General features: G+C 34.4%; 5 protein-coding genes and 1 non-coding gene across 12 annotated transcripts; 3 read left to right on the top strand and 3 right to left on the bottom strand.

Moving 5' to 3' along the window:
• Positions 1-4,818: 4,818 nt before the first annotated feature.
• On the bottom strand, positions 4,819-8,555 carry LOC112705598 (uncharacterized). Its single transcript, XM_025756469.3, has 7 exons — positions 7,352-8,555; positions 6,646-6,787; positions 6,184-6,331; positions 6,028-6,103; positions 5,836-5,947; positions 5,597-5,688; positions 4,819-5,416 (listed from the first exon to the last, which is right to left on the bottom strand). The coding sequence occupies exons 1-7, from the start codon at positions 7,382-7,384 to the stop codon at positions 5,372-5,374; spliced, it is 648 nt and encodes a 215-aa protein (XP_025612254.1). The 5' UTR covers positions 7,385-8,555; the 3' UTR covers positions 4,819-5,371.
• Positions 8,556-33,704: 25,149 nt separating this feature from the next.
• LOC112705594 (cysteine proteinase COT44) lies at positions 33,705-39,259 on the top strand. 5 transcript variants are annotated; one of them, XR_003155516.3, is made up of 7 exons: positions 33,705-34,465; positions 34,707-34,942; positions 35,056-35,196; positions 35,285-35,713; positions 35,896-35,959; positions 36,074-36,170; positions 36,709-39,259. XR_003155516.3 is itself a non-coding variant. In XM_025756463.2 (6 exons), exons 1-6 carry the CDS (start codon positions 33,994-33,996, stop codon positions 36,864-36,866), a joined length of 1,485 nt encoding a protein of 494 aa, XP_025612248.1. In that variant the 5' UTR covers positions 33,705-33,993; the 3' UTR covers positions 36,867-37,014. The 5 variants fall into 5 exon arrangements, 3 of the variants coding, with proteins under 3 accessions (XP_025612248.1, XP_025612250.1, XP_025612249.1); XR_003155515.3 differs by having other exon boundaries at positions 36,724-37,014; XM_025756463.2 differs by lacking the exon at positions 36,074-36,170 and having other exon boundaries at positions 36,724-37,014.
• Positions 38,140-39,236, bottom strand: LOC112705596 (uncharacterized). The gene has a single exon (XM_025756466.3). The coding sequence runs from the start codon at positions 39,234-39,236 to the stop codon at positions 38,358-38,360; it is 879 nt and encodes a 292-aa protein (XP_025612251.1). The 3' UTR covers positions 38,140-38,357.
• Positions 39,260-40,160: 901 nt separating the features above from the next.
• On the top strand, positions 40,161-40,925 carry LOC112705597 (thioredoxin H-type). The gene is made up of 2 exons (XM_025756467.2): positions 40,161-40,337; positions 40,422-40,925. Exons 1-2 carry the CDS (start codon positions 40,251-40,253, stop codon positions 40,683-40,685), a joined length of 351 nt encoding a protein of 116 aa, XP_025612252.1. The 5' UTR covers positions 40,161-40,250; the 3' UTR covers positions 40,686-40,925.
• A 2,972-nt stretch (positions 40,926-43,897) lies between these two features.
• On the bottom strand, positions 43,898-48,651 carry LOC112705593 (beta-galactosidase 5). Of its 3 annotated transcripts, none has more exons than XR_011864427.1 (19): positions 48,306-48,648; positions 48,133-48,228; positions 47,941-48,053; positions 47,780-47,846; positions 47,601-47,693; positions 47,327-47,470; positions 47,168-47,256; positions 46,966-47,071; positions 46,793-46,880; positions 46,483-46,601; positions 46,214-46,378; positions 45,943-46,121; positions 45,740-45,849; positions 45,541-45,650; positions 45,339-45,449; positions 45,137-45,250; positions 44,866-45,071; positions 44,457-44,669; positions 43,898-44,313 (listed from the first exon to the last, which is right to left on the bottom strand). XR_011864427.1 is itself a non-coding variant. In XM_025756462.3 (18 exons), exons 1-18 carry the CDS (start codon positions 48,477-48,479, stop codon positions 44,516-44,518), a joined length of 2,238 nt encoding a protein of 745 aa, XP_025612247.1. In that variant the 5' UTR covers positions 48,480-48,648; the 3' UTR covers positions 43,898-44,515. The 3 variants fall into 3 exon arrangements, 1 of the variants encoding a protein (XP_025612247.1); XR_011864428.1 differs by having other exon boundaries at positions 44,083-44,310; positions 48,306-48,651; XM_025756462.3 differs by having other exon boundaries at positions 43,898-44,669.
• Positions 48,652-50,211: 1,560 nt separating this feature from the next.
• TRNAA-AGC (transfer RNA alanine (anticodon AGC)) lies at positions 50,212-50,284 on the top strand. Its single transcript has one exon. It is a non-coding gene; the product is annotated as a tRNA-Ala (tRNA).
• Positions 50,285-58,619: the final 8,335 nt, after the last annotated feature.

Raw genomic sequence — 58,619 nt, 5'->3', positions numbered from 1 at the left:
ACTTTTATTAAAAAAATTAGTAATACTTTTTTAAAAAATAAAAAATAGTTCAGTTGGCTCAAATATTTTATTATGACTTAAAATACCAAAGTTTAATCTTCATCACTTGCTTGTATTGCACAATAATTTTTAGTTTTAAACATTCAAAATATATTGGATTTGGAATGAATTGAGTGTATTCGCATTTCGCAACTCTCTATTCAATAAGCAACACTCCCTTTACCTTTGAGTTCAAATATAAAAAATTAGGTATTTTTTATTTATGTAATTTAATATTATTTTATATTTTACCGTTTATTTAATTTAATTTTTTATATGATAAAAAATATTAGAATATTCAATAAGTATCGATATTATTGTATGCGTATAAATTGATAAAAAAAATTCAATAAATATTATAAATTTTAATATTTGTTCTTCTAATTTCTTTTTTACATATTTTACTGGATATATATTCAAATTTTTATATAAAATAGTCATAAAAAATCAAAGAGTTGATGATGCATTTTTTCAGAGGAAGGCTAATATTCAAAAAGGAAAACATATAACTTTTATAATATCTAACATTTGTAGATAATTCTTCTACCTTAATGAATCACGAAGAAAGTAAGATACAACCTTCAAAAGTTTAAAGAGTTACGTCTGATGAGTTTGACCTTAATTCTTTAGAACGATACCCTGAATTTGGCAATATTACCCAAATCAGAAAGATGATGTTAGACGAGCTTATCTTAAATGAGATTCATATAAAAAGCATCTTGACAATTATCTTCTATCGCCCCCCCCCCCCCCAAAATTTCGTTTCAAGCTCCGCCACTGGCTACTGCATCAACAAACGTGGCTAATTGGAAGTTTATCATTTTTCAATTTTTCAATTTCATTTTATATCTTATAACCATTAAATTTTTTTTCATAAATTATATAGGCTTTTTAGCTAATAGATTCCTGAAAAATCGATTTAATAAAATGAGTCTAAACCTAAAACGAGTTAAGTCATGAGTCTCGTCTAAATAGTCTAATTCACTTTTATTTTTAATATATATATTTTTTTAGATGATTATTTATGTAATTAATAAAAAAATAATTATTTTTTATTGTGATTTTAGTTAATTAGATGAATGTATAAATTTATTTTTTATTAATGGTATATCAAAAATTCTTTTTTTTGATGAACATGATATATTAAAATTAAATTCTTATATATGATGAAAAATATTTTAGAAAAAAAAATGTGTACGCTAATCTTTTTTATATCCCATTATATATTATTAGTGTATAAAAAGACACTAATGTATTTACCTATTGATTTATTTTATTTTTTAAATGTATTTTTAAGTATTAAAAATAAAATTAGTTAGGAATATATTTGTCTTTTATCAAAAAGTTTAAAAGTATTCGGTTTAGATCGTGTAATTTGATCGGATCAAACCGGGGTTAATAATTATAATACAAACAATTGGGTTTATTATTATTGTTAAAATAAATCGATTTTGTTTTGATTTATTAAAAAATAAATTATTAACCAATTTAATAAAAATATCCAATAATAACATGACACATATAAACGTCTTTAAGAAAAGACATTTTTCGTACCTTTATTAAAGTGACCTCCACCAACGATACATGTACTTATTACTTAAATTATGAGATATAGAATATTTAAGTTAGAATGAATAATTTCTAAAAGAACACCCTAACTCTAAGACTGACAACGAATATCTTGAATTTAAATAAGATGAACTGGAAATTAAAACTCAAAGTTATCATAGACATTCATGAAGGATTTTGAAAAAGAAGTTCAACCACAACTACAACTTCTTAAAATCAAGAAATCGTTGACTTTTTTTAGTAACTTCATTGTTACTACTTCTAATACCACAAAAAAATTAAAAAATTTATAGAGCGTGTGTGAAGAATATTTAAATAGTTTTAAACTAAAAATAAAGTTTACTCAAAATATTATAATTTTAAATTAATTTAAAAATGTACTCAATCGTACTAAATAGATTCTTTAGACATAATAAACAACAAAAATTAAATTTTATACGAAACAATACATACTTAATATGAGTGTATTGCTAAAAAGTATCTATTTTTAGTGTTTTACTCAACTTGCAACTTGCAAGTAATTAATTTATTTGTATGAATTAGATATAAAATTTAATTTCAATGCATATAAAATTTTATATAATGATCCAATTATATGTAAGGATGAATTGAGTAAAGTTTTGGTTTAGATAAATTTGACTAATGTTACAACATTACAATAAAGGCGAAAAATAGCAGTCGGTGGACTTGGATACCGGCTGAACAGTGAAAATCTCTGTCAAATTAGACATATATATCTTTAAGATTCAATAGATTATCCTATCGTCTTGGCGCCAATAAAAGCAGGAGTAGAGGCGCGAAACACACATGCTGAAGAACCCGCCCTCCGTGTGTTGCAATATTAGCGGCTACTGTATCAACAAACGTGGCTAATTGGAAGTTTATCATTTTTCAATTTTTCAATTTCATTTTATATCTTATAACCATTAAATTTTTTTCATAAATTATATAGGCTTTTTAGCTAATAGACTCCTGAAAAATCGATTTAATAAAATGAGTCTAAACCTAAAACGAGCGAAGTCATGAGTCCCGTCTAAATAGTCTAATTCACTTTTATTTTTAATATATATATTTTTTTAGATGATTATTTATGTAATTAATAAAAAAATAATTATTTTTTATTGTGACTTTAGTTAATTAGATGAATGTATAAATTTATTTTTTATTAATGGTATATCAAAAATTCTTTTTTTCGATGAACATGATATATTAAAATTAAATTCTTATATATGATGAAAAATATTTTAGAAAAAAAAATGTGTACGCTAATCTTTTTTATATCCCATTATATATTATTAGTGTATAAAAAGGCACTAATGTATTTACCTATTGATTTGCTTTATTTTTTAATGTGTTTTTAAGTATTAAAAATAAAATTAGTTATATGATAAGTTATATAATTTAGCTGAATTCCTGAGTTTAAGTTTTAGAAATAGAAAAAAATATTTTTTTTATAAATTATATATAAAAAATGATATTTTAAAAAAATTGTATATAACTTTTTTCGATTATTTAATTATAGTGTATGAAAATATAAATATAAATATAAATATATTTATTTTTGTTTGAATACTTCAATGTTCTAGTAAGAGAGTACAATACTTAAATTCTTATGCATTTTCATTATTATTACATTTTACATCTAATTTAATGATAGTGTAAGGGAAAAAAATGTAAAAGTATCATTTCTTTATAGATATATTCAACAAGATCTTATCATCATCATTTATTAGTAGTAGTGTGTACATGTTCATTGCATTCATACTAGAGCAGTAGTCTAGTCTCTTTTAATTTGTCATGTAGCTGTGATTAAACAAAGCAAAGATGTTGAGGTTGTCTAAGGCGCAGTTAGAATATACACCATTAGAATATACACCAATTCATGCCAGACATACAGAGAACCGTGCAGGATATACATGATCATCATCTTAATTAAAAACGAACAGGTGCCTGTTCTATCACAAGAGAAATGCAAATATAGAAATGCAAATATTATGGTAAAACTTAGCCCCTTAGTATATTTATTTATCTAAACAAAACTAGCGGTGGATGGAGAGAGAAGCAGATAACCAGACTTTCTTATATAACAATTTTACATACTTTTTTTAAAATATCTTACACTTTAGAATTTTATATTTTAAAAAATATTAAAAATTTAATTTTGATGCAAAATCAGTATAAAATTATTTTATATGTGATTTTATAAAATATTTTACATTGTCATTGCATTAAAATTAAACTCAAATATTAATACATTATTACATTTAAACACATACAATTTTTTTTAAGTATATTAAATTGTAAATGTAACAAATTTTTAAAATTTGAAAGTCTTAAATAACAGGAGTACTATGAATGGATGGATAATGTTTTGAATTTCGGTAGAGGCAGAGTGGAAGCAATTATTAATAATAAATAACAAGAGAAGTGAATATCTACAATAGAAGGATAGAATAGAATCAAGAAAAAAAGGGAGAAAGGACGGGTGGGGGGATAGTGTGTCAGCAAGATAATAAGGGTGCAGTTCCAACAAACTCCATAACCTCTTTGGAGTTATGTTCATCACCTAATTTAATTATTTGTATAAGCGCGCGCCATATTCAATTCCCCAACTTCCCAATGCATGCAAGCAGGAACCATGCATGGTAAAGGTTCATGTTATGTTATGTATTCACATGAAACACAACGCATACGCATACGTATGGAAGTCCCAAGTCTATAATCTATGTATGGCGTTAACAAACATATCATATTTATATTCAACTTGTAAAAGTTAAATATGGCTGGTATTCTGGCCCAACGTCACCAAGCTACAGCTCACACATAAAATTGACCACATGAAGACATAATCACATATGGATTATTGGATTATGGGACTATTAACTTGGCTTTAATTGCATGCAAGTCCCAACACTGAACAAATTACGTATATATAATATTTAACAGAAGATATATATACTATATTGCATATTGCAGGTATGGACCAAAGTCAGCAGAAACTTATAGGCTAATCCAAAACTATGTTCCAACCGACCCTGGGTTGGTGAAGAACTAGGAGCCTGTAACAACTATAAAAAGGGCAATGCTTTATCTCATAAGACATAGCATCATAACATAAAATGCTTCAAACCCTCAATTCAATTCGTTTAATTATCATGTGGTAAAAAGAATGTTATTTTCAAATTTCACCTATAGTAAAGATAAAGCAAATTTATATCCAAATAAAGAAATTCATTGTATATATTTAACTAATATGAAAAATTAACAAATGAGAAAGTCATATGAAACTTTCACATGATAGCATCCATTCCCTCCATGCACATATATAAGAAACATTCCACAACACTGATACTTCTAAGTTCTAACACACAGGCATTGAAGGCAAGCACTAACATTGTCTTAAATCTACCTTTCCTATCCTGTCGCAAACTCAGAAAAATGCAGATGCATTTTACATCAAATATCAGAGCATGCATTGAAAATAATCTAAATTAAGGAAAATTATGACAGGTGATATTGGGCCACATATTAGATCAATTGCTCCAAACAAGAATTTCCTCAATTTGATACCAACCCAAATGCAATTTTAGCTATGGTCACTCATGTATCATTCGTCCACGACAAAAGTGTGGGCCCATCACAAAGATCAAGATAGCCTAAACCCTATGATCAAACCATACACCAATCCAATAATGTGGCAAGAAATGCTTAGGGTAAAGGTGCTTCATCTCTCATTTGCCTTTAGATATTTGACTATTTTCCATCAACTTTTGAGGAAATCCTTCAAAGAAAATGGCGTGGGGCCATCCTGCAAAGAGTAATTGAAAGAATATCATTGATTACTAGTAAATTTGCACGAGTAAGTGGTTACATCTTTTAACTTGTTCAAAATGTTCAATGTTCTCAGCCAAAAAGAGGTGAGCAATCGAATGGTTTCTTAGAAGTAAATTCATGTCAAATCTTATAGTAAACAAGCTATGCCCAATACCTTGCCAGCCTCTTGATTTAAGCATTGCCTGACCACCGTAGTTTGTTGTATTAGCCTTTCCATTGCTGTGTAGCTGGGAAGGTTCAAGTGTTCTGACAATCACCACCATACACCCGCAAAAGTCATATATATTAACATGGGTAGAAAGAAAGAAGCATAACTTACATAAAATAGAATAAGAAAAAAAAGAAACGGAGAAAGGGAAAAAAAGGGGGGGGGGGGGGGTCAAGTGAACCAACCAAGAATAGCACGATTCAAATTATCTGCAACCTGCTGTCGATACTCTAAGCTAAGAAGATGAAACATTGGGGACTTCTCTGGGTCCTTGTAAGCAAGAAGAGCCATGAGGTCCTACGACATCAGGTGGTTAATGTTCATTCAATGTTAACCATGCACAAATACATCAAAAGAAATTTATACAAAACACATACTTCAAGCTTTTCCATATATTTTTTCTCCTTTCCGAAAGGGCTCAACTTGGTCTGTGCAAACTCCAAGGCTTCTGAGCTGTCAATGAAAAGAGGATTCTATGAGAAGAGGAAGTTTATAAAAACGTTGTCTTGGAGTCAAAATTAACCTTTGCTCACCATTTTCTAGAGCATATGAGCTCCACAAAATGAAGGCTTAGAAGATCAAAGTGTAAATCCTTATTATTTTGTAAAATTTCCTGTGCCATCTGGTCAGTAAGCTCAATAGCCTTAAGTGCATTTCCTTCTAGTGCAAAGTGAAAGATTCCTGAAATCAAGGAACAGTAACCATCAAGGATGAGTCATCATCTACTGACTATAACAGGCTCCAATAACATGGAATTAACTTCATACATGTTATGAACATTACTTAGCACCCTCTAACTCCAGACGGGGCTTGAGAGGAGGATTAAAAATATCAAGAAAAGCCTATCTATCTTATCATACAGGGTCACAGTCCAAATGTGTTTAAGGTAAATGACGGCTGCCATTTTAAAGAACAGTAGCTGTGTCAAGAACTTCTGGATAATTCAATATCCTTTCAGTAGGGTAATACAATTGCAAATAATCCGAGAAACCTACTTTTTCTTTTCTCCATGTTTTCCATATAATTTGCTGGCTGCTTCATCCCAGTGCAAGCAATGAATGACTCCACTGATTCTTTGTAGCAATTGTGTATAAGATATGACAGAATAATACTATGGATGTCATCATCATTTATAGCCTGTAAAATAATGTAACAAGAGGGTAAAAAAAGTGTACAAAACTTATACACATAAGTTTAGAGAAGAGAATTCATGTAATAAGATATCATAATTGTTGATCCATCCCAGTATCTTATAAAGTATATGCCATCATTAGAATAACATACTCATCCTTATATTTTAAATTTTTCAATCCCCAAATTAAATATTGGGAAACACAAGGACTTAAGGGTATGCACTGTGCAGGGATTCGAATAATAGCCCTGAGAATCCTTTAAACCAGAATGCAATTATCTAAGTGGAACAAAGAACTTTCTTTAGGTAACATGTGTGTGATTTTTACCATGAAAAAATCAATTGAATCCAGAGAGTAATGTAGAGTCCACTCCAGACGAGTCCAGAAGCAATAATTAAAACCAAAAGAAAGTAAAATGAGGATAGATTAATGGTTGGTTTAAAGAGTGACCTAGGGTGGTTTTAGGTTACGAAATAGCAATACTTAAGAAACCAAAAATTAACGATAATAAATAACAAGAGAAGATAATTTAAAAATAAAATTGTGGTTGAAAGAAGTGGAAACGTACAATGTTTTCGTATTGACGAGGATCGAGGTCCATGGGGCCGCGGGTTAGGAAGCAGCAGGCAGAAGAAAGGGGGTAGAGAGCGGCGCCGCCAGTTACGAGTGAAGAAGAAAAGGTGGGGGGAGTGGCCACGGAAGTGAGTACAGACCGGATCCGTCGAGTGGGAAACGCCACCCGATTTCAATTCCAACCGCCACGCAAGACGCAACCGCCCGGGGGCTTCTTTCTCTGTTTCTCAGTTCTCAACCATGTGCACGTGCGTCTCCTCTCTTCGCTCTTCCCTCTTCCCCTGCTCCTCCTCCACGTGACCCCGCCTCTAGAATACCCCCTCCTGCGCGACTCTCTTACGCACCAGTCGCCAAACAAAATCAGTCACTATTCAAACAAGCAAAAGCAAGAACAAAAAGGGTTTTGTTAATTTGAAATCAACCATCAAGAGAGTTGATTAAACTTTTATATGATGTTTTCAACATGTGACGATAAAAGATTTTGTATTTATATAATATATACTATACTATATACATCCTTTTCAATTCTCCTAAATGGAACCCGACCAAGCATTTTCAACCAACAAGAGGTTCAAGGCAAAGAGATCCACTATCTCTGTAACTCTATTTTTTGTGTTGAGGTCTTATTGGGTATTCTTATAAAAATACATCATAGTTAGATAATTCTAAGAATCAAGATTGCAAAGAATTGTCCTCAGACAATTTTTTTTTTTTTTTTTTTTTGCGCAGATGATAGCATCTTATTTATAAAAATGTCAGATCAAGCTATTCAAGTAATGGAGGACATTTTTATTTCCTACTAAAAGGTCTTAAAACAATGCACAAACCTAGAGAAATTTGAATTGTTTTTTAGTCGAAATGTACACACTAACAGATAGATGATCATTTAAAATAAACTAAAAATTAAGATTTTAGAGAGACATTCGATATACCTTAAAATTTCTATTTTTGTAGGAAGGTATAAGAAATAAATTTTTTACTATATCCAGTCGTATAAGAGAGAATTTGAAAAAAGCTCAAAGAGTAGAAGGAGAAGTTATTATCTAGAGTTAAAAAAGAGGTTTTGATAAAGTCAGTAGCACAAGCAATTTCAACTTATATAATGGGATGTTTTCAGCTACCTACTAGCCTATGTCAGCACGTTAGAGCAATGATAAGCAAATTCTATTGGGAGACAAAGAATGGAAAAAGAAAAACACATTAGGTTAAATGGGATAAGATGTGTATGTCAAAGTAAGAAGAGGGACTGGAGTTCAAAGACATTGAAATGTTTAATTTGGCCCTTCTAGCAAAACAATGTTGGAGGCTTATAAAGAACACAAAATCACTAACATCAAGAACGATTAGGAGTAAATATTATAATAGAAAGAGTTACCTAAACTCTGGGTTTCACTCCAAGTTACACGTGAAGGAGCATTTGGCAAGCGAAACTTATTTTAGAAAGAGGAGGCTACTAGAGGATCAGAGATGGAAGGAGAGATAAAATTTGGGGTGATCCTTGGTTACTAAAACAGAATGATTTCAAAACATGGAACTCCCCAAAGGTTTTGGAACCTCACTCAACAGTTTCAGAGCTCATGCAGGCAGGGGTTAAGGAATTGAACAAAGAATTAATTCAATAGATATTCCTATCTTTTGAGGCACAACAAATACTGAAGATCCCAATTCCTAAAAGAGAGCAAACAGATAAATACATTTGGAAAAAAGTAAGAGATGGCACATCTAGAGTTAAATTAGCTTATCATGGAATTAGAAGCCAACACCAGAATTAATCTAACAATCTAGTAACAAACAGTGGGAAAAGAGATGCTTGGAAGAAATTGTGAAAAATCACCCAGAGTAGCAAACCTCATTTGGAGGCTCATGCACAAATCGCTATCAACGAAATAGAATTTATGTCATACAGAAATCAAAGACACCCCAATTTGTACAAGGTGTTGGACAGAGAAAGGGACTGAAAGCCACATCGTTAAGGACTGTCAATTCGTTAGAATGTTCTGGTTTGCCTTGCCTTTTTCTCTGAGAACAGAAATAATAAAAGAGCAAAATCTAAAAGGAGTGGATCGTTTCTTATTTTCGTAGACAACCTTCTGAAAGATATTTCTAAGAGAGAATTATTCAACTTGTTCAATAGGACAGAACGGATACATGAGATGTATTCGTCACGAAAGTAGAGAAATGGTCAAATCTACTTGTTTGCTTTCATACGAATGGAGGGACTTTGAAGGCTATTGAAGAGATAAATTATTCGCATTTGAGAGAAAAATAAGTGTTTGTAAGGGAGGCTAAATACAATAGGAATTCTGATATGCAGCGTAGAGAAGCGAAAGGTGAGGCCATGAACAAAAGAAATTATAATACTATGGATCCCCATCGAAAGATCAGCTCAAAATCGGAGATAAAATCGAAAGACAATTTTTAGAAAAATAGAAAAGTTGAGGACCAGCATGGAAATGAACTGATAAAAAAGGTATAAGTCGCAGTAGCAAAGAAGAATATGAATTGGATAAAGAGGAGTCTAGTTAGAGGTACGACAATGACGATTGACTTTGGCTTACTAAAGCTAAAGTTTAGAGGGATTGGCTTCAAGTTAAACAAGTCTGATAACTAAGAGCATACTAGGTTATGTTGACCTTTGATAGTGTTAGAAGTGCAAAGGATGCATACACATTTAAAATGAATAATTTGTTGAAAATATTTCACAATATATAAACATAAGAAGAATAGGAAATGAGTGAAACTAGAAGAATGTAGCTGAAGTGATTTGGCATCCCTTTGCACGTATGATCCATGGAGACTTTCAAAAATATTGGGAGCAACGAGGGGAGGTGTTTAAATGTGATAATGTGAAAGAATCATGCAAAGTTTTTAGTGTTGGTTGTGTTTTAATTAACACATGCATATAAACTTCATCAATGAATAGATTCACATAACAATATAAACCAATTATTTCGATGTCTTTGTTAAAGAAATTAGTAGTGTGAGGTATGGAAATGAGTGTTTCTCGAAGATGACACTTGAAGAAGGATGCAGTCGAGTATCAGAGAGAGGAAAAAAATATCTAGAGATCAAGGATGGAAAGAATGATAATATTTGCTAGGAACCACTATTGAAGGGTTGTAATGCAATGACAGAGTTGATGGTGGAGGTGCAAAGTTTAGATGGACTCGAGAGGGTAGAGTGGTAATTTTAGGTCAAGATTTGAATGAATGAAATAAATATCAGTCAAAATAGGGATCTGATCATAATGCAATTAAAGTAATTATGAGAGATGCCGATTGTGTGGGATCTTCTGGGCAATGTGAGGATGTTATATCTAGTTGTACATTCTCGTGGAATTATGCTAATAATGAAAGGAGATCAAACTGCATACCATGATAATGATTGTAGGATTTAAAATCGAGAAGAATATCAATTATTAGAGAGTGAGTCGTTTCTCATTTTCGTAGACAACCTTCAGAAAGATATTTTTAACAGAGAATTATTCAACTTGTTCAATTAGACAGAACGGACAAATGAGATGTATCCGTCGTGCAAGTAAAAAATAGCCAGATCTACTTGTTTGCTTTCATATGAATGGAGGGACTTTGAAGGCAATCGAAGAGATAAACCATTTGTATTTGAGAGAAAAAAAAGTATTTGCAAGAAAGGCTAAATACAAAAAGAATTCTAATGTGCAGCGTAGAAAAGCGAAAGGTGAGGCCATGAACAAAAGAAATTGTAATGCTGTTGATCCTCATCGAATGATCAGCTTAAAATCGAAGATAAAATCAAAGGACAATTTTTAGAAGAATAAAAAAGTTGAGGACCTGTATTGGAATGGATTGACAAAGAAGGTAGAAGTCACAATAGCAAAGGAGAATACGAATTGGTTATAGAGGAGTCTAGTTGGAGGTACGATAATGACGATTAGCTTTGGCTTATTGAAGCCAAAATTTAGAGGGATTAGCTTCAATTTGAACAAGTCTGAGAATTGAGAGCATACAAGGTTATGATGACCTTTGATAGTGTTAGAAGTGCAAAGAATGCATACATATTTAAAATGAATAATCTATTAAAAATATTTCACAATGTATAAAGATGAAAAGAATGGGAGAGGAGTGAAACTAGAAGAATGTGGCTGGAGTGCTTCGCATGTATGGTCGGGGGAGACTTTCAAAAATATTGGGAGCCAATGAGAAGAGGTGTCTAAATGTGATAATGTGACAAAATCATGTAAGTCTTCTAGTGTTGGTCATGTTTAAATTGACACAAACATAATGGACTTGACAAAAGCTATGTTTTGCAATCGGAAACGGTATAATTTTGAAGTAACTTGACACATCTTGCCAAACCAATTTGAAAAGTAGTCACGAGCGACAAGCATCTACAAGGTAACACACCTAAGAACTAGAAGATAAAATAAGGACCGATTAGCCATACCTGTTTACAGGTAAAGAAAAATTGGAAGGTAAAATTTTCTTTTAGGAGGGTAGGATATAACAACCCGAATTTTTATGCCAACATGATGTTTTTCAAAAAAATGTTATTCTCAGCAATTAGTTTTATTTCGATGAGTCAATTCCAAATTTCAAAGTAAAATAAATGATAATATAATTTTATTATTATGTTATTAATTTATTTTACATGCTATAATTATAATAGAGCCTAGATAATGATATTATTATTATCAAGTCTGATATTTGCCAATATAAGTAATTATCGATATTTTTTTATGAGTTTAGAGTTGCTAATATTTCATCAAATATCCTTTATTCTTAAGTTACTAATGTTATTTATATTAGTAACTCATATATATTTAACCCTATATATATATATATATATATATATATATATATATATATATATTATTACTTGTATTTTAATATATTCAGCTTTTATAATTATTCGTTTAAAATATTTATAACTTGAACTATTGACTCAGCAGCTCCAGAACTTGACACTTAGCAATAATCATCCTTAATTATCATCTAATGTTATCATCTTTTGAATTGTTCCATTCATTTGGCCGAGACTAAAAGGAACAAAAGAAAGAAATAAACATGGCTTATGTGCACATATATATAACTTGACACCTAATGATGTCTTAACCACCACAAATCTATCACCATCAGCCCTTAATTATCTTCTTTTTCTCTTCATTCATCACCGAATGAACTTGAAAAAAAATAGAGAAAGACCAAGAGTGTTCTTGAGAGAACCGTGACCTTCCATCAAATTCCGGCTTCGATTTCTTGTGATCTGTAACTCCAATAAAAAATTTAGTCTGATTAAAGTATTCGTAACTCCCTCTTCTACATGTTGGCATCACTTTTTTCGGTAGAAGTTGATGGTGATGTTTCTCTCCTTCCTCTTGAGTTCGGCCAATTGGAGTTTTAGGAGGCTCAGACGATTTCTGACGTTTTCTTCTTCAGCAGCTCAGTCAAAAAGCTTCTCCAGAGTTTTCGTCGTTTTGATTTCATACGAAAGTAGAATTTTGGTAATTTCTCACCAGTTATATTTGTATTGGATAAGTGAATTAATGTTGCGATTGATTTTTGATTGGATTTGATTGAATTTATGTTGAATTCTTGTGATATATTGATATTTGTGATAAAAAAGAATACCCTTTTTAAAAGATTTAGAGTCACAGATTTAACTTAAGAATCTTATGATTCTCTTTCCATAAAATACTTAGTGGATGGTGAGAGAACAGTGTGAAGATAGTTTGAACTATTAAGAATGAATATGTAAAAGACTGAAGAAAGAGAGAAGATGAATCAGCACGTGTGATTATGGGAAGCTCATGAGAGGGTGACGATAATATGGTTATGTGCTGAAGGATAAATGTTAACAAGATGTAGATTTTGTATGTGAATGATTGTGTGGGGAAGCCCATAAATATGGAATGGCTTCCAAAAGAACAGGTCACATGCTTCAGTTGGAGAATCAACGCCTGCAAGAAGTAGAAACTTGCCGAGGTTATGTCGGTGGAATGCCTTATCCGACTTGCGAGTTGGATTGCGTCGAGTGCGGATCAAAATCGACGAATGAGCTCATTACCTGCGATAGGACTAGACATGTATCATCCTTACTGCGCAATTGCATTTTACTTGATAATGTGAAATTATTTGTGATTGTCTTCTTGTGTTTGTGCATTCCTTAATGGTATTCTGAATTGTTGTGACTGGCTATTTCTCTGTGATTCTTGTATATTTGGCTATGAATTATTGAACTGTGACAGTCCTAACTTAACTGATTACCCCCGACCCTACAAAGAACCCCCCCCCCCAATTTTTACCTCGTCCTTACTTCCCCATCAGATGGAGACGAGCGTCCTATTCTATGAGATGGACCCTCCTTACATATATGAGGATCTTGTACAACATAGGTTGTACGTAGTAGCTGCAAAGATTAGGACCCGTATGTACATTCTGCGTGACCACCCTTTCCATCATCCGATTAACACTCCCCTCTTTAACTCTGATATGCCTTATGAGTTTCCGTTGCATTGGCTTCATCCTGATGCTTTGTTTCACCCATTTCATGACGAACCTATACCTTATTGGCACCCTGATCAGCTTGAGAATCAGGTGGTCCTTGAGCTTGAGCCTATGAAAAAGCATGTAACTGGGTTTATACCTGAGTGGGATATTTTTGTAGAGCAGATCTCAATATCTTTGTCTGAGCCTTCATCTGAGGAGCTGCACACCACTTCCATTAGTGGACCAACGAGTGTGGGCTAGAGCAATAGTACGAGTGCCAGGACCCCTCCTGAGATTATTGAGATTTCTAATGATGAGGATAAGGATCCTGAAGAGTGTTCAGATGTGATTGAGATTTCCTCTGACGACGATAGTTGATGCTTGGAAGCTGAGGATGTGGCTTTTGGGAGTTTTTATGTTAACCTAGCTTTTGGTATTTAGTCTCTCACTTTTGATTAGACTCACTAAGAGAGTAGGATGCATATAGTTGACTAGGCTAGTTTTCGAGCACTAGCTTAGGAGATTCCTGTATGGACCAGGTCTCGGAGTGTTGGTTATGTATATAGTAACAGAATGTGATAGGTTGTATGCTAAGTTATGACATGTATGGCAGTGTATATATATATATATATGATGTATATTATTTCCATCTCTGATATTTGTGTTATTTTATCGCACTTATTTAATTATTAGTTTTTTCAAAAAAATCGATCTCGCACTAATACAATTATAGGCTTAATAATAAATACTTAGTTAATTTTTAGGAAAGCAAGTTAGTGACGCTTGATTTTCAATATGATCACGATGTACTAAAAATTGGGTCGTTACACTTAAAGGTTTAGCAAATTTTAAAAAATCCTTTATAAACCTTCTGTAAAAACCAGCATGGCTTAGAAAAGTCCTAATTGGCTTCACATTGGCACGTGGCATTAATTTCTCAATTACCTCCACCTTGACTTTATCAACCTCTATTCCTTTGCTTGAAATACGGTGCCCAAGAACAATACCTTCAATCACCATGAAATGACATTTTTCCCAGTTTAAAACAAGGTTTGTCTCTTGGCACTGTTTCAAGACTAGGATAGATGTCGCAGGCAAGTATCAAAAGAATTACCAAATACAGAAAAATTATCCATAAATATCTCAATAAATATTTCAACTATGTTAGAAAATATAGAAAGCATACACCTTTGAAAAGTTGTTGGGATATTGCATAATCTAAACGACATCCAGCGGTAAGCAAACACACCAAAAGGACAAGTAAAAGCCGTTTTCTCCTGATCTTAAAGGTCCACTACAATTTGATTATATCTTGAATATCCATCCAGAAAATAATAAAATACATATCCAGGTAACCTCTTAAGCATCTAATCAATGAAGGGCAGGGAGAAGTGGTCTTTCCTAGTAGTGGTGTTGAGCTTCCTATAGTCAATGCACATTCTCCAACCGATGACGGGTTTTGTAAAAATCAGCTCATTCTTCTCATTTGTAACCACTATAACTCCTCCCTTCTTAATTAGGAATAACTTGCACAAGACTTACCCAAGAGCTATTAGAAATTAGGTAAATGATCTATGCTTCCCATAGCTTCAGAACCTCTTTTTGGACCACCTCTTTCATAGCCAGATTAAGCCATCTTTGTGGTTGCACCGCATGTTTAAAATATTTCTCAAGTAAGATTTTGTACATACATATGGCTGGGCTTATCCCTTTTAAAAATAGTCCAACCAAGAACTGTTTTGTGGTCTCTTAGTACTTGTAGCAATGCTTCCTCTTCACAACTGCTCAGAGAGGAGCTTATAATCACTAGATAAGAGTCTTTTTCTCCCAAAAAGGCATACTTGAGAGAAGGAGGTAGGGGCTTTAGATCAAGTTTTGGTGGCCCTTCTTTCTTAGTAGGCACATGTGGTTCCAAAGAACTGTTAATCTCTTCTGCTTCCAAAACTTCTTGAACACCAATAGCTCAATCAGATTAATTTTCAGAATTATTGGGATGCTACAAGGCTTCAAGCACATTAAGAACAATATGTTCCTCATTGACTCTCAGAGTTAACTCGCCCTTTTGCATGTTAATCAAGACTCTCCCAGTTTCCAGAAAAAGTCTTCCCGAAATAATAGAAGCATTAATATCTTTTTCCATATCCAAGATCACAAAATCAGCAGGAAATATAAAGGTTTCCACCTTCACTAGCAAATTTTCAACAACTCCAAGCGAAAATTTAATTGAACGGTTAGCAAGTTGTAGAAGATTTCTAGTTGGTTTTACCTCCTCAATTTGGAGCTTCCTTATCAAAGATAATGGCATTAAATTGATGCTAGCTCTAAGATCACATAGAGCTCTCTCCAATTTGGGGTGGATTTGATGGTTGAGGAGGTTGGTATTGGTTATTTAAGTGGTTATGGTGGGAGTTGTTGTTATTAAAGTTGGGTTGCCTCTGATCTTGATTTTTTAGCCAAAATTGGGGTGATTTCTCCAGCCCAGATTGTAGGTCTTAGAATAGGGATCATTGTTAGACGGTCTTGAAGAATTTTTCATATAAATAACCTGTTCCGAAGAAAATTGGCCATAATCAAAATTCTCACCTTGAGGGATTCTACCACTCATGTCATAACAAGATTCATGAGTGTTCATAGCTGAGACTTTCATTCTCCCTAATTGTTCAGTGAGGGCATTTAGTTGTTGAGACATGATGTTGTTCTAAGCTAGAATGGTATCCAAGACATCCAATTCCATGACTCCCTTCCTCATTGTTCTCTTATATAGATACTGATTGTTGGTCAACATCTCAATTAATTTCATGGCCTCATCAGTGGTCTTTCTCATGTGTAGAGATCCTCTTGTAGAGCTATCCAATGAGAATCTTAAAGCTGGAGTTATTCCATCATAAAAAATCTGTAACTATACCCAATCTGAGAACATTTTCGGAGGGCACTTTCTCACCAAAGCCTTGTAACTCTCCAAAGCTTTATAAAGAAACTCGCCATCTAACTGTCTGAAGGTTTGATATCTGTCCTCAGCTTTGTCAACCTTTAAGGCGGGAAGAATTTGGTTAAGAACTTACTGACCAAATCCTCCCAAGTTACAATACTTTCCTTGGGTTGTGTCTCGAGCCACTGACTAGCCCGGTCTCTCATAGCAAACGTAAAAAGCAACAACCAGTAAATATCAGCATGAACTCTATTGGTCTTGACTGTATCATAGATTCTCAGAAAATTGGAGATGAACAAGTTGGGGTCTTCTTGAGGACTCCCACTAAACTAGCAATTTTGTTGAACCAAGGTAATCAGTTGAGATTTCAGCTCAAAATTATTGGCATTCACAACCAGTGCCACAATGCTTCCCACGCAATTCCCATGATTAGGGTTGATGTACGACACCAGAGTTCTTCTTACTGGCAGAGCATTGTTAGGATTGTTGACAACAAGATGATCATTATTCTCTGCCATTCTGACTTCAATTTCCTCTTCAGATTCATCCCTAGGACCTTCTGCAATTCTCTGAGCTCTAGCTTGTTGCCTTTGTCTCCTAAAAGTTCTTCCAATCTCGAGATCATAGTCAAGAAGAGGTTATTTTTTCCTGTTTTCCTGCATAAACACGGAAAAAAAAGATAAATTGGGATTCGCTACGTCAGAATGAAGAGAATTCCCAGTGAGGCAAACAAAATAAAAGAAAATAAAATAAAAGGTAATTAGTGAAAATTAAGCAAAAAAGAAAAAGTCTAATCTAGGTAATCAATCAACGAGTAGTTGTTAATCACTATCAATCTCCGGCATCGATGCCAAAATCTTGATGCGGGTTTTCAAACCACAAACTACCGTCAAGTGCAATGGATTGTATCAAGTAACACCATGGGAGTGATTTATCATTTTCACGAGGATTAACGGATTAAGCAAGCAATAATCGATTGATTATTCTAGTCAGACAATCAAAATTTAGAGTTTCAATAGCAAAAGGCATAAAACAGTGAATTAAGTAAATCAAACAGTAATTGTGTGAGAAGATAATATGAGAGAGGTATTTAGATTTTCGAATTAACATTCAAATTCATCTACTTGATTATGCAAAGATACAATTCACGGCAAACACTAGGTAATTGAACTCCAATTCCTTGGTAATTCAACTTTTTCTAACCTAATCAACCGTCAATTCCTTGATCAATCAATTATGCTAAAAGGTAAAGTACAATCTCTGGTATACAAGCCACACAATTCTTAAGAATCCAAAAGAAATCTGATTATATTTCACGTATCAAATTAATTCTGGATAATTGAAGAATTATGAGAAAAGAGTTTCTAGCCTAATCCCAATGATTTTAAATTTTTCAATATTCAGAGGAAATTAATTCAGAGAATAGATATTTTTCAATACACTCTGATCCTTAAGATGAAGAACAAAACTTAACTTAAATAACAATCAGTGCATTAATCAAAATAGAAGAACAATAGTATTAATCTATCAAAATAAATAGAGCTCCTAACCTTAACAATGGATGTTTAGTTGCTCATGGTGTAGCAAAAATTCTAAAAGTGTAAAAAGTAAAAACTTTGTAAAAGTGGAAAAAAGAGAGAGTCCCCGCAGCACAAATCTCTCCTCCTTTTATAGTTCCAATAGTAATTAATTTAGAAATTAAAACCTAATCATATCTTTTCTTATTTTCTATTTGAATTTAAATCAAATATAATAACTTTCGTGTTGATTGTATGACGGACGTGGGGACCACTCTTTGATGCGCTGCCGGCGCTAAACGTTGGGTTGGTGGCATTTAGGGTCACCCTTCCTGAAAGGCATTGCAAGGCTTCTTCAAGCGGCGCTAAACGTCGGTGGTGTGGCATTTAGCGCCAATTGTCCCGAGAGCAAATGGCTTGGAGTCTTGGTTCGGCGCTAAACGCCGGGAGAGTGGCGTTTAGCGCCACAGTGGCGGAGAGGAATGGTTAGGTTTTAAGGTTCAGTGCTAAACGCCGGTGATGTGGCATTTAGTGCCACAGTGGCAGGGGCAACTTCTCTTGCTTTTCTTTTCCATGAATTATGCCAAATCTTCATCAAATACTACCTGAAATGATCAAAAGACCACAAAATCTCAAAATAACACCGGTTAAGGCATCAAGCACCTAATTCCTCTAGAAAATCCACAAATCACCATGCAAATCATGAAGAAAAGATACTTATGATGCTGACGCATCATGCATGCGACAGCAACGGCTAAAGGTAGAGCAACGCCAGCATTATCAATGGCAGTGGTAAAACCGTGGTAGAAACAAAACAGAACAAGCAACTACTCACCAGGCTAGAACGGTGGTGAAACGGAATTGAGAGAGGTGAAAAGTAATTCCTACGGTGTTTTCAAAGGGCAAGGGCAGCGACGGAAAGCTCCAGTGAAGGAAGAATAGAGTATAGAGCACGGTCGGGTAGGACGGCAGTAGCTTTCCAACGAGCTCTTCCCCAACGGTGACATAGCAGCTCAGTGCCGATGGTGACGAAGAGAGCTCCTCTCCCTTCACCACATCTCTTTCTCTCTATTCGATATTCATGCCTGTAGCCACAACAACAATAAAGTGGCTCGACGATTACAGAAGCATCTAGCTCCAACCGCAATGCCTTTTCTCTTTGTCAACAGTCACTCCTCTACTGCGATGGCGAGTGTCTCGATGGCAACAGCAAGAACTCCAATCGGTGATGACTCTGACGGCAACAGCGGCGTTGCGACTTGGCGGCGATAGAAATGCCCCTTCCTTCTTATCCCCTGAGACATCTTCTTCTTCTTCTTCTTCTTCTTCTCTCTCTCTCTCTCCATCTATCTATCTATCTATCTATCTATCTATCTATCTATCTATCCTTCTCGTGTGCATCACATTCTCTCTCACTCCACTGGCTCTTCTCAAGCACGGCAACGGCGGTGGCAGTGACTTCCACTGATACCACCTTTCTCTTTTTCTCTTATCTTCTTCCTTCCTCCTCCGCTCCCCCTTTCTCCGATTCTGTCTTTTTTTCTCCTTCGGTTAGTGTGTGTGTGGTGGCTGAAAAATATGTGAGGGAGTGTGTGTGTGTGTTAATCTGGGAATTAGGGTTAGGTTAGGAGAAAGGATAAGGGTAGTGTAAAAATTTTGATAAAATTTGAAGATAGAATAGTAATTAAAAACCAAATATATTCCAATATAATTATTTTAAAAATATTATTTTTTATCAACTTGCTAATTAGTTTTAAATAAGTACTCTAATTTAAAATTAGAGATAATCTAATTAATTTTCTTTTAGTTCATAAAATTAAAGTATTAAATCCTAAATCTCAATTATTCAAATTAAATCAAATCTTCATTGTTTTTAATTTACTATTCTTAAATTTTAAATATTAGAAAATACCTAATTATTATGAAATTTATATGAGTCCAAAATAAATTTTAAACTCAAAATATCATAAATTTGATTGAATTACTTTTAATAAAATATTTTTAAAAAAATAAAATCTTAAAAAATATAATAAATCGTAAATAACTTATGATTTTAATTTTTAAAAATTTGCGGTCTTACAAAGAAAAGAGAAGAAGATGAGGGATAAGAGAGGAATAGGAAGAAAAAAAGAGAGGTTGTTTGGTGATGGTAGTGCGGCAGTGATAATGGTGATGGTGAAGCTCGATGATGATGGTGATGGAAATAATTTTAACTGGCCGAAGAGAAAGAAGAAGAAGAGGAAAACAGAAGAAAATGAGAATTTTTTATTATTATTATTTTTTTGCATAGAAAAATTTTTAGTGCTTATAATTATTTAGAGTTAACATCTGTCACTCAATTAACATATCAGACTCAACATGACATGTTAGATAAATAATTATTTATAAAACAGAAAATCTCCACATACAAGTCTTTTTCCTATATAAGTCTTACAAGTCCTCAATACCTCTTATCCCTAAAACGCGCTTCTCTTTGGACGTATGGTTCACGCGCCTGCTTAACAGATTTTTCAATCAATCAACGCGCAAATATATAACTTTCTTTTTCAAAAGGATTTCGTTTCCTTTTTCCGATTTCTTCTGCGTTTCCTTCCCTTCACTCTTCGACCTCTTTCGAGCGTTTCTCAGTGCCTTCTCCTTCGTGTTTTACCTGTGTTTCTCTCTGCCTTACGTACTTCAGATTTTTGTCTCATTTTGCGTTTGAAGATAATGGATGATTCAACTTCAGATTCTCAGGTGAACCAGAGCGAAGTAGATTTTGAAACTAAATCCAATGAAATTTCTGAGGTGTGATTTAGTTTTAGTTAGTAATTGAATTTGAATTTGAATCTGATTAGTAGTTTTTTGATTGTGTAGCTGAATAATCTGTGAACCTTGCCTGTGATATTTGCTGTTTGTTCTTCCTTATTTGAATTGAATCTAATGCACTAGTTCTCCTTAGAATTAAAATCATTTTGTTCATTTTATATCAGATATTCGGGTGTAGATCAGTAATATTTGGGTGCATTTAAGGAAATTTTGGGTGCATCTACAGTTTATTATTTTTGTTGAAATGTTTTAGTTTCTGTTTTAATATAGTTTATTTTTGCATACCTTCTGTGCAGTTGATGACCAGTTTGTCCCCAATGTTGGAATGACTTTTAAAACCCTTGATGATGCTGTAAAATTCTACAGGGATTATTCAAAGGTTGCAAGTTTTTCTACAAGATTTTGGTGTACAAATAAGAAGGAAAACAAAATTATGAATCAATTGATTACATGTACTAGAGAGGGAAAATGAAAATAAAAAATATCTCCGACCGAAAAGACAAATCCCTCAGCTGGTTTAAATTGTCCTACAAGAATTTATATACACGTATTGAAGGATGTTGGTATTTGGATAATTTCGAAGGTCGTGTTGCATCATTCACATCCTTGCTGTCCAGATCAAGCACAGATGCTCCAACAGCACAGGGAACTAAGCATGTCCGTGCGTCGTACAATAGAGAATAACGAGGAAGCTGGTATCAAACCTAGCAAAACTTTTCAATCATTTGTTGCAACAGCCGAGGGTCACCGCGAGTTAAATTTTATTGAAAAAGACGTGAAGAATTACATCACTAGAGAAGTGCGGAATGTTTTGGAACAAAAGGATGCAAAAGAATTCGGAAAATACTTATTAAGAATGAAAGAGAAGAATCAGAATTTCTTTTTCGAGCTCGAACTCAAGGACGATCAGTCCATTAAGCTTGCTTTTTGGGCAGATGCAAGGAGCATAGTTGCCTTTGAGTATTTTGGAGATGTTATTTTATTTGACACCACCTACAATACAAACAGGTAACATGGTGTTCTGGTTTTTCATGCTGAATTTATGTTGTTTTATGAATCTGCTGCAGAGGTGTATATTGACATTTTTTGGGTGCATAGAATCATTATTTGGGTGCATTTTGTTGATTATAATTCTGTTTTGCGGTAATCTGTTTCAGGTATAATCTGGTTTATGGTTCTTTTGTTGGGGTGAATCACCACGGTCAGTCAACACTTCTTGGATGTGCTTTGATGAAAAATGAAGATATTGAATCATTCAAATGGTTATTTCAATGTTGGCTTCGTTGCATGGGAGGAAATGCTCCGAAAGGAATACTCACCGATCAATGTGCATCGATGCAAAGGGCTATCGAGGCTTGTATGCCCACAATAATTCACCGTTGGTATATTTGGCACATCATAAAGAAGATTCCAAGTAAATTAAATGGATACAATGGACATACAGAAATCCAACAAAAAATGAGCCAAGTTGTTTGGAACTCTCATACCAAAGAATCATTTGATAAGATTTAGGATGATTTTCTGTTGAAGTATGGTCTTGGGGACAACAAGTGGCTTTCAGGTAATGACGTTTAAAATCTACAGCAAAGATGCAAATTGCATATTTTTGGGTGCATTATAGTCTGATTTGGGTGTATTTTGCAGATCTTTATAAAGACCGTCATATATGGATTCCAATTTATCTGGATTACCACTTCTGGGCCGGGATGAGATGCACACAAAGGAGCGAGAGCATGCATTCATTTTTTTAATAAGTTCATTACTCGGAACAACCCGCTTATCCAATTTGTCAAACAATACGATATTTGCCTCAGAAGCAGGGAACAAACAGAGAGAGAATCGGATGTTGCAGATTTTCACACAGTCATACCTTGTGCAACGAAATCCTCTATTGAAGCTCAATTTCAACATGTGTACACTCACCAAAAGTTTAGGGAAGTCCAAGTACAATTCAGAGAGAAGGCGAATTGCATCACAAGATTAACGAACTCCGCTCTAGGCTATTCAGTATACGAAGTTGGAGAACAAGTTTTCAGCTCAATATTCAATAAGTTTATGGTTACTTACGACTCAGTAGCAGCACAAGTGAAATGCCAATGTTTATTATTCGAGTCAAGAGGGATATTGTGCCGTCACGTACTAAGTGTTTTAAGCTTTGAATGAGTAACCCAAGTGCCACTGAGATATATATTGGAACGATGGAGCAAGAAGGTAAAGAGGCGATACACACACATCAAGAGCAGCCACGACGAGCCACTGTTGGAGCCAAGAAGTAAGAGGTTTGACGAATTGGTGTTTCGTTCGCAAAATATTTACGAATTTGCATCAGAATTGGAGGAGCTAACTGCTATTCTGCATTGTACCTATGATAAAGTCATGGTTGCGATGGAAGAACTGAAAGCCAAAAGGAATGGGACATGTTCTTTATCTCACGAAGATGCCAACTTGGAATCCGTTAACGAGCTTCAAAGCCCTCCAAGGGTTCGAACAAGACGACGTCCAAAAAATAGGCTAGGTTCAAAGTTGGACAAACAGATTGCAAATGCCTCAAAAAAGAAGAAAACGAAAGCTTTAAACAAGGTAAAAGTGATGTTCTTTAAATATGTGGTGATTGAGTTTAATTTTCTTGTTAATAGTTTTGCTAATATGTGAGTTTATTATTTTCAGTTAAACCCTTTGATGCTGCATCAGTGGTGCGTCAAAATTCTAACCAATATCACGGACATGTTATGAATTATCAGTTCAGCGAACCAGCAGCAGCGGATAGTTTTTTGGGTGTATAGTTATAGAATATGGGTGTAAAGCTCAGTTTTTTGGGTATTTTTTTGAATTTTCTTGTGTTTGACATTTTACATTTATATATTTTCAGATGTTACTATTTATGTTACAAATTATTGTTTTGTTTAGTTTTTATGGTTAGGGTTTTAGGGTTTAGGATTTATGGTTTAGGGTTTAAGGGTTTAAGGGTTTAGGATTTAGGGTTTAGGGGTTTAGGGTTTAGGGTTTAGGATTTAGGATTTAGGGTTTAAGGGTTTAGGTATTTGGGGTATATAGTTGGGTTTATACGGGTTATATTTGGGTGCTTAATTAAGATTTAGGGTATAGGGTTTAAGGTTTAGGGTTTAGGTTTTAGGATTTAGGATTTTGGGTTTAGGGTTTTGGGTTTAGGGGTTTAGGGTTTAAGGTTTAAGGTTTAGGGTTTAGGTGTTTAGGTATTTAGGATATATATTTGGGTTTATACGGGTTATATTTGGGTGCATAATTAGGGTTTAAGGGTTTAGTGGTTTAGGGTTTTAGGGTTTAGTGTTTTAGGATTTAGGATTTAGGGTTTATGATTTATGATTTAGGGGTTTAGGGTTTAGGATTTAGGGTTGAAGGGTTTAGGATTTAGGGATTTAGGGTACATATTTGAGTGTATACGGGTTATATTTGGGTGCACAATTAAAATAATTAAGTGTATTAATTGGTTTGGTATTATTTTCTTTTATTTTCTATGTACCTGTAATTTACAGTTTTTGAATACAACACAGACAGTTTATTTATGTAAATAAATTTTATAATACAAATGAGGATTTTGTTAGTGTGTAGATATGTTATTCCTTCTATATGTATAGAAACCACGTGTCATGTATAGAAATAGGGCAGTTGGACAATATAGAAATGTGTGTTGAGGAGCAACTTTATGAAAACTGTAAAAAGCTGTGATTTAAAAAAAAGTTGGCCCCACATGTTTTTGTGATCAAGCGTTAATGAAAGCTGTGACAAAGCACTAATAACTAAAATTAAAAAATAATTTTTTATGCAAATTTTTTTGTTGGAAGAGCATAAATTGTGACTGTGAGAAAAATTAAACCTCTTCCCTAAATTAGGCTTAATAGGAGGCCCATAAAAACAAATAAACCCACATCTTTTGAAACAAATTTAACTTAGGAGGAAAAAAAATCCTATTATCTCCTTTACTCAAAATCAATAGCAGCCCTAGCAGCCCATTCACTCACAATATAATAATAATAATAATAATAATAATAATAATAATAATAATAATAATAATAATAATAATAATAATTTATTAACATAAATAGATCACCATTAAAGTAACAACTTGTCATTAATAAAATCATTGGATAATGAATAAGAATTAAAATTGTATCAATATAATTAAAATAATTAAAAATATTTTCAAGAGATAATAACTAGTGTCATTGTCATATAATTATCATATCATATTATTATTATTATTATTATCATTATTATTATTATTATTATTATTATTAAAATGGTTAAAAATATATTCGATTGATAATTAGTTAAATAATGTATTAAATATTAATTTTGTATAACTATAATAGAGATATTTTTTAAATTAGTATAATTATGCATTATTACTTATATGTTAATGATGAGCGGATAATTTATACGCTTTTTGGCATTGTTTTTAGGTAGTTTTTAGTAAGTTTGAGCTACTTTTAGGGATGTTTTCATTAGTTTTTATGTTAAATTCACATTTCTGAACTTTACTATGAGTTTGTGTGTTTTTCTGTGATTTCAGGTAAATTCTGGCTGAAATTGAGGGACTTGAGCAAAACTCTGAAAAAGGCTGACAAAAGAACTACTGATGCTGTTGGAATCTGACCTCCCTGCACTCGAAATGGATTTTCTGGAGCTACAGAACTCCAAATGGCGCGCTCTCAACGGCGTTGGAAAGTAGACATCCAGAGCTTTCCAGCAATATATAATAGTCCATACTTTGTTCGGAAATTAACGACGTAACTTGGCGTTGAACGCCAAGTACATGCTACTGTCTGGAGTTAAACGCCAGAAAAACGTCATGATCCGGAGTTGAACGCCCAAAACACGTCATAACTTGGAGTTCAACTCCAAGAAAAGCCTCAGCTCGTGGATAGATCAAGCTCAGCCCAAGCATACACCAAGTGGGCCCCGGAAGTGGATTTATGCATCAATTACTTACTCATGTAAACCCTAGTAGCTAGTCTAGTATAAATAGGATAAGTTACTATTGTATTAGACAATCTTTTGACAGTTTAATCTCTTGACTGTTTAGCCTTTGATTATTCGGTCTCTTGATCACTCAAGGGGGCTGGCCATTCGGCCATGCCTGAACCTTTTACTTATGTATTTTTAACAGTGGAGTTTCTGCACACCATAGATTAAGGGTGTGGAGCTCTACTGTACCTCGAGTTTCAATACAATCACTATTACTTTTTATTCAATTCTCTTTTATTCTTATTCCAAGATATACGTTATACTTAACTTGATGAATGTGATGATCCGTGACACTCATCATCATTCTCACCTATGAACGTACGTGACTGACAACCACTTCCGTTCTACCTTAGGCCGGGCGCATATCTCTTAGATTCTCCAACAGAATCTTCGTGGTATAAGCTAGATAGATGGCGGCATTCATGAGGATCCGGAAAGTCTAACCTTGTCTGTGGTATTCCGAGTAGGATCCTGGGAATCCGGAAAGTCTAACCTTGTCTGTGGTATTCCGAGTAGGATTCCAGTATTGAATGACTGTGACGAGCTTCAAACTCCTGAAGGCTGGGCGTTAGTGACAAACGCAAAAGAATCAATGGATTCTATTCCAACCTGATTGAGAACCGACAGATGATTAGCCGTGCTGTGACAGAGCATAGGAACGTTTTCACTGAGAGGACGGGATGTAGCCATCAACCATGGGTGATGCCTCCAGACGATTAGCCGTGCAGTGACAGCGCATAGGATCATTTTCCCGAGAGGATTGAAAGTAGCCACCGATGATGGTGATGCCCTACATACAGCTTGCCATGGAAAGGAGTAAAGAAGGATTGAAGGAAGAGCGAGTAGTGAAGTAGAGTTTCAAGAGGAACACAGCATCTCCATACACCTATCTGAAATTCCCACTATTGAATTACATAAGTATTTCTATCCCTTTTTATTTTCCAATTATTATTAATTTTCGAAAACCCATAAACCAATTTAATCTGCCTAACTGAGATTTACAAGGTAACCATAGCTTGCTTCATACCAACAATCTCTGTGGGATCGACCCTTACTCACGTAAGGTTTATTACTTGGACGACCCAGTACACTTGCTGGTTAGTTGAACGGAGTTGTGAATTCAACTGGTGCCATAATAATGATTTCATACAAGTACAAAAGAATATGGATCACAATTTCGTCCACCAGTTAATTATAGTATAATTATAATAAAAATATTTTTATAAAATAAACTTAGAAAAGAAAATAATACATACAGTTTGGTGAGAAAATGGATTCATGAGGAATCGACACGTCACTTCCATTAAAATATTCTCTTAATACTAATTTTTAATTTCAAAATGTTCATAATTACGTTACAAACACTTATTTTCTTTCAATTTTCCTAAAAGGAATAATTTCAAATATAAATAATATTTATGCCAATGTTATTTTTTTTATTTTTCTGACAAGGTATTTATGTTGGTTCATTTTTTATCCCATTCTAATTTTTTTGGCTTTACGTGACCATCATTCCTCAATCATTGCAACAAAAAAATCACTTCAATGTTAGCTTCTCTAAATCAACTACAAGAGCCCTCTTTTTAAAACCCATGCATAACGTGTTTTTGTATTTATGCTGCATACAACGAAAATACTTCATCCAAAAATTGCATTATCAAATGCCCACGTTCACAATCATAAGCCAATGAGCCCAACCATGACACTGATAATAATTAATATAATGACCTTTTGATTATTATATAAAAACCAATTCTTACCTAACTAAACTCACTGCAAAAACACAGTCCTTGTCTCCTGCAAGCACAAATCCCAACGCAGATGTGGGTCCCATTGCTCAGCATCTTTTGTCCCTAGTGTTACGTGTACATTCTTCTACTTGACAAGTGGCTTCTATACATGTAGAAAAATTTGCCATTCTACACCGTAGCAACATCCTACAAATGAATTATATATTCACACAATTTACAAGTATTCAAAGTATTTCAAAACTACATAAAACTGAAGTCAATCATTGTCACTTTCAATATCATAAGAATCTACTTGACAATATGGGCTCAACAAAGCTTTAGATGGCCTCGACAATCTTATTGTTTCACTTCCCTTGATCGCTACATCTCTATCACGATTCATGTCATGAAAAAGAATCCAGGAAGCAAATTCAACGCTGAAGTGGTCGACTTCCACCTACAGTTTGAATGAATATTATTTGAATTAAATCTGTTAATTTAGAGAGTTATATAGTTTTAAATATAATTACCTGAGTCCAATTGTCCCACTCATACTTTCCCTTTTTAACATTTTGAGCCTCGATTATTTCAAGCTATTTCATGACATAAATAACACAATCATAACTGAAAACCAAAAATAATTTAGCAAATTAAAATAGGACAGCAATTAAAAATATAAATTTTTAGAGTGAAAGAATTGTACTCTATTTTTTGGTCTGAAATGTCAATGTAAGGAGACTCAATTTCATAATCTTTTCTCTTGAGAGGTGCCCTCGGCATATACCTTAATTCTCGAAATCACATACCCTTAAAAACAAAAAACAAAGCCGAATATAAGACGGAATAAGTCTAATAAATCAATAAACCTAAAGGATAACAATATACACCTTACTTTAAATTGAAATGCACCCAAATTTCAAAACGCAAAAAACATAACTAACTTACAATAAATTTATTTAGCTTCATTCTGTCTTTGGAGAGACATGTCTTGTGATAGGGTAAAGTATATAAAAATTTTTCTTTCTTACATCAGCCACCCATATCCACTAATGATTTGAATAGCAAACATGTGCAAAAATCTAAAACATCTCCACATTGAATAGTGTTTTAGTTTAATTTATAGATAACCAAAGAATTGTGATAAGAATTTTTGGAAATAAAAACTTACATATGGATGTGATGCTAATTTTTTCCGGTCCAAAAACGGTATAAAAATTGGGTAGTCTTCAACATTAAATGGCTTTTTGGATTTTGACGGTAAGAACTCCACATTTGGATGATTTTCAATCGCTATGTTCTGCAGCATTTGTGAAACACCCAAAGAAATCTTTTAACGCACCCAAAAGATAACAAAATACACCCAAATTTTAATATATTACACCTTACCACAATATTAGGTGGGAGACAGTAAATTTCTTCTTGGAATCTTTTAATATTTTGTTGGTTGAGAATCAGGCACATGACAGTGACAATCTAGAAAAATAAAACAGCCAAATTAATTACATCAATCAATATTGCAGTCACATGTCATAACATAATCATTAATCTTGTTCTAATCTTACGTCAGCTTCAATATATGAAGTAGCTTTTAAGGATGCAAAGTGGACTCTTGACAGCACCAACGGTTGTTGCGCATTCAGTGTGCAAAGTGAATCATACTCATCAGTACTGGCGTCCGCGTATGTCCTGATACGTGTCGTCCAGAGGTAGCATTTTTCTTTCATTTCGGTCGACATTAAATTTCTCCTCACAAGAGTTTCAAATTTGTCAAAAATCTGGCCCACAATTTGCTTTTCAGTTGGCGGAGTTTTACCTTCTGGGAATTCTGGTGTTTTCTTTTCTCCACTCTTTGCAATTTTTTCCACCAGTATATCTAATTCTTCTATAGTATTGTGGTTTCTGGACTTTTTACCACCTGAGCTTCTGCTTGTCCAACACCATCTTGGGTCTGTGTTTCTTCTTGGCTTGAATCAGTCAAGCCAAGGATGAATGATTGCAATGGTAATCCTTTAGGTACATAGGACGCTGTCCTGGCCATCATCAATAGTGCAGCAGCAGTCGTTTCAGGGGCTAGATCCCTGCGTGTTGACATATATCGTACTATAGGAATAAGAATAAATGAATGATATCGAAAAAAAATTTCTATTTTGATGAACTTACATTTTAGATGGAGCTGGTGGCATTGTTGGTGTGCTTTTATCAACTTTTTGGGATTCTTGAGGACTGTGGAATTAAAGAAAATGAATCAGATTATAAAAAAATCAATTTCAGCTCAATTTTCAGGATATATACCCAAATAAGATAACAATACACCCAAACAATAACGAAATGCACCCAAATACCTCTCTCTTGGTGGGGATGGTTCAAATGGTGGCACAGGACTTTTTGATGTTGCCTGGGATGAAGGCAGGCATAGTTGAATTGAAACTCTAAACAAGACAAAAATTAAATGTTAAGAAAACCCCTTTAAAATAGATTAGAGGGTTAAAATTTAGTTATAAAACTTACATATCAAGCGGTTGAGAGGATGGTCAAAAAAGGTTGATCTGTTGTTGAGCTGGGTCACTCAACGATTCTTCTTCCCCGACTGAACCTGAAATACACCCAAATAAGATAACAATGCACCCAAATAATAACCAAATGCACCACGAAATGCTTTTTTTTTTAGAACTTACATACTTGCAGATTTTTATTTTTTTTCCTGCCTTTTTTTCTTGAATAAAACTTTAAAGGGCTCTTTCTTCTAAAAAAAATATATACAGAATTAGAAGAATAGGGTAAAAAAAGAATTTAAAAAATGGTATAAGAAAAAGAAATTACATGAAATTCGAAGGTTTGTTTACACTGCTTTGCTTCATTTGTCCTTGAAACAAAGGATCAGTCTCGGTTGCTAAGCTCACCTATGGCATTCTAATTACAGAATAAATATCATTCAGTAAATAATACTATTCAGGATATCAAAATTCTATCAGTTAACGGAAGATAAATAATCAGCAACCAAAACACCTCAAAAAAGGTAATATGCACCCAACTTCAACATATCCTTATTGATGTTGTCTTAAAAATCCTTCTATTGTTTCAGTTTCAATTTCAGTTCTGACAGTACATTTAAAAGTACATGTTAACAAAATATAATTTTGATTACAGAGTTTAAGATAGGTTTAGAAAGTATCTTACCCATCCTAGGAATGATTTTCTTCTTCTGAAGACGAATCCTCAATTATGTGCTTTCTTTTTCTGGATTGCGTCTTGAAAATAAAAAAATTATGAATCAGACAAATACAACAATATTGATGATGAGATACCGTTGAAGGCAGTTCATACTTTTTGGCTGCAGTGTGAATTTTTTTGCTTGTTTTTTGTTTTTTAACTGGCAAGGATTCTTCACTCCTGAAATTAAATGAGAAACCCTGTGTTAATACATTAAATTTTGATAGAAACAGAAAAGAAAGTGATGATAATTTTAGAATCTTACTCATCAGTGGATTCACTTTTGACAAAATCCTTTAAAATCTGCTTCCTCTTTCTAGATTCTATTTTGGAAAGCAAACAATTATTAGGAAAAAACACCCTAAAATTGACAAAATGCACCCAAAAATATTACTTACTTTTTGGCTCCCCTTTTGGGTTGTTTCCTTGTAGGTTCCTCTGAGTCTTCTTCCGACTCAGACTCAGAGGAAACATCAACATCAGTTTCTGATGAATCATTCTTAGAGAAAGAACTTGATTTCTTTTTTTTTTCTCTTTTCTTCTTTCTTTTCTTTTTCTTTCATTTCTTTCAATTTCTTTTTTATTTCTACCATCTTGACGATGCCCTAAAACAGTAGAAATATTAGTTTACAGCTTCTAATAAAACACATACAAATTAGAGAAGGTATTCTGTTTGCTTACCATATGGCCATCTATCTCTACTATAATTCTTGCAACCAACTGCTCTCTGTTCCAGTTGCTAACCCATGGCACTGCAGCTTTTTCTCTCCTTTTTTCTTCTTTTTTTTTTGCGAGATGGAAATAGATTATCATCAAGATATAAAGGCACCTGTCGATTGATTTTTTCTTTTTCAGACGGTAATTCGTTATACCTTTAATGATAAAATTTAGCACATGGGCTTCCTAGTTGCCCTCTGTTATTTTTTCCATCTCAAAAATTGGAGCTATCTGCACGGGAGATACTTTGGTTATTGTACTTGGCAACAAGAACGTCATCTGAATATAGAAGATGAAAATCCTCTTAAACATCAGCCGATCTTGTTCACTTTCAACACTAATACTCATCATCTCATCGGTCAGCTGCTTTAGAGTCTTACCCTAGAACCTTCTAAAAATGAGTTAGCTCTCTTCAGAGAGATTCTTATAACTCACTTGATCAGGAAATAGATCTTCTACAAAATAGAAAATAATTTATTACTTGAAACGCACCTAAATATTATTCATATGCATCCAAATATCACTCATGTGCACCCAAATATCACTCACATGCACCCAAGTATCACTCATGTGCACTCAAATATCACTTACATACATCTGTAATTTGTTACCTGATGCATTGAGGCCAAAGACATCCCCAATTATTTTGGGTTTAACCTTAAAGGAACCATAGCTTGTTTCGAGTGTATTTTTTCCCAATTTAAAGGAGTTAGCCAACTACTTTAATAGTTTGTGAGACACATTCATTAGCGGGATGTGCATGAGTCCCCCAAATCCTAATCACGAACAATCGCTTTCTTCAGTTCGATCATCTTTTCAAATTTTTCGCTCAGTAGTCTGGTGACACACTTCAAGTCTTTGATTTGCTGTAGACAAAGCAAAATTAGAATCATTTAAATAATCTATATTTGTATTAGGAAAAATTGACTTGTTATAAGATATGTATATATTCACTTATGTTGTATTTTTTTCACCTTGATTTTTAGTTATCATTTTTACTGCAAGAAAAAAGAAATACTGTCAATAGATAAAAAAGGCACCTAAATCCAGAGTTATACACCTAAAAACCAGTCACGTGCACCCAAATACCAGCCACAAACACCCAAATCCAGTTCTATACACATTTTATTTTTACAATTAAACGAAATTAAATGAGTTCAAAATCATATTCAACTCGACCAAACAAGTAAAATCTTAAATTAAACGAGTTCAGAATGATATTTAAGTTCAAAATGCCACTAGAAGCACCAGTCACATTCCATACTGACATATAAACCCAGAAATGCTCCATACACAGTTTATATGTATACAAACCTACTTAAAAGACATCCAAACATTCACAAAACAGAGCTTATATGTATACACCCAAATATCATTTCACTAGAACTACATAAAATAGCATAAACGACTTGAACAGTTTCATTAGAACAGTAATATGAGATCTAAACCAAGAACAGTAAAACAGAGAGAAAAATACCACGATATAGTACTTCAATTTCGAAATCAGAAACAGAAATGTGAAAAACCTAGAAAAAAAAACGAAACAGTACCTTGAATGCTGTTTGTTCCTTCTTTTTGGTGTTTTTTTTATGGAGATTTGAATATTTCCTTCTTGATTTCTTCTACTTTTTGCGACGACTTAGACGGTTTCTTCAGAGCTTTTTTTTTTGTTTTGAACGTGGCTTGAATCTCGAGGGTTTGTGTATTGATTGAGGAAGAAGAGGAAGAGTTTTTCATTATGAGTGTGCTTTGAAAAAGTGAAATGGTTGAATAACGCGTGTGATTTTTATGTTCGAGTGTGGAGAATGTGGGTGCGCGTCATTTTTGTTGAGTTTGGACAACTTGTATAACTTGCAAGTCAAAAAAATTTGTATGTATAAGAGACATGTATTTATAAACCGCTAATACAATTGATCTATCTATTTTTTTTTTTAATAGATAAAGACCTAACTAAAATTAAAAGATAATTGAAATCTGCTATATTTCACGAAAAAAAATAGGATCGAACAATTTTTTTACCCTAACTTATAATAAGCAACTAAGCATACTTGGTTTCTTTTTCCTTTTCTCAAAAATTAATAAATGGTTAAAATTCTATAAAATTGGATTGGGTGATTGTTTGTCTGGGACATCGAACGGTGGAAGAAAAAACTTGAATTTGGGGAAGTTGCTGGACTGAGAGTGGATCTTTCATTCATTTCTCATTTTTGTGATTGGTTTACAAAGGTCAGGTCAGAGTTAAGAAGCAGGCTTATAATATGCCTATGGTCCTTTTGCCCCTATTTTTTCGTGAAACCATGGCTTCGCACATCTTGTCCCTTCTTCTTATGTTCTTCTTCGTCACTCTCGTCTCTGCTTCTTCCTCCGACACTTCCCAACTATTCCGGAGCTGGTGTGACCACCACGGCAAGACATACTCCTCCGACGAAGAGAGAAGCTACCGCCTCAAGGTCTTCCTGGACAACTATGACTATGTCCAGCGTCACAACCAGATGGCTAATTCCCCTTATACCCTCTCCCTCAACGCCTTCGCCGATCTTACCCACCAAGAATTCAAGGCCTCTCATCTTGGCGCTCTTTCCTCTTCCTTCCTCAGATTCAAGAATCGTCAAGATCACCAGCCCCGCTATCACAATTACAATGACAATAATATCCTCCGTCAGGTTCCTTCTTCAATTGATTGGAGAAATGAAGGGGCGGTTACTCCCGTCAAAAACCAAGGAAGCTGCGGTACACTACCTCATTTTTCTTTCAATTCATGCTTTCCTGTGGATTCACTAGCTTTTGAATCTTACTTCACTATCACCATCAAACAAAGACTTGTCCTTTTAGTTTTGCTTTATTCCAAAGGAATAAAATTTACAGCTTTTGGGGGAAAGGAAAAGCTTTTCCCCCGCTCTCTTTTAGTACTATGCAGACTTATATATATGTTTGAGAGATTGAGTGATGAGTATATATTACTATTATGTAGGGGCTTGTTGGGCGTTCTCTGCAACAGGAGCTATTGAAGGTATAAATAAGATTGTGACAGGGACCCTTGAAAGCCTTTCTGAACAAGAACTGGTTGATTGTGATAAAAAATACAACAGCGGCTGTGAAGGTGGTCTCATGGACTATGCTTATCAATTTGTGATTGATAACCACGGAATCGACACTGAGAGCGATTATCCATTCCTTGCTCATGATGCCGCTTGCAACAAGAACAAGGTATTTACTCGCTTAAATGTTGAACTGTTGATTGTGCTTGGTAGCCTCTCAAAGTTGTGATTGTGAATTACGTAGCAACTATTTTTTTTCTTTCAATTGATATTGATGAATAGATGAAGAGGCGTGTTGTTACAATTGATGGTTATACTGATGTGCTCCCAAGTAATGAGAAGAAGCTCCTAGAGGCTGTTGCAACCCAGCCTGTAAGTGTAGGCATATGTGGCAGTGCTAGGGCTTTTCAGTTATACTCTCAGGTTGGTCTTGTTGCTCAACAATGTATAATTTTGTTTTGTTAAAAGTTGTGTAATTAAATGTTGATCATTTTTTTGTTTTCTGCAATAGGGTATCTTCACCGGACCATGTTCAACTGCTTTGGATCATGCAGTGTTGATTGTAGGGTATGGTTCAGAGAACGGAGTAGATTATTGGATTGTTAAGAACTCGTGGGGAACATCATGGGGAATGAATGGTTACATACACATGGTGCGAAACAACGGTTCTCAAGGGATATGCGGCATCAACATGCTAGCTTCGTATCCAACTAAGACGACGCCTAATCCTCCTCCTCCGCCACCACCAGGTCCTACAAAATGTAATCTGTTTACTTACTGTCCAGCAGCGGAAACCTGTTGCTGCTCGTGGCGTGTTCTTGGGTTGTGCTTATCATACAAATGCTGTGGGTTAGACTCTGCTGTGTGCTGTAAGGACAATAGCCATTGTTGCCCTCAGGATTATCCTATTTGTGATATAAGAAACGCTCAATGTCTTAAGGTTTGTATGAACTGCTCTTATTTGTTACCTACTATACTACCACTCTTGTGCAAACTCTCATGCTCTAATCATATCTAAGTTATGCTATTAACAAGTTTTAAGATCAATCATGTTAGTTGATTATTATGTTTTCTTGGCTGCAAATTTTGATTTATGCTTACTAACTGTCTGTATGCTTCCAGAGAGTTTCGAATGGGACAACAACGATGGCATATGAGAACAAAGACTCTATCCGTAGGTCAAGAGGTTGGAGCTCTGGTTAAGGGTTAATGTTCTATGTCATCCATTTGTATCATTAAGTCATTTTAGTTCCTATCTTGTTTGTATCTAAGGAGTCATTATTGTTATACTATGTAGCAGATTTTTAGGGCTTGGAAGGAAACACAATTATTTTACAAATGGATGATATGGATATAGCTATTGCTTTCCCAATCTGAATGTAATACTGGATAAAGTAGTAAGTACATCATCGTATGTTTGGAGCCTTCAGTTTTATTAGCCTATTATATTCTTTTATTATGTCAATTCCGAAAATGAAAACATATCTGAATAACTTGCTTCCCAAGTTGCTGGGGCTATCTTCTCTTGGTTAGCCATTCGGCCCCTTTTCATTAAGCTGAGTTCTAGTTGGAAGGTTATCGCGGGCTTCCCTACGCCAGAAACGCCATTCACTCTAGGGGAAGTGGAATACCTAGCTTCCACTGCTTCCTTCCATAGTTTAACACCTTTAGACTGTGTGAATTGGATTTTAGGCATAATTACTTGTGATCCGTTATACAAGCTATAACTCAGCTTAATCCGTTATACATGATGAGAATGACTTGGTTTTATTTGCTTTAATTTTGAGTTTGTAAGTGACAAGTTTAATGATTATCATGACTAAATTATCAAATGGTCATAACATCAATGTAATTATAATTTAATCTCTATATAAATTATTTTTTATCTCCTAATTTTACTATTCTGATATACTTCTCATACTAACTTGAGCGTAGAATTATCTTTTGCAGGTATCTACCCTTGGTGTTATTTTTGCAGGTATCTACCCTTGGTGTTATTTTTCTTGCCGAAGTATAAGAGACAAACTCGATTCCCTCTAAGACGAGATATACCTCGGAGCTCTTACCATATAAGAACAACTTGGATAAATTAAAGCAATTGTTCTTCGTCTTGGTGAAAATACATGCAGGGAGGTAATTCTTGTGAGTACAAGACATTATACTTGCCCTTACAATCCCTTTTAATTGGTAATATGTCATAACTCATACAGTAAACTAAATGCAAGTTGCCAAAATTCTGTATGTTCTAGACTTCTGTTGATTGCCAAAATTTACTCTCGCTGGACGGCAAAGCGGTTAATAACCTTTTCTTCCAAACAAATCATGCTAATATCGTTATAGTTAGTTGTTAACTTAATGATTTGTTTCCTAACAAAAAAACATTCTTTATGTAATTGATCTTTCATCTTACTCCCTTTGTCCCTATTTGTTTTGGCCTTTGCCAAATGTGCTGTGACTAAAATCTCTGAAGCAAATATATTAAAATAAATAAATAAGTAATCCATTGAGCATATGGGTGAAGAGATTGCAAAGCGAAGAGCATTATTACTAATACAGCTCAATCACAGAAATTAACATGAAGGATTTAAGAATTATCATTTCATTTATTTAAGGTCAACTATTACAGAGGGTATTCAACTATAACGCAAACAATAACCTTAAAACCATCCTTAGACTTTTAGCAACCTTGCAACAACACTCAGTAGCCAATAATGTTTGCAAGAAGTCATACAAGGTTAACCAGGAAGAACATTTATATCGGCATACATACGGGGATTATGTGTTTGATAAACAACTAAAATCAATGATGAATCCATGAAGCAATGTAACCAAAAAGATTATGAAAATTGCCAATAGCAGTTATTTCCTTCGCATATTTCAACAATCAACATTGTTTTCGAGACTTGTTACAAGCTAACATGACAGATTGCTACTACCAGAGTCACCTATAATATAGTAACTGATGTGGCAGTTGCTAACAAGCAGTAGTCCTATTTGGCTATATACATCAGCAGCAAACTACTCTAAAAGATAATCTAATGCTGTCAGTTTCAGATAGCTGATACAAAATTAACCGGATGGTAAAGATAATCCCATTAGCCTGTAGCTGTACAGTTGCTAAATTGATTTAATAACTCTTGCCTGTGATGAAATCCCATTATGGTTTCAAGTATTAGTTTCTTGTTATTTAACACTATTGTTAGCATGTCTTAATTACAAACAAGAAGAACTAGTGTAGTTTTATATCATACGTCTCATTGATTTTCCTCCTCCTTTGGTTCATACAAATACAATAATTGTATTTATTATTCTGTTTAACATGCATCACAAAATCAAAACAACTTTAAGGCAGGATGGTTAAGGATATAAAGGAAAGGAAAAATATAACCAAAAAAAATTTACAGATTTTTCCAATAGGTTCATGGTGGTGTTGGTTTCAGAGCAAAACAGAACATATGCAATAATAGCTTGGCGTTTTGCCCTTTGCAGCCAATATATATAAGGAGAGAAAGAGAATATTCTAACTATAATTAATCACACTCCTTGTTTAACTAAAGAACTAACTTGTTTAAGACTATGCGATCTCAAGAGGAAGAGGAAGAAGAAGGGAAGACATCTTTGACCGCAGAAGCAGCAGTGAGGTAGTTGAGTGTGTTCCTCAGTGTCTCCTTCTCCCTCTTCAACCTCGCCGCCGTGTCCTCCAATTCCAGCAAAGCCTGCTGCTCTCTGGGGGCGCCCTCGAAGGTGCTCCCAACGAAGAACGAAAACGGCGTCGGAAACAGGTTCCTTCTCAAATCCCCAACCTCCTTCTCAGGCTTCCCGCCCAACCGATTCGACAATCGAATTACGTCCTTCATGTAAGTCTCCACCTCGCCGGCAAGCCCCTCCAGGTCAAGGTCCTCCGACGCCGACGAAGGCCTGTCCTCCAGCCACGTCACCTCCGCCACCAAATAGGGCTTGGTCCTCACAACCTTGGTGACGCGGAACCGCTCTTGGCCCTTGCAGATGAGGAAGAACCTGTCATCGACGAGGCGCTCGTGCTTTATGACCTCGCCGACGCAGCCGACTTCGGCGGTGCCGGAGACGGCGTCCGTGTAGATAACTCCGAAGCGGAGATCGGTGTGGAGGAGAGTGTGCATCATGATGCGGTAGCGGAACTCGAAGATCTGAAGAGGGAGGATGGCACCGGGGAATAGGACGAGTGGGAGAGGGAAGAGTGGGAGCTCGACGACGTCGTCGGACTTGGGGGAGTTGGTGTGGTGCTTCTCGGAGAAGGAGGAGGCAGAGCAGCGGAGAAGAGAGAGGAGTTTGCGGCGGCGGCGGTTGGCGACATGGAGGTGGTGCGGTTTTGGTGGGAAGTTAGGGTTGTTGCAGTAACGGAATGAAGAGAGTGGTGCGTTGGGGTTTAAGGAGGGGTTGTTTGACGAAGAAGAAGGTGAAGGGATGAAGTGTAGGAATGCCATGTTCGGCTCTTCCTTGTTTTTCCAAATTGGACTTTTGGAATAAAGGAATAAATGAAGGATAATTGATTGGCGTTAGTTAATCGAATGGCCTATGTGGTTAGCATTGCTTGTTCTTGTTGCCACATAACCATTTGCATTCCAATCCAGTCCACCGCACCCCCTCTGGCTTAGTGATTGATTAGTGTGATAAGTGTCTGTAATTACTAATTACTAGTCAGGCGACACTGTTGCGCACTGCACTTCGTTCTAGTGCTTCTCATCTCTGGAAATAAAAAAAAATATATATATCCAGTTGACTGTTGAGAGCAGAGTAGATAGATTTCCCAAAATCTGGTGGTTTAAGCGGAAGCCTCACTTTGTGTGGATGGGATAATCGCCTCCATGTGGTTCTGCATATTCCACGTGGGAATCCCCACTCGTCACTTTCAGAATTATTTATATTTGGGCTACGTTGGAGGCTAGAAGGCCCAAAACAAACCAAGAGAAATTGCAACACGACAGTACACTAATCATGGGCTATGAACTGAATGTTTACTCATGGACATATACCTCTTGAAATTTTGTTGCAAAAAATCTGACATGTATTATTTATGGACACGGATGTTACGATGTTTTTAGATCCCATCTGAAATTGATGATATTGATAGTAAATTATTTTTTGTTGGAACGAAATAGATTAACTCAAATGATTGAATAAACTAAAGCCGACCAAAAAAATAAAGCCGACCAACCACTAAATTTAATGAAAAGAAAAGAAGCAGATGAGATAATAATGTTTAATGTGAATGTGTCGTATTCACATTGGCTTCCTCTGCGTTCACCCATGACGCAGCGTGTCCAAAACAGAGAGCGCGTGTGGAACGTGTTGAATTTTCGAATATATATATATATATATATAGAAGGCACACAGCTTGTGCCGGAATCATCTTATCGACAGAAAAGAAAAGAAAAGAAAAGAAAAGAAAAGAGAAGAGAAGAGAAGAGAATCCAATTGTTGTGAGAAGAAGAGGAAAAATGGCGGAGGAAGGAGTAGTGATCGGTTGCCACAGCGTGGATGAGTGGAAGGATCAGCTCAAGAAGGCAGAAGACTCCAACAAACTGGTTCGTAATTATTGTTCCCTTGTTCATGTATCCATATATAATTGGTTATTTATTTCTAATAATGTTATGGTACATTTTGGGCAGGTTGTAGTGGATTTCACAGCTTCTTGGTGTGGGCCGTGCCGCTTCATTGCCCCAATTGTGGCGGAGTTTGCTAAGAAGTTCACAAATGTGGCGTTCCTGAAGGTGGATGTGGATGAATTGAAGACTGTGGCTGAGGAGTGGGGAATTGAGGCAATGCCAACCTTCCTCTTCATCAAACAAGGTAAATTAGTAGACAAGGTCGTTGGCGCTAAGAAGGACGAACTTCAATCCACTATCACCAAGCATGTTGCTGCTGCTGCTTGAACCATCTTTCCATACATGACTTCGTCATCGCCATCTTATCTGAAATATAAGTGATGAATAATTCTAGTACTAGTTTTGGATGCTCAATTTCTACCCACATACATTGCACTTTAATTACCTGTATTTTAAGTCAGCTCGGGACTTAGTAGTAGTACATGCACCGTTGCATTATCCTACTTGTGATTAAGTTGTAACCCCTCTGTTGTTGAAATTAAATGAGCATTATATCATTTATCAAAACAGTTGACCCCCTTCTATTCTGAATTTATCCCATCTACTACCTACTAATTTTATTCTTAGAGGACTTGAGCCTACTCTATCCCTTGTACTATCGTACAAAAGGTGGTTGTTTCTGTAAAAATTGATTATTTTCGAGTAACAAGAGGGGGCGGAGAAAATAGTCACAAAAATTGCGTTTGGTTTTGAGAACGGGACAAAACAACACAATAAAAATAAGACATAAAAGAATAAAAGTACAAAAATTAATGTTTTTATATTTTATTTAGTAATAAATTAAAATAAATTATAAAAGTTTAATTTATTTTTATTTTTTTATTAAAAAAATTTAGAAAAAAATATATTAATAAAAAGTATAATTATAAAAAATTAATAAAAATAATAAAAGAAAAAATAAAAAATAAATTATGTTTTTTGTTAGCGTCTTATTATCTTTCTTATCAAGATGAATACAATATATTAATTTAATATCTTTGAATATAATATTTTTGTTTATATTTTATCAATCAAATATAATTTTGTGTTTCTATATCTTTGTTTTAGTGTTCTATTTTTTAAACAAACGCAGTCAAATAAACAAGATACGAAGAAATAAAGGGTAAATAATACGAAAGACTTACAAATTTAATATTTTAGAATTGTGTTAAATGTAGTACCTTTTTTTTTCATTTTGTGTATTTCTGCTTAATCCATGTTGGTAATTATGTCTTTTCGGTGCTCCGCTTAACAATTATAACAACTAGAATGAGACTCGCGCGATGCGCGGGACGGTAAATTAATAGTAATATATAATAAATATTAAAAATTGTTATGTTTTGTTGAAATAAATTAAATATGTGTAAATTGAAGTTAAATTTAAAAGGTGTTTTATTTTAAATAATTTGTAGTACAAAAGATTTAAATGTTAGAGTTGTATAAAGTAACATTTTTATTTAGTGGTTTGATTTTTGCATTTATTTTAGTTGAGGGACTTAGTCATGCGCTCGTCCTCCTTTCTTTTGTTGGTTGTTAGAGTTTGTGCTTTCTTCTTTTTGTCGTAGCTAGGTTCTTGTGAAGACATGTTCTTTATGAATTGTTGATGAGTTTGATGCACTTTTTATTGTATTAATTGGTTCCATCTTTGTATGTATGTTCTTCTTCCGAAGATGTGTCTTGAATTTATATGGTTTTTTTCTCCTTAATCTCTTGATGGGGTGGTGCTTCAATGTCATTATTTTTCTGAAATGTCATTAGATTTAAAGCAGTTGTACCCAATAAGTTTTTTGCGTTGCCATCAAATAGTACAAAAGTTGTTGTAACACTTTGATCTAAAACCTTTAATTGAATTCTGAACCTAAAATAAGTATTAGGTTAACAACTAATAATTTGATAGATGAGATTATGAAAAGTATATTGAGTTACCTTATTGTTGGATATTGTGGTGTTTGATTACATGTGCCACAAATGTAGTTGTTTCTTTTTTTATATATGCTTTCTTCTGACACTTTTTATATTTAACACAGTTCCATCCTAATTTGTCATAAATTTCGTTTATAGTTGCTAAAATTGTAAAGACCTTTTCCTATTCCAATATTCAATTTATGTTATCATTAGGTATATGGTATTTGAGTAAGTATGAATGTATGATGTATGTTGTGTTTTTTTTTGTCATACCTGATCATCAGATTTTCATTGCATGGCCATTAGATCTAATCGTTCTGCTCTGAGAGAATGATGCTCTATTGAGTAAGTTTGAGATGTGCAGTTCAAAAATAAATTTTTTGTGCTAAATTTGATGTTATGTAAAGGAATAATGATAAGAGACTTATATATGTAGTTTAAATGGTATAGAATTTAAATACTTATAACGTAAAATTTATTATGATTAATAATATTATTATAACATTTGTAATATGGATATTTATTACCTTTAGTGAGCTATTTATAAAAATCAATAAATTAATTGTTACGGTTATAAATTTATTGTATTGTTTATAACGATAAGACATAATAAATATAGGAATATGAATTCAATGTATTTGGAGGTTACAAATTTATTGGATTCTATTTTAGTTTTTTATTTGTATATTTTATTTTTTTGCTGATTTAAAAATAATAGTTGATTTGGTAAGAATTGCGTGGTTGATTCTAAAGTTGTGCCAAATAATAATTATTCTAAAGTTGGCAATGCAATTGACGTAGTCAATGGCCTAAACTTAGAGAGTTGTGGTCAACATAATTATTGTAATAATTATATATTTAGATTTGTATCTATGCATAATGTATTTTATATGTACAAATATACGCAACAAAAGCTAAAAGTTAAACATTTTTAGTAAAAAAAAAAGAAAATAGTTAATTAGTGTTTTGAGGTAAACATGCATGCATGATGTATTTTATATACTATAAATGTATCTAATATGAAAATGTATGTCTAATATCATATATTTTTTGGTTTGGTTTTGATACTTTTTTAATAAATTTGTTTTTTTTAGTTTTCAAATATTCTTTTTAAAATTTATATTGGTAAAATAAAATAGAATTTGTTTTTAATAATAAGTAAAAATTAAAATGATTATTTTTTTTTACCAAATATACAGAAATTCGAACTCGCGACCAATATGGGAGACTATACTATTTGAGGTATAACACATTGGCAAAAATTAAAATGATTATAATAAACATAATTATAATAATAAAATATAATTTTCATTTTTTAAATTTTTAATTTATAAATTAATTGTTGCGGTTATAAATTTATTGTATTGTTTATAACGGTAAAATATAATAAATATAAAAATATGAATTCAATGTATTTGGAGGTTACAAATTTATTGGATTCTATTTTTTTAGTTTTTTATTTGTATATTTTATTTTTTTGCTGATTTGGAAATAGTAGTTGATTTGGTAAGAATTGAGTGGTTGATTCTAAAGTTGTGCCAAGTAAGCAATATTACAGACATGACATTAGTAGAAAGAAAGAAAAGTCTCAAAAGTAATGTGGTGCATACTTATGTATCTATTTTTATATATTAAGAATTAAGAATAGATTGGAATATAATATTGATTTTACAGTTGCGCTGATCAATCTTACCTCCTATTCCTATGGAATAAACCACGTGATTGTAAGATTGTTATGTGTCTAGGACAAATATGACTCATTATCTAATAACACATGGAATTTGCGGATAACTTCAATATTATGAAACAAGCACAAATATGGGATACAAGATGGCGGTACGGTACCAACAAGTGGAAGCTTCAAGAGCATTCATTCAATCATGATTGGTGAAATATCTCTCTATAGTTCACAACACATGGGGGTAACAACGAGGATCGCGTGTACTGTGGTCACTTTCTCACGTCACGAGTCACTTTGGATATTACTTGAAAGTGATTGAATGAATGGCTACTACATTGAAAATGAATGAATTATCATCTTCACACAAAAATACAAGTTATATGACAAATATTGAAATATATAAATTTGGCCACATAACATATTTTGCATCAACAAAGGGAGAGATGGCTAGCTTGACACATCTCACCACTTACCAAGTGAAGTTGACTTAAAGGTAATTTATTCATCAACTAAACCCTTGGAGACAGTTTCTTCAGTTATTTGAATTGGGGTCTTCACTAGCTGCAGCATGATGAGTATGTACAGTTCTCTTTGCCAGCGATATTTTCCATGGATTTCCGCCTAATTCTTCAAACACCACTATCAAGTTCTTTGTTGCCTTTAGCCAGGACCTAGGCACGTGGTACCTGCCAAATTCCAAACATAATTAATTGGTCAAACTTAAACATGTGATCTTATTGTACTTAAATATAGCAACATTGGATCTCACACATTGCAACTAAAGTAATACACAAACTTCCACACCCCTTAAGCCAGAATACTTTATCAATGGCTCTGAAAGTGGCATTTTCTTGAAAATTGTGTAAAGAAGAAAAGTGGTACCATCGTTGGGTGGGTTGTCCGCAGCCAAGTTGGCACTTGACAGCGGGGCGGAATGGCCCAGGATAGCTGCAAGAATTGCATCCACCATTTGCATAAGTCATCCAATATCTTCCTATGCTTTCTCCATTAATCCATACTTGACCCTTTCCCATGCTTCCCATGTCCAAAGCCAATGGTTCATTTCCATCCGGTGCATCGAAATAAGCCTGAAGTGTTCATTTATCATGTTAAAGTACAAACTCCCAAGTCATTAAAAGAAACTCTTGTTTACCTTGTGCCATTTCAATTGAGATTGTTTTTGAGTAGCTAGAGACTCTTGGAACCAATCAATAGATGAGACCCCATCAGGAGAGACCAAATTCATAGCTTCTCCTTTTAGTCCAATCTAGTGAAAACAAACAAACAGTAATTAGCATTTGAAGTGTGTGAGTATATATATAAAAAAGCCAAACATGCACAACATTTTTTATGACCTGGTATGACCATCCATTCCATGACAGATCTTGCTGTCCATGATCAAGACCATGGAGCAAAACTGGACCAGTGATCCCTGTCTCCCATGTCTCATAATGCCGGCCAACGTTCTTACAACAAAAGGAAACCAATCAAATTGAAAACTTACAACGGAGTTGGTGAAGTTCATCAAGATGGTTTCAGAAGCAAAGAAGAACTAACCGGTAATCCAACAGTTACACTGAGAAGTGCTATTTTGTTTGTTCCAGCACGTAGGTTGATGGGGCCATTAAATGTGCAACTTCTCTGTTCCCTAGTCCCAAAAGCCGACCCTGCAAACACAATTTAGTTCATATTGTTGAAGCTTGATTCAGCAAAGCTCAAACATGAGAACTACCAAGTGGCAAGATTAATGGCATGCCTGAAAATTGTCCATTTATAAACACATGGACAGCATGTCCTGCAGATTGCACACTAATGCTTGGTTTATTCCCTCCTCTAAGAAATGATTCTGTTGAACTTATGTCCATGCTGCACCATGCAAACCAAACAGATTTTGTAGCATTTATTTCAACCAACCCTCCTCCAAATAAATGTAAAAACATTTAATTTCAAGCTACTTACTTGGTTATGTACCATAGGTAATCACTGGTGTCTCTAGTAACATTAAGCTGTTCCAAGAGTCCGGGAGAAGCCATCCTTGAACTTTCAGCCAGAGAAGATAGATCTTCATCATAGGTCTCCCATGATAATGACTTGTGAATGATAGGCAGCATTACTACCTTTGAATCATGAACTCTCACCTTCATGAAAGGCAAAATGATACAATCAACTTCTTGGTACAACTAAAAAAATACTTAAATACCATTTCGAATTTTCGATCACTTAATCTTACTTTGGCAGTGTTGAACACATCGGTTATGCAATCAGGGAGGATGCTTATGGACCAAGGAGGTAAGTCATAGTTCTTGTTATTGAACATCACCTTTGCAGAAGATTGTGCATGATAATTGGCTAGAAAAGCAGCACATACTCCATTCCCTGAAGAGAACACATGAGCCTGGAAATTCACAGATACATGGTGGTGGGTTTTGCTGATAGTTTGTCTAATATAAACACAATATAAGTAGAAGAGTGAATTTGCTCAATATCAGAAAAACTGACCTGCTGATATTCTCCTAATGAAGTAACAGTGGGATCCGAAGAAACTAAAGCATGCTCACATCGTTTGATAGCTTTGTGAAGATCCTTCAAATGATTATATTTTGGTTGTCTAGTCAAACCTAAACATAATGAATGTTATAACATGTATCATTAAACTATCTTTGGTGTTACAAGTTATAACAGACTAAAGGAAAGTAATAGTACAGCAGTCAATTTTATTCTTAAGAACATTTACATCTATAATTTAATTTTAGAATTATGATGCATTAAATCAAGGAATACTCTTATGATAATATTTGTGACTTCGTACCAAATTCATCAATTGGAGCATCATAGTCATAGCTTGTAGTAATAAATGGGCCTCCAGCTGAACGTCCAAAGTTAGTTCCTCCATGGTACTGTCATTTATCATTCAGGTTTTTAGGGGAGGAAGCGGTGTGTATCAAATTGGGAGTAAAAAAAATCTCAAAAGAGGTGACCAACCATGTAATAATTAACATATGAGCCACCCTTTTGTATGAAACGTGCAACCGCAAATGCTAGATCCTCAACCGGTCGCTGATGTATTGGACCACCAAATTCAGTAAACCTTTTATGATCACAAGGAAAAGAAATAAGAAAAAAAGGAACAAAATTATCAGAAGTTTCTACACTAGCTTCAAAGTTTTTAGATAGAATAGCCTACCAGCCACTCCAAGACTCAGTCCAGAGGGTAGGCTTGTATGGTTTATTTGGAGAGAAATCATCACAGTAGAAGCCATTACATGAATTTATCTGCAGTGAAGAATTGGATGGATAATTCCTCCATGAAAAGCTGAAGAACAAATGAATCAAGCAATCTCACCACAGGATCAGGGGCATCAGTTTCCTTGCACATGACCCAAGGGACACCAGTTCCCAATCCAACAGCCATCTTTGCAGCCCAGTTTATGTATGCATGGCCAGCAGCTCCCATTGCCCTCCTCTCCGGACCGTACTCGTTCTCAATCTCCAATAAACAACATAAGTGGAGAAGACAATAAAAGTTTTAGATCTTCACTTTAAGTATTATTGATTTACTCAAGGTATTACTTTCAGTTATATAATATACTACATTGTAAGGAACTGCATATTCATACCTGAGAAAGAATGATTGGACCACCCTTAGATTGAAACAAATTTTCACTCTTCATCATCTGGACAATTTTTTGGGTGAAACTTTGCATTGCTGCCTGAAGTAAAATCGGAAATGTCAATTCAGTTATCTATCTGGTAGTTAGCTAACTTAGATTTTGATGAATTGAAGTTCAAGTTCAACCTTGAACGGCCCATTATCCGTTCTGAAGCTAATCCCAGGAACATACTTCAACCAAACAGGTAATCCTCTACTCCATTAAAGAAACTAAACAAGTTAATTTACGGATATAAAACAAACAAAGACAATATAAACATCCCAAGAGATATGGAAGGTGGAAGTACCCAAAGTTCCACTCAGCGCATACATAAGGACCAATGCGAAGATTGACATAAAGCCCCACTTTCTGCACTGTCTTAATGAAGTTTACTAGATCATATCTTCCTTCAAAATTGTACTGCAATCCAATATCATAAAAGAATAAATTTAAGTGAAAAGGAAGATAAGGAGTAGTGTTAGTACTTAAGTAGTAGTACCTTGCCAGGGGAAGGTTCATGGACATTCCAGAAGACATAAGTGTCTATAACATCAAGGCCTCCGTGCTTGGCCTTTCGGATTAGATCCTCCCACATCTAAGCATACACATATAATGTGACATTTGAAAGAAGCAAGTAGCATGAAGAGAATGGGGGCATTAGAAGGAACATACTTGGGGGGTACTTCTTGGGTAGTGAATGGAGCCAGATATGAGGATTCTCCTTCGGCCATTGATGAGAAGGGACTTCCTATCATAGGTCACATTGCAATGGATCACCTCAAAACCCAAATAGAAGACAGTTACCAACATCATTAGCTTCTTTGAAACTGAAGTACTGGTTCCCATTGCTTGCTGATGGAGTGGAGGGAGGGAAAGTAGTTTGAAAAAATCAAAGTTGGGTGGTGGTTAATGGTTGGTGGTTGGTGGGTGGTGGTTTCTGTCTTGGGTGTATGATCTGAAACACAGTGCTTCAGCCTAAACCATTATGCTACTCCTTCCTCTCACTCTCTTTGATGTCGTTGGAAAGTGTATCTTATTATCTTTATATCTGAAAGAGAAATGGTAGGACTATAAGAAATTCAATTTTTTTATTCTAGTTTTTTAGTGATAAAAAATAATAAATTGTAATGGACTTCTAGCATTCTTCTATTTGAAATACAAATACGGTCTTGTTTTGCTCTTACATTTATTAGTTCTTAGTTACATTGCATTGCCATTTGGCATTGTTGGCTGCTCGGTCTTAGTTACATACATGATACATACAAGTAGTCAAGAAGATCATCGTTATTTAGCTTTCCAGGTTAAATTGCAATAAAGTGAGACTTTTCATAATTAAAAAGAAAAAGTCATTCATTTGTTCCTTTCTGTGAAAGTGACTTCTTTTTTTGGTATGTCCTGTACCCCACTGTGAAGTCCCATGTGTTCTCCGCCCTTAAATCTACGCCAAATAGGGACCCTCCTTTGTTTATTAAGATAATCGAAACGCAAGCACAAGCCATACTTTGCTCAACTTACTAACACTAGTTTGTGTAATGCGGTTTCATACCAAAGCATTCCATTTTATTTATTTGCATTTTGTGGTACATCTTAATTTTCTTTTATAGTCTTAGCTCCAAACTAAATCTATCAAATGTCAAAAATGAGTGAAAAAACTTGTCCAAATGTTGCTTTCTATTCCATCTTATTAATTTCTAGGAAACATTTACAGCATGGCACATTAAGAATAGAAATAAAAGGGATAAAATTTTAAATCATTGTCTTTTTAGTCACTACTTGCCGATTTTCAAAATAGACAGATAAGCACAAATATGGCATCAATGGGATAAACTTCAATCAAATATATACATTTATATGATTTTTTGACATTCTAAATTATGTTGCTTTTCTAAAAAAAAGTACTTATATATATTATTTCCATTTCTCGTGAGATCTTATGTCTCCAAAACAAAGAGATAGTATATATGAATTTTTGCACTAAGCTATACTTTGCTTCAATTACCAACATGTTTGCACTAAGCTAGAACGAATTCAACTACAACTTGCAATTACATTACCATTTTAGTAAGCTTATTATTTTATTGATGGTTCATCGATATTTGTTGTCTCCCTGAGCTAGCTCCAAAGATACGAGGTTGGTGCACTTTGAGCTTTCTTGCTTTTCCGTTCACGTCGGTGCGAAACTTTATTTTCCTAAACATCAAATGAAGATCATGATTCATGTGTTAAAATGATCTCATAAAGTGACTGCAGCAGCACCACTATATCATCCCCCATACTGTGAAACTGCCAGCTTCTTTTTTTAATTTTTGGTCAACGGATACTTTTGTTTACAGATAGTGGGCCCATCTCTAACGGAACCAGCCCAATAATTATGATGACTCATTATGTCCTCTGAAAAAATTAAATTAAATAGCCGTTCCGAAATTCGATAATCATGAAGCAGGTAATGATTAATGAATAAGGCAAGACATCGCAACGGCCATATAAGCTCATGGTGATCGCCTTATGGATTGTATGTATCTGCCACCTCGCTGTACATAGCTTCAGTAACATAAAGATGCATCAGATTTGTGTACGTGGGGATGTAGCTCAGATGGTAGAGCGCTCGCTTAGCATGCGAGAGGTACGGGGATCGATACCCTGCATCTCCATTTAATTTTTCTGGAAGCCGACCCTTTTTTATTTTTCTGGACCTGAAGGCGACCCATTTAGAAGATGAACCCACTCTGGCCCAATAAAAACTTGTAGAATACGAATACTAACGCAAGTTGGCACAAAGCTCTGTCTCTGCAGTACCCAGGAATTGGTTATTGGGTTTCGGACCTAATGGATATTCTGGTGTAAACAAAAGAAAAAAAAAAAACTTGTAAAATACCTCAATAATATATTCGAACCTATATCCTATACTAGACTGTTACAATGCACGGATTCGATACGTGATGACCTAACATACTCGGACACCCGAATTTTAAAATTTTATAAGATACAAGGATATGTATATGTATAAATGTAAAGTATTTTTTAGATAAATCATAATAATATTTGATATTTTATTGATATTAAAATTTAAATTAATTTTTTAATTATTTTTAAAATTTTATTTTAATTATATAAAATATTTAAAATATTTTTTATTTTAATAAATAATAATATATACTATTTTTAAATTTATTTTAAAATTACATGTTAAGAATAACATTAGACACGCTAATAAGTGATGATATTTAAGTGTCTTCAAATGTATTCGGCGAAATTTTTATTTTTTATTAAAACACAGTTGGACATAACAAATACGCGTGTCGGACGATCCAACATTCATCCGACATATGGACACGATAACTCAGTATCTATGTTTCATAGCTAGACTGCACAAGGCCCATTAAAACAGCATCTATGTATGAGTGACTCATTGACTTGCTAGAAGGTGACCAAAGTTTGTTCTCGAAAGAGAAAGGATTGTTGATGAAATTGATTTCTCCATTGAATTTTACATCGCTAGTATGAGCGAGGGCGAAGATTAGCATCGTAAATCTTCTGTACTTGTCAAATCCGGAGAAAGAACTGTGCACTATTTTCGGCACATGAAAATAAAAATGGTAAACCATGAAAATGTTTAGAATTTATTTATTTTGTACTCTAAGATGACATATTAAATTTATAAATTAAAAAAGTTTTATTAAAAATATTTAAATTTAAGTTTCAAATATATTTATTTTACATTTATTAAATAAAAATATTTAAAATTTTTTACTAATAATAAATTTATTATGTACCATGTGTTCTTAAAACACATATTAACTAAATCCGAATATTTATAATAAGAATTTAATTATCTTATATTCTAAAAATATATTTTAAAAATATAATAATAATTTTTTTAAAAAAACATAAAAAATTATTTTAATAATTTTATAATATATTCTTTTATGCTATACTTTAACCCAATGTTATACGTATTATCTTTTAATATTAAAAGTGCTGGTGAGAATTGGGGGAAAAATTATTTTTATACTCTATAAAAGAAGTGTAAAAAAAATACAAACACTATTTTTCATTTTTATTTTTTTAAAGGTTTTGATTTTGATTTTTAATAATATTAAAGTATAGGAGTTTTCATAACAAATAGCTACTTATGCACCTCTAAAGTGATTGATATATGAAAAAAATATAATATTATACCATAAATATATTAGAGAAAAATTATTTTGATAGAAAAAAATATCATTTTTTTTATTAAAGAACATTATCAATAATGAATTTGTTAGCATAAAATTTTGATATTATAAAAGCTCAACTATGATCATTGATTAGGTGATTGCACTGACTTTGTTAAAAGTCAAATTGAAACATTATGAGTCAGAAAAAGGTAATATGGGATTGTCACATGATATAAAGGTCGAAGGATTATAACAGGTGATTCCTATGAATATTAACACAAATGCTTGACTTATTATAAAAAACGAAAGCCAAAGAGGAGGTCGAAGCCATGACCCATAAGAGTCGAAACAAGATAATCACGTGTGGCTTTTTTAAAAAAGCACTATCCGAAACATGGAGACGTAATGACCTAGAAATTGAAGGAGAGAACGTGAGATGTCAAATTTGGAGGACAAGAATCTTTATAGTCAAGGCAGTATCGTGACCTGAAAAATAGGAGAAAGTTAGATCGTGGGTAGCGAAAAATATTCTGCAAGCATATCCTCATGGTTTATAAATTGGAGAAGTCCAGAAAAAAAGGGAGACTTCAATCAAAAACACAACATCACACACCAAACTTTACAAATTCTCAATCTTAGCGATGCAATAGAAGATGATGAAGTGTAAGTGCATGTGAGTGTCTGGAGACGACATTTTTATTTTACTTCCTTTACTTTTTCTTTTATTGCCAATTTTTTTTTGTTTTCCTTTTTAAGTATGTTGAATTCTTTTTCATTTATATTAAATTTCAATTTATTTATTGTTTATTTATATTTACCCATTTATTTTCAGTTATTTTTTTATTTCATTTTATTCCTTTTTATCTTTATTCTCTCTTTTCTATTCAAGTACTTTATTTTCAATTATTTTCATTCGCGTTCAACTTCAAATCGACATGTTAATTTATTTGCATTTCGTACTTTCATTCTTGGCATAAGCACTAAGTAATTTTCGGGTCGAGCTCACTCTTCTAGAAGAGTTGTATCTGCTTCTCAAACTGAGATCTTGATACAAGCCTGATTCAACGTCCTGTCAAAATTACTAAAATCAAGCGAAACAATTTGGCACGTCTGGAGGGATTTTAGTAAGATTGGTTGCCTAAAATGGTTGTTGTGTATGCGTTTGTGAATTGATAAATTTATAACCTATAGCAGTCCAAACGCATCTATTTCTATGTCATCTCAATCATCTTCTTCAACAGAAGGGTCAGACCACGATTTTGAAGAAATAGTACTATTTCCACAATCACAAGTCACTAAATCGACATAAGTGCCTATGACTTTTGCTAGAAGGTCGACTAGGCATATGAAAAACACAAATGTGACTTCAGTAGCTTCTCCTAGTGTAGTCGAAGTAAATCCGACTACTTGGACTATGTATGGGTTACCTCAATATTTGTCAATTTTGGCTAATCTACCTATTCCTGGGGTATATAAAAATGTTCTGTCGAACCCAATTGTTGGAATAAATCCACAAGCTTTTGTACAAGGATACAATCCGTACTTATATCAATACATGATGGCAAATCCTTCCTATTTGGGACCAATGGTATCGGGACCCATGATATCACAACTACCTCAACAAGGTATTTTGTCAATGTCGACACAACTATATGTAGGGACAACATCAACTCAAATTGATTTGCTGATTCAAACATTGACACAAATGGAGGTGCCTTGTGTGGCCTCTGCTATACCTTCAAAATCTACTGAAATACATAAAGACCCATTGTTCTCAAGAAGGTCAAGGGAATTACCAATGTCAGGGACAGTTCTGCCTAACAATGTAGATTTTTTAGCAGGTTCTAGACAGCAAATAGCAGAAAGTCATCATAGTTTAGTTAAACATTGACTCAATACATGACAACCGCCTTAAATCCTTTGATAGAAAATAATAATGCTAAGTTTGAATAAATAACAAAGCAGATGAATGAATTGACTGCAGCAGTTCAGGGTAACTATAAGGCACCAAATCTACTAGGAAGTCATCAACCTCAGTTGGAAGGTCGTCAATCACCCGTAATAGTTAATAAGGGTCAAAATCCTGATGATGTAATGAATGGTGCTCGAGAAAATTAGTTTGCCCAATGTGACATTGCACAAGCTGATAAGCAGAATATTTCACAAGCTGTCGAGCATATGCTAAATAGGGTAGGTTTCAACGTAAAGTTGACTCACCAACCATATTCTATATGTTTATTTTCTGATTATGTATTGCAAGCAAAACTTCCTAGAAGAGTCAAAGCCCCAAATCACTCATTAAATTTTTAGGAGAAAGTGGTAAGTCAACTGTCGAGCATGTGGCTCGCTACACAGTCAAAATCGAAGTTCTAGCTATCAATGAGCAACTAAAAATGAGATACTTTCTTTCTTATTTGACTGTGAATGCTTTCACTTTATTTTCAAATTTACAGCCTAAGTCGATCTATTCATGGAAACAATTAGAGAAGAGTTTTCATGATCAATATTTTAGAGGAGAACTAAAAGTTACACTCTGTGATCAATATTTTAGAGGAGAACTAAAAGTCATTATAGTTTAGTTAAATATTGACTCAATAGATGACAATCGTCTTAAATTCTTTGATAGAAAATAATAATGCTAAGTTTGAATAAATAACAAAGCAGATGAATGAATTGACTGCAGCAGTTCAGGGTAACTATAAGGCACCAAATCTACTAGGAAGTCATCAACCTCACTTGGAAGGTCGTCAATCACCCGTAATAGTTAATAAGGGTCAAAATCCTGATGATGTAATGAATGGTGCTCGAGAAAATTAGTTTGCCCAATGTGACATTGCACAAGCTGATAAGCAGAATATTTCACAAGTTGTCGAGCATATGCTAAATAGGGTAGGTTTCAACGTAAAGTTGACTCATCAACCATATTCTATATGTTTATTTTCTGATCATGTATTGCAAGCAAAACTTTCTAGAAGAGTCAAAGCCCCAAATCACTCATTAAATTTTTAGGAGAAAGTGGTAAGTCAACTGTCGAGCATGTGGCTCGCTACATAGTCAAAATCGAAGTTCTAGCTATCAATGAGCAACTAAAAATGAGATACTTTCTTTCTTCTTTGACTGTGAATGCTTTCACTTTATTTTCAAATTTACAGCCTAAGTCGATCTATTCATGGAAACAATTAGAAAGAGTTTTCATGATCAATATTTTAGAGGAGAACTAAAAGTTACACTTTGTGATCAATATTTTAGAGGAGAACTAAAAGTCATTATAGTTTAGTTAACACATTGACTCAATAGATGACAATTGTCTTAAACCCTTTGATAGAAATAATAATGCTAAGTTTGAACAAGTAACGAGGCAGATGAATGAATTGACTGGAGCAGTTCAGGGTAACTATAAGGAACCAAATCCACTAGGAAGTCATCAACCTCACTTGGAAGGTCGTCAATCACCCGTAATAATTAATAAGGGTCAAAATCCTGATGATGTAATGAATGGTGCTCGAGAAAATCAGTTTGCCCAATGGGACATTGCACAAGCTGATAAGCAGAATATTTCACAAGCTGTCGAGCATATGCTAAATAGGGTAGGTTTCAACGTAAAGTTGACTCACCAACCATATTCTATATCTTCATTTTCTGATCATGTATTGCAAGCAGAACTTCCTAGAAGAGTCAAAGCCCTAAAATCACTCACTAAATTTTCAGGAGAAAGTGGTAAGTCGACTGTCGAGCATGTGACTCGCTACACAGTCAAAATCGAAGTTTTAGCTAGCAATGAGCAACTAAAAATGAGATACTTTCTTTCTTCTTTGACTGCGAATGCTTTTGCTTGATTTTCAAATTTACAGTCTAAGTCAATCTATTCATGGAAACAATTAGAGAAGAGTTTTCATGATCAATATTTTATAGGAGAACTAAAAGTTACTCTCTGTGATTTGTTCTCAATTAAAAAATTCAAGGCAGAGATGGTGGAAGATTATCTTATTCGATTCAAAATTATGAGAAATAAGTGCTATAATTTGATTCTAAAACCTGAAATTGTCAAGATATTAATTAATGGACTTGACATCAAAATTAGAAAAAAACTAGTTAACCAACAATTTATTGACCTTGCTCAATTGGTAGACAATGTTTGACAGATCGAAAAGTTACAAAAAGAAAAAGTGCAAGAAGTTAAGAACTTTTTTGAAGAAGAAATAGTAGCTTTTATTAGTTGTGTAATATATTTTGAGTTGAAAGTCGAAACTGATGTGTTTGCAGTCGAAGCAAAAGACAAGTCTCATTTTATGTGTCAATCTCTTAACTTAGTTGAAGAAAAGGCATTTCCTATTAAAAGCAAGTTAAGATTTCCTTACAAGATACTAAATACAAAGGTTGGTAAAAATCTTTGCAAGTTGACCTCGAACTGTGCTGAATTTGAGGAGTTTGTTGTCAATGCGATGGTGAATCAAGAAATTCAGTTTGACACTAACATGCTCAAAGTAAGATTTATATATCCTAAGGCTGGTGAAAATTTGTTAGACTTTCTCACCCATCAAAATGAATATGACTATGAGTTTTAGGCGTATTGCAAAAGAGGAAAGGAGAAGTAGTCGACAAACAGTAAAAGATAAAAAATACACTTGTGAAAATTGATATAGAAGACGGAAATCAATTTTACTACTTTGTATTGAGTTTAGAGGTGGTTTTGAAGTTTTTAATACTTCTTCATGAAAACCGAAGCCTTCCAAAACTTCGAGGGGAATTTTGTTGTGCCAAAAATTTGGCACAAATCGTTGACATCGAAAAGAATTTGACAATTAAAGTCGAAGATCATATATGCATGAAGTACATCATGGTTGAAGAACCTAAGAATGAATTAGACTTGATGGTCAAGTTACCTCTATGGATAGCCCTTTCCTCTAGTGTGTCCGTACGGAATAACAGATCCAACGTGTGGCTTACACGTTAGGCTAGCAACGCCCCTGCTAGATGAGGTCTGAGCCAGATGCATCTAGATTAACGTCATAACCGCCGTTAACTACGGTTTTCTAATACGAGCCTCCCAAACTAATTCAAAACATATAATTTCAAATACAACAAATCTTTGATCTTTCAAATATATAAGGTATCGAATCAAATCAAATCAGATAATACTTTCTTATCCAAATCATATTCAATCATATTTTCTCAATCTTAAGGCATTTCAAACATTTTTCACAATTCCAAAATAAGTGAGTACCAACCAAATTTCAATACTTCAAAAATACATATTCGAGTAAAATCAATGCTTTAAAATAATATAAAACTTCTTCAAACATACATATAGTCTCATAAAAATATATAGTCTCATGTGCATATTAAAATGAGCTTAACAAGGATAAATATTTAGTTCTAACAAATCAATTAGTAAAACCAATTTAAAATCCTTTGATAATAATCTTTGTGAGTATAACTAAGTTCAAAGCACCGTATATCAAAATAGTTATAGACGTAAAGCCAAACAATTATAAATGTAAAGCCTACTCACAATGTGGTCCCAAGGGACCGAAGATATCAAACCCGGAGTACCAAATTCAAGATGAGGAGGATTGAAGTAGAACAAAATGAATGAGCACAGAATTTGGACCGGAGTAGCGACAAGATAGAGCTGGCGATAGTCCTGGAAATCGGGATAATGACAGGAACGGTTTAGCTCCAGTAACACCAACAACTCCGGCGGCAACGACGATGGCTTGGTTCAGGTACATCCGAACAGCGACAAGAACAGGGCAGCAGCGGATGGTCCCTCCTCCTTGGCGTTTCTCTCTCTCCGGGAACTCCTCTCTCTTCAAAGCTCCAAATCTGCAACTACGACAACGACGGCGAGGCTGGCTTCGACGGCGGCGGCTAGGCGTTTCTTGGTGGCAGAGGCACGGCGGCCATGGCAGCAGCAGCAGAGTTCCAACGGCCACGGAACCTCCCTGTGACCCCTTTCTTTCTCCACGCGCGTTTTATTTCTCTCTCGGTGACAGATCTGGCGGCGCAAAACGGAGGCACAAATGGCGGCGATGGTGGCTGGGCTTGACAACGACGACCCTTCCTGCGGCAGCTCTGGGTAGAACAGCGCGTCTTCCCTCTGTTTGCGAACCTCTATGGATGGCGATGATGAAGGCCTCGACAGTGACGACGACAATGCGGGCTCCACGAGACGCTGACGCCTCCTTCTCCTCGCGTAGCTCTCTTTCTCTATCGTTTCTAGCCTTCCTCGCGACGACATGACGGTGGCGACGGTGGCAGTGACGCCCACCGGCACCACCTCCCTTCCTTCCTCTTCTCTTCCCTCTCCGATTCTCCCCCTCTTCTCTTTTTCCTTTCTGTTCTTTTGTTCTGCTGTTGGGTAAGGGGTAAGAGTGGCTAGGGTTTTGGTGAGTGTGTGTGAGGGAGTGTGTTGTGTCAAAATTAGGGTTAGGATTTTGGTTTGGAAAAAAGAGAAGTAAGGGTATTTTAGGAATCTTACAAAAGGCTTCCACTTATTATAGTTATATATAGAAGTGGTCATAATATCCTCACTATCAGAGTGGCGCAGTCAGAAGCGTGACATTCTGGTAATAAAGGTGTTACAGGGGTATGTTGCTAATTGCAGTGGCACAAGACGGTAATAGTAACATCCTTCTTATGGCATTTGCAATTGTTGAGTCTGAGAATATGGAGTCCTAATCGTTCTTTCTTACCAACCTGAGATGACATGTGAAGGGCTTTTGATTATTTCTGATAGATCGCAAGCGATCAACGCTGCACTTAGAGCCGATCAATGAGAGCGGGTGGCTGTCTCCTAGTGCATTCCATGCGTATTGCACGAGGCACA

This window comes from Arachis hypogaea, chromosome 8 (assembly GCF_003086295.3).
Source record: "Arachis hypogaea cultivar Tifrunner chromosome 8, arahy.Tifrunner.gnm2.J5K5, whole genome shotgun sequence".
Classification (NCBI taxonomy): Eukaryota; Viridiplantae; Streptophyta; class Magnoliopsida; order Fabales; family Fabaceae; genus Arachis; species Arachis hypogaea.
The sequence above is the reverse complement of the archived record's forward strand: the minus strand, read 5'-3'. Positions and strand labels throughout refer to the sequence as shown.

Coding starts and splice junctions, on each gene's coding strand:
- LOC112705598 (XM_025756469.3), bottom strand. CDS start 7,384: ATGGACCTCGATCCTCGTCAATACGAAAACATT. Junction 6,332..6,645: donor AAACATGGAGAAAAGAAAAA/GTAGGTTTCTCG, acceptor CCTTGATTTCAG/GAATCTTTCACTTTGCACTA. Junction 5,417..5,596: donor TAAATCAAGAGGCTGGCAAG/GTATTGGGCATA, acceptor TACTCTTTGCAG/GATGGCCCCACGCCATTTTC.
- LOC112705594 (XM_025756463.2), top strand. CDS start 33,994: ATGCCTATGGTCCTTTTGCCCCTATTTTTTCGTGAAACCATGGCTTCG. Junction 34,466..34,706: donor CAAAAACCAAGGAAGCTGCG/GTACACTACCTC, acceptor ACTATTATGTAG/GGGCTTGTTGGGCGTTCTCT. Junction 35,197..35,284: donor CTTTTCAGTTATACTCTCAG/GTTGGTCTTGTT, acceptor TTTCTGCAATAG/GGTATCTTCACCGGACCATG.
- LOC112705596 (XM_025756466.3), bottom strand. CDS start 39,236: ATGGCATTCCTACACTTCATCCCTTCACCTTCTTCTTCGTCAAACAAC.
- LOC112705597 (XM_025756467.2), top strand. CDS start 40,251: ATGGCGGAGGAAGGAGTAGTGATCGGTTGCCACAGCGTGGATGAGTGG. Junction 40,338..40,421: donor CAGAAGACTCCAACAAACTG/GTTCGTAATTAT, acceptor CATTTTGGGCAG/GTTGTAGTGGATTTCACAGC.
- LOC112705593 (XM_025756462.3), bottom strand. CDS start 48,479: ATGGGAACCAGTACTTCAGTTTCAAAGAAGCTAATGATGTTGGTAACT. Junction 47,072..47,167: donor ACTGAGTCTTGGAGTGGCTG/GTAGGCTATTCT, acceptor TGATCATAAAAG/GTTTACTGAATTTGGTGGTC. Junction 46,379..46,482: donor CATTAGGAGAATATCAGCAG/GTCAGTTTTTCT, acceptor GTGAATTTCCAG/GCTCATGTGTTCTCTTCAGG.